General features: G+C 33.7%; 8 protein-coding genes, 1 non-coding gene and 1 pseudogene across 11 annotated transcripts; 5 read left to right on the forward strand and 5 right to left on the reverse strand.

Annotated features, from left to right (window-relative positions):
* The first annotated feature begins 1,233 nt into the window (after window positions 1-1,233).
* Window positions 1,234-6,497, forward strand: LOC132615229 (acyl-CoA--sterol O-acyltransferase 1-like; annotated as a pseudogene).
* Window positions 6,498-8,418: 1,921 nt separating this feature from the next.
* On the forward strand, window positions 8,419-9,647 carry LOC132614810 (acyl-CoA--sterol O-acyltransferase 1-like). The gene has a single exon (XM_060329355.1). It carries the CDS (start codon window positions 8,556-8,558, stop codon window positions 9,612-9,614), a length of 1,059 nt encoding a protein of 352 aa, XP_060185338.1. The 5' UTR covers window positions 8,419-8,555; the 3' UTR covers window positions 9,615-9,647.
* A 4,789-nt stretch (window positions 9,648-14,436) lies between these two features.
* Window positions 14,437-15,586, reverse strand: LOC132615595 (acyl-CoA--sterol O-acyltransferase 1). The gene has a single exon (XM_060330206.1). The coding sequence runs from the start codon at window positions 15,505-15,507 to the stop codon at window positions 14,449-14,451; it is 1,059 nt and encodes a 352-aa protein (XP_060186189.1). The 5' UTR covers window positions 15,508-15,586; the 3' UTR covers window positions 14,437-14,448.
* Window positions 15,587-19,274: 3,688 nt separating this feature from the next.
* LOC132616240 (small nucleolar RNA U3) lies at window positions 19,275-19,487 on the reverse strand. The gene has a single exon (XR_009573057.1). It is a non-coding gene; the product is annotated as a small nucleolar RNA U3 (small nucleolar RNA).
* Window positions 19,488-23,417: 3,930 nt separating this feature from the next.
* On the forward strand, window positions 23,418-26,384 carry LOC132615643 (DNA-directed RNA polymerases I and III subunit RPAC2-like). Its single transcript, XM_060330259.1, has 4 exons — window positions 23,418-23,480; window positions 24,984-25,087; window positions 25,372-25,448; window positions 25,932-26,384. The coding sequence occupies exons 2-4, from the start codon at window positions 24,987-24,989 to the stop codon at window positions 26,069-26,071; spliced, it is 318 nt and encodes a 105-aa protein (XP_060186242.1). The 5' UTR covers window positions 23,418-23,480; window positions 24,984-24,986; the 3' UTR covers window positions 26,072-26,384.
* A 283-nt stretch (window positions 26,385-26,667) lies between these two features.
* On the reverse strand, window positions 26,668-31,818 carry LOC132615056 (mannan endo-1,4-beta-mannosidase 6-like). The gene is made up of 5 exons (XM_060329612.1): window positions 31,375-31,818; window positions 29,780-29,977; window positions 28,767-28,889; window positions 27,696-27,907; window positions 26,668-27,381 (listed from the first exon to the last, which is right to left on the reverse strand). Exons 1-5 carry the CDS (start codon window positions 31,783-31,785, stop codon window positions 26,970-26,972), a joined length of 1,356 nt encoding a protein of 451 aa, XP_060185595.1. The 5' UTR covers window positions 31,786-31,818; the 3' UTR covers window positions 26,668-26,969.
* Window positions 31,819-34,464: 2,646 nt separating this feature from the next.
* Window positions 34,465-37,493, forward strand: LOC132615401 (acyl carrier protein 3, mitochondrial). Of its 3 annotated transcripts, none has more exons than XM_060330005.1 (3): window positions 34,465-34,611; window positions 36,279-36,495; window positions 37,026-37,493. In XM_060330005.1, exons 2-3 carry the CDS (start codon window positions 36,286-36,288, stop codon window positions 37,215-37,217), a joined length of 402 nt encoding a protein of 133 aa, XP_060185988.1. In that variant the 5' UTR covers window positions 34,465-34,611; window positions 36,279-36,285; the 3' UTR covers window positions 37,218-37,493. The 3 variants fall into 3 exon arrangements, with proteins under 3 accessions (XP_060185988.1, XP_060185989.1, XP_060185990.1); XM_060330006.1 differs by having other exon boundaries at window positions 34,541-34,602; XM_060330007.1 differs by lacking the exon at window positions 34,465-34,611 and adding an exon at window positions 34,631-34,715.
* Window positions 37,494-37,498: 5 nt separating this feature from the next.
* LOC132615400 (uncharacterized) lies at window positions 37,499-41,550 on the reverse strand. The gene is made up of 2 exons (XM_060330004.1): window positions 41,199-41,550; window positions 37,499-38,046 (listed from the first exon to the last, which is right to left on the reverse strand). The coding sequence occupies exons 1-2, from the start codon at window positions 41,479-41,481 to the stop codon at window positions 37,706-37,708; spliced, it is 624 nt and encodes a 207-aa protein (XP_060185987.1). The 5' UTR covers window positions 41,482-41,550; the 3' UTR covers window positions 37,499-37,705.
* Window positions 41,551-44,683: 3,133 nt separating this feature from the next.
* Window positions 44,684-51,933, reverse strand: LOC132613706 (fumarylacetoacetase-like). The gene is made up of 14 exons (XM_060327891.1): window positions 51,636-51,933; window positions 49,843-49,921; window positions 49,332-49,390; window positions 49,127-49,251; window positions 48,911-48,985; window positions 48,287-48,362; window positions 48,043-48,142; window positions 47,906-47,965; window positions 47,708-47,778; window positions 47,557-47,619; window positions 46,730-46,794; window positions 46,103-46,199; window positions 45,859-45,984; window positions 44,684-44,996 (listed from the first exon to the last, which is right to left on the reverse strand). The coding sequence occupies exons 1-14, from the start codon at window positions 51,840-51,842 to the stop codon at window positions 44,934-44,936; spliced, it is 1,266 nt and encodes a 421-aa protein (XP_060183874.1). The 5' UTR covers window positions 51,843-51,933; the 3' UTR covers window positions 44,684-44,933.
* A 9,989-nt stretch (window positions 51,934-61,922) lies between these two features.
* On the forward strand, window positions 61,923-68,477 carry LOC132613971 (transcription initiation factor IIF subunit alpha). Its single transcript, XM_060328293.1, has 11 exons — window positions 61,923-62,053; window positions 62,170-62,350; window positions 63,944-64,099; window positions 64,483-64,628; window positions 64,738-65,105; window positions 65,573-65,682; window positions 66,575-66,715; window positions 67,038-67,250; window positions 67,501-67,707; window positions 67,981-68,069; window positions 68,166-68,477. Exons 2-11 carry the CDS (start codon window positions 62,180-62,182, stop codon window positions 68,176-68,178), a joined length of 1,614 nt encoding a protein of 537 aa, XP_060184276.1. The 5' UTR covers window positions 61,923-62,053; window positions 62,170-62,179; the 3' UTR covers window positions 68,179-68,477.
* The last annotated feature ends 2,527 nt before the right edge of the window (window positions 68,478-71,004 follow it).

Here is a 71,004-nt window from a genome sequence, read left to right on the forward strand (position 1 = left end):
ATCTCTCCAAATTTTGGTGGATGCTTGCATTAATAGCAGATAGCAACTATTCCGTGAAGTTAGTCGAGTTGTGCACAAAATAATCCGGATACGGATATTATTAAAAAAAAAAAAAAAAAGACCATCTTTTCCATTTCTTTTGAATAAAAGAAAAGAAGTTTTGTGCTTACACAATCAAATCACTTTAATAAAACTAACATAAATAATTATCAGAAAAGAAGTGTTATTTGGTTTTGTTGGGGATCTTTTGAAGAGTCTAAATCTCAAATTTAAGGGAGTTCGGAGAAGATTTAAGGTGATTTTGTGTAAGTTTTAAAATTTGAGCTTGAGGTAAAAAATAAATATTTCAGATTTGAGATTGAGGTTGAAGATGAACATTTCAAATTTATAACTCTTGTTATAGACTAGACATTTCAATGGTGACCTAAAGGTTAATCAATTTCTGAAGAGCTATACTTTGATAACTTTTAAAAATAATGACGACATTTAAATGGTGACCAACAGAGGGCTAAATTGTTAAAATCAGCCAACCTTTTCTGTAGTAGATGAGTGTGAATTCTGTGTCGCTGGCTGGGCCCAATAAGTGTTCCTTCAGAAATTGGGCTCATTTTCTAACAGACCCTTCAATTTGGTTTGGGGACACTACTAAAAAAACCGATAAAAATCGACTGATTCCGTCAGTTTTTTTGATAATTTTTTTAAATATTTTTTAATTAAGAAACCCAAAGGACTGCATAGGTTTTATTTAAGAAACCCAACGCACTGCATCTGTTTTAAAGGAAATCGACGGACTCTGTCGGTTTTTATTTTTATTATCAAAAAACCGACGAACTCCGTCGGCTTTTAGAGCAAAAAATAGTATAGATTAAAACAATGTAAGTATTTGAATAAAGAACATGAGTGGTCTAGTGGTAGAGTCCTTTAATGCCAAGGAAGATACCCCGGTTTGATTCCGAGCTGCTACATTTCACTATTTTATTTTCTCAAAAAAAAATGCGGAAAAGTGACGCGCCCAAAACCGACAACCATAGTCCGTCGATTTCCACTGAAAAAACCAATCCTCTCTTTCCGTTAAAACAATTTATTCAAATTCTTTATAATACAATCCCTCTATTAAAACCCTTTCTTTCCGTTAAAAGAATTTATTCAAATTCTTTCTGATACAATCCCTCTGTTAAAACCTTTTCTTCATCTTGATCATCCTTTAAACATTCACAACACTCCATTATTGTAATGGAGGAAGGAACTTTGGTAATTCTTTCTACTATTTCTTTCAACATTCACAATCTTCTGTCACAATTTCTTTTTCTTAATTCGTTAGTCTTTCTACTTGTTGTTTGATTTGCAGAAGATCAAGTATTTTAGTGATGGCCGTATCGAAACACAAACTGACAGGCCAGACTTATTTGATGAAGGAATACCCCCGTTTAATTGGACAACATCTCATGCTAAATGCAAATGAAGTAAGTTTATATTTATTTATTTTTAAGTCTTCTGTTGAATTTGCTAGTACTTTAACAAAAAATTTAGGAATTTGATGAAAACAACTGACATTCACTCTGTTATTCAAGAATTGGATCATCTTGAGGAATTCATCTGTTATAAATGGGCTGAATTGGGTCAGTATTGGGCTAAACCCATTCCAAGCCATGACGTTAAAAAGATTTTTTTTCAAATTCTTTCTTTATTCTTGATTGGTATCCCTCTGTTAAAACCAGCTCTTTGTGAATTTTATTCAATCTTGATCATCCTTTCAAGAATGATAATAACTAGTTATTAGTTACACCCCAACTTTGCTTTAAAAATCAAACTCCTCAAGATGGTGAAGAATGACTATTGTTCAAAGTTTAGGGGGGGTTAATTTTTAAAGCAAAGTTCAGGGGTGAAAATGATTTTCACCCATTTAGAATTTATAGCTTTGTATGCAAAAAGTTGATATCATCCACCTCATATAATAATGAACTTTGTCAAAACCATTATCACATTTCTTTATATATAATTTGAGAAATGTTTTTTCAAGTTAATAAAAGATTAGCCATTTGTTGTAATACAATACCTTCATTATTGTTATCAAAAATTTTATATGTAGATATGAAAATTTAAGTAGCTTAATTCAAAGTTCTAAAATATTAGATAAGTTCTACTGTCATTTAACTAAAAACTTAAAACTCTGAATTTTTTTTACTACATTCCTAATGTCATGACCTTATAAGGAAATAATGAACTTATCTAAATATTAATTATAACTTTTTGATAAACATTCAAGCTTCAGAGTGAAAATGAACTACAAAAGAAATTAGAATTCGCTACAAACTTCGCTGTTAAATTGCTCGTAGCTAACACAATTTTTTTGAAAATCCGTCGCTAATCCGTTGCTAATCCCATTTAGCAACGGATTTTGTAGTTTACCACGGAATTTGTCTGTTGCTAATTCATGTTCTATTAGTAGTAGCTTCTAGGCATACCAAATTAAGTCCTTTTTCTGTTGTTTGCTTTGTCTGCAGTTTCTTGATGATGATAACTAGTGCTATTTGGAGATCAACTATACATTTGAAACCAAGAAAGAATGGCAGGAAAAATGAACGATGACGCCATGACATGAATTGTTGCCTCCATACTAATTCTTGTATCCGTTCTTTGTAATTATCTCGGTCTTTTTTTCCTGCTAGTTTTACAGAAGAGAAAAAAGAGGGGGGAAAAGATTGAAAACAACCTGCTGCAATTTATTATATGATTAAAAGTTCTCTTTTTTGCCCTTCTGTCAATCAAGTTTCATGTGCATAAGTGTGCTTTTTGAATGTTGTAAAACTGTGAAGTAATCTTTTCAAGAATCCAGAGATTTTGTTCATCAGATTCCTTATCATTTTTCTTCCATTTTCTCAATTATGATATGTCTTCCTTTTACTTACCTTAAAACCAAAGTTCGTCAAAGTTATGTTCTTTAGCTACTTTTCTCCCTTGACTTTAGTCACTTTGTTATATTCGTTTAGCTTTCTCAACCACTTCTCCCACCTTCTTTTTCCCCATAATTGAACTTGACATTTATGCATTGGCATGTTTGCTCATGATTTGAATGTTCCCTTCCAAGAGCGGGATCGAACCCTACCTGAGACAAACGCCTGTAAGTGAAAAAGGTAAGAGGGCAAACTCATTATCCACTTAAGTTCAAATAGTGGGCCATTGGTCTTAGGAATTTCTCGATTATAAGAAAAATGTTACTAGCTTTCGAAGGCTTTGGTCTAGTGATAATAGTGTTAACATGTGATGTGTAGGTTGTTTTAGCAAAATACTTTTAAGAAAACCAAAAGAAAATAATCGCAAAATAAAATAGTCAAAAAAATTTTTTGAGGTTGATAGTTCAATACTAACAACCAAAATGGAGACCACTTGGTTTGCTTCTTCCCATGGAAGTAGGCATTCTACTAATTTCAATATTCAAAAAACATAAAAGGTTTCTTTAGGATAAAAAATTTAGGTTCTTCGTCAGGATTTAACTTATATATATTGACAGTATAAATAACATTTATGCTATCATTATATTTTGCGGATAACCTTTTTAATTTAAATTGACATTGTATATTAGTTAAACTCTTCCTGCAACTAACGACATAAGGCAAATTGGAATTTCTGTCATGATTTAATGACTATTAGGTTGTTTTTACTTCTTATATACATTCTACTGAAAAGAGAATAAGGTAAAATTAAATGGCCGTTATGTAGAATAATTTAGTTCAAATTTAATAATAAAATCAAGAGAAGTGGGTTGGTGGGTTGATAATTTAAAAATTGCAAGTCTATTTTCATAGCTTGTTCTCTTATCCCACCAGTTTTGAAGAAGTTATCCTATTCAAGTCAACATTCAAACTTGGATTTCCTCTGGAGTTTCCCCTTACCAACTTTTCAATTGAAAAAATGAACAAAGACATTTGTGTAGTAGATGTAAGAATACTACTGAATAATTTTCATCTTGTCTGGGCGGACAGAGTTATATATTCAATATTTATATTGGTGAAAGATAGCAGATATTCCGTTAGAGAAATTTTCACAAAAAGTGTGCAAAGATAAGATATACGCAGACCTTACATCTATCTTTATGGAAAAGCGAGTTTGTTTCCAATTTCGGCTCACGAGAAATGTAACCGAGGCAGCAAATTGTGTGCCAAAAGTTGAAAATTATTATTCCAAAAAGTTCTTACGACATTAAGGAATACAAATTGCAACATAATACTGCCAATGACACGTGTCGATAATCGGTTGGTTTTCCTACATACAGTATATTCTAATTTTGTGGACTGACTAAAAGAAGTTGGAGCAGAGAATTTTATCATGTGTCTCCTTAATACAACTTTTTTGTGCTCTTCATTTTATCTTCTTCACATTTTGTCATCCAAAACCAAAAGGAATAAAAGGAAGAAAAAAAAATAGAAATAAAGAACAGAGTTGTAATACGGAGGGAAATATCAAGAATGTGATCAAATATTGGATAGAAGGAGAAATTGAAACTTTTATTAAGGTATGGTTATTAATTTATGCATCACTATGCTATTGCTATTTAGTATCAAAAATTCTTCCAAAAGGTTCATTTAGTCTCTTATTTTTTCTCCCTGTGATATGTTTTTTCCTCTATGTTCCTCTCAAAATTAATTCTGTTCATCTTTGTGGTAACACTGGTTTTTGTTTTGTGACCAAGGTCCACTTTCTGATTCTTCACTTTCTATTACTAAATTTCTAATTCTTGCTTGCCTACCTATCAAGATTCAGCAAAAATCTCAAGAAAAAATTGAAATTTATGTGCAAAATGGGATTAAAAGAGGTAAATTACATCAAAATGGTTATTTTCAGGAAATCCCATGTCCAAATTCAGCTGAAAAAGTTTCTAGTGTACAAAGTGGAAATTGTTTTTCAAAAAATGACCATTTTCAAGAAATTCCATTTCCAAATTCAGTTGATAAAACTGAAAACACCCTTTTCAAGATGGACATTTTCATGAAAGCCCATCTCAAAAATCAGCTGAAAAAGGTTCTAGTATGCAAATAGGAAAGGACTTTGCACAAACTGACCACTTTCAAGAAAGCCCAGTCCATCTTATGCAAAGTCCTACAAAAGCCAGAAACTGAATTATGGCATAGAGACACTTCCTTTTGCTTTAATTATTAGAGTTTATGACTATAGTGAATATATGCATCCCTATATCATATTGGTGATCTATTGCTTCCACATATACCTTTCCTTAGAAATCATTCTAGCTATTATATCAGGCTTGGCCCGTGGGCTTTTCAGGCTTCAACTCGAACCACATTTCAATGTACCATACTTATCTACCTCATTATAAGATTTCTGGGGCTGGCGCTGGAATCTCATCGTCTCTCAAATCCTTCGGCCCACTGTATACAAGCCAACTCTAAGCCTCTCCACGAACATTTTGGGCCGGAACTGGGCCCCACTTCCTGCCCTGATGGCTACATTCGTAGTATTGGGCCTAATGTACGAGCTGATATTTTACCATTTGGGCTAGGTTAAGCCCACTTGGGAAATAAACTGGTTCTTTTTGCTACATGGGGTGTGTTTAAACATCGAGATTTGTGTTAAGAAGGTGATTAATGGCAGGTTTAAGCTGCCGCGGATAATCGGGACGATCTTGACCGTTGGATTCGTTATGATCACGGGTTTTTGTCTATTTTTTCCGCAGTTGTTAAGGTGTAATTCTGATGTTAGTGCATTTGGAGAGTACGAAGCTATTGGTGCATTCTTTAAGGATATCACCAAGGCTGTGAATTCAACATTTTTGAGATAATCCATAGAAGTAGGGGTGTCAAATGAGCATGCTGGATTAAATTTAGATGGGCCAAAATGGATGGATCATTACCCCGTCCAAACTTGAATGAATTAGGCAAGTCATGTTTTTATGGGTTAATTTTTGCCACCCCTAGCGAAACAAATTCACTTTTATTTGATGTAACATATACTTATACACTAGTATACCATAAGTTGTTTAGGTTCTTACGCATGTACCGTGAAGTACGTTGGAGAACATTCATAAAAAGAGCATGGAAATCTGGTTAAGTGAAATAAAATTAGGATGTCAACTCCATTTTAGTCAACAAACTTTTATTTTGCTAAAAGATAAACATGTATTTTAAATTATAACTATATACTAATTTGTACATATATCAAACCACATATTCATAAGAAATAATTTCTACATTACAATCCATGCATAACGTGTACCTAAACCAAATTGCCCCTTAAGGCATCGTTTGGCTGATTGTATTAATCTCAACCGAACATTTTACATATAAGATAATACATTATTTGGTAAGATGCATAATGAAAATAATCGCTTGTACATAATTAATAAAGTACATATTTGATTAGCGGTATTAAATAGTACTCACATAGTCACATTTACACAAGCTTTTGGTTGTTTTTCCTCCATTGTTGAGAACTAAAGCAGAAATTAAAGCATGTACAGAATCTCTTGCTTTTTTAGAATTTATTAGGAATGGCACATTAATTAATTAGTCCTACCAATATCACATGTCCACTCCTATAAGACTAGGTTAATTACCCTATTGTATGTGTTTTTATGGAGTAGATTTTTGTATGAGTTTTTACGGAGTAGATTTTAAAGGTGAGAAATTTCTACTGTTATATAGTTGTTTGGACATGAATCAAGTGATATTTGTAAGAGGTTAAGAGATCTTATTTCCTCTATTTGAAGAGGGAAAGTGTATTTGAAGTTGAAAAATGATATTTGAACGTTGAAATTATATTTGGACATGCATTTTATTTGACAAAAAATAAATTTCTATGAGTGAGAAAAAAAATTAATCAATTGAAAATTTGATCTTCAAAACTATCAAAAATTATTCTACTGATATATAAACAATACATTAGAATAAACTTAAAAAATATAAAAAAGATCATCTTCAGAAAATGGACCTTGAGTTTTATTTTGCCAAAGCTAACATACAATATTCGTCGACAAGGTTGTGGTAGAATGATAAGTAATTCATTCTTAAATAAAAGTTTTGCGTTTGACCCCGCGAATTAAAATTTAATCGGGTGTTAATACGAGGGGGTGTTGAAGGGTATGAGAAATTAGAAATGATATACTACGATATAAGAATACAAGATAGGGAAAATAACACTCTATGTCTATTTTGAGAAAATATATATATATATACAACAATGTTAATTTACATCTGTATAGTCATATATATATATATAATCAAGTAAGTGTATAATGTTGCATATCGAGCGTATGAACATTGTTGTAAAAAATGACTAAACAGATATAAATTAAAAGTATAACTATGTGAATGTAATATTTTATGTTGGATTGTATATTATTGAAATTATATGAGGATAGATACTCTGATATTGGAAACTATAGTAAATGTTGCCGCTTTGATGATCGTCAGACTTATGGTCAATTTCAAGAAAAGGTGGCGGACCCCAAATTTAGGCGAAGAATATAAAGCAGAAAAAACAAACTTCCAAATTAGACTGACGTTGCTTTTATTTGCACACTAATTTTGGATCCAACAAACACGTCATGCATAACAAAAAGTTGATAGGTTTAGCAATCTCGCAAGATTTTCATGATTAAGGAAGAAGTTGGAACACCAAGTACTTATAATGTTTGTTTAAATATTTTTTAACGGTTACAACAAATATTGTTAAAAAAACATAAAATATAACTTAAAATGAAAATTGGTTTCATAGAAAACTGGACTATTATAGTAAAATATCGTTATAAAGGATGATTGTTATAGAGAGATTTGATTGTTTAACATATTATAGTAAGTTATTACGGTTTACTAATCGATACTTACAATATTCATAAGATGAGTTTAATTTCTATACACTAAAAGTATAAAAAGATAACTATCGTCATTGTCATTCATAAAATTTGGATGTAGTAAGTTGAAATCAGGCAAAATACATGTTACAATGTGTTAGAATACATTAATAATGTAAAAACTCTTCATACCAATGATGTGATTTTTGTTGAAAGATTACCAATATATGGTTGGTTTTTCAAATAGCTTGATTACATTTGGACCAAAAAGTAAAACTTGTTGGGTCATTTTCCCCTATTTTGTGCTGGTCTTTAAATTTTCTCTTCGAGGCAAATATTTTTTTACTGGGCATAAATTTATATTTTCGCATAATAATATTCCATAAATTATGCTTGCGCCCTTAAAGTACTTATATGTCCAGTACGCATAAGTTCGATCGCTAAAGGGCAAAAATTAAAGACCAACTCATTGGAAGGACAAATCGTGCAATTTCTTCAAACTTGTTCATATTGAATTGTCAGTATAATAATATACCTCTTTATATGTGAAATACAGCTCTGTCCTAATAATTAAATGTATCTATGATGAAGACTAATTTAATTATGTGAACCCTCCCCAACCCCACTTCGAGATTCCCCTATGCCCAGCATCATTAAATGTGTTCTTTTTCTTTTTTCCTATCAGAAAAATAATAAAAGTATCTCTTAATTCCAAAATCATCTACCAAGAAGAAGACGAAGAAACAAAGAAATGGAAGGCGAGATCCACAATTTCATAGTGGTATGGGCTATTATCTTAACAAGTTTATGTTATTCTCACACAATTGTCAAATTCTTTCCCAAAGGCAAATCAAGATTTGTGGCTATAATTCCAATAATTTGTCTATTTTTCATTCTTCCTCTTTATCTCACCTCCATTAATCTTGGTGCTACTACTTCTTTCTTCATTGCATGGCTAGCCAATTTCAAGCTTCTTCTTTTTGCTTTGGGTAAAGGTCCCTTGTCATCAACCCCACCTCTACCACTTTCAACATTCATACCCTTGGCTTGTTTGCCTATAAAATTTCAAAAATATTCAACTAGTGATGTTGAAACCACAAAAAAGAACACAAATTTAACTTTCAATCTTGTCACAAAAATTCCACTCCTAGCCATTTTGATAAGGGTCTATAATTATAATAACCATTTGTATCCAAAATTCATTCTCTTTTGTTATTGCCTCCACATTTATTTGTCCCTAGACATCATATTGACCATGGTTAGCACTATGGTTCGAGTTGTGAGCCGAGTCGAGCTTGAGCCTCCTTTTGATGAGCCTTACAAGACTAGCTCGCTTCAAGATTTCTGGGGCAGGAGGTGGAACCTTATGGTAACTAATATACTTCGTCCAACCGTTTATGATCCTGTAAGGTCAATGATGACGAACATGATCACAAGGAAGTGGGCCCCACTTCCTGCCATACTCGCGACGTTTTTCGTCTCGGGGATAATGCATGAACTGATTTTTTACTACATTGCAAGAGTGAAGTCTAGTTGGGAAGTCACATGTTTCTTTATCATTCATGGTGTGGCTTTAAGTCTTGAAATTATGATCAAGAAATTGTTGAATGACAAAATTAGGGTTCCTAGGATTATTTCAGGTCCATTAGCATTAGGATTTATTATTTTGACCAGTTTTTGGTTGTTTTTTCCACCTTTGTTGAGGGGTCAGCCAGATGTTAAAGGATGTACTGAATGTCTTGCTTTTTTAGAATTTGTGAGGTATGGTAAACTGGTTAGTCCTGCTAACATCACGTGTCCATTCTTGTAAGACTAGGTAATTATTCACACTGAAATAAAACGGTCTCAAATTGTATAACTTTTAATTTCAAAATTTATATGTTTCCTCATTTTTTTTGGCTTATAATTATTTGATATTTAGAGTTTATTGGCTCGATTAAGCCAAATCCTTCATGGTGTATAATTAAAGAGAGCCTACTCTCTATCAAGAGTTTTTTCATTCTCAGAACTTGAATCTGAAACTTATAGTTAAAGATAAAGTAATTTCTTTCTCCCACTATAATGGTGCCGGATGCTAATGTCAAATGACAGTAGGATGCAAAAAGATCTAATATGTATAAAGAAGTTTTTCATTATTAGATTATTATAAGGTCCCGTTTGTATAATATTTGAAGATTGTTTAAAATAAAGATTTGTTTTCAAATTGGCTAATTATTTAAAAACTCCGAATTTGAAATATGAAACGTAAAATTTTAAAAATAGGTTCTAAAAGTTTTTCAAGTTTTTTCATGCTTTCACTAACAAAAGCCTCAACTGTGTTTTCATGTACAAAGACTACTTCAATTTTGAATATCCTTTTTAACATAACTTCAAATATTATTTTTTTTTCTTTTCTTTTTTTCAAATTTAACCCGATTCATGTCCAAACGCCTAAATTTACTAATAATTTTGTATACTGATGTTTATCGGTAATGCAGGAAAGAGTGTAAATAGCGAGCTATTACAGATTAAACAACAACAACAACAACAATAGCTATTACAGATTAAACTATATAGATAATAGCTTACAAATATTTCACACAATCAACGTGTATGATCACATAAAAGCAAAACAAGAAAAAGTCTCTCCTAAGTTGGCTTACTTTAGAAGAAAATGTGAATTTGACTTTGAGGGGTGCTTTACAATATATATATATATATATATATATATATATATATATATATATATATATTTATTTATTTATTTTATTATTTTTTTTTATTATTTTTTTTTTATTATTTTTTTTTTTCATGTGCCATTATTTGAACAAATTAGTTAAAAAATACATAATATATGTAAATTCTGTTTTTTATTTTTATAATAGATGTATTATTGTCAATATTGGTCGGCGGTTCAAGAAGTCTTCTGTTTTTGTATAATCCCTTGTGGATCTTGATGATGTGTTATACACTATAAAATGTAACATATGCAGCTAATAACCATTATTTTTTATTTTGTTATAGATAAACATGCTTGAACTTTGAAGGAATATTTACTTCATTATCATAGTTTGAAATGATATACATAAATTCTTAAACTCATAAGCAGTCGTAGTAGACTTTCATAATGTTACTTTTCAAGAAAAGATAGCCGATATCATCGATGGGTGTGGTGAGATGGATAGAATCACTTCACACTTAATCAGGGTCTGAGCTGCGACCCCCGAATAAAGAAATTCATGATATGGAGTGTAAATTCATGATATGGAGTGTTTCTCTCTTAATGAGCCCTATGCACTGCGAATTCAGAATAGTCAGACTAGTGGAGTGATTTCAAGTCGGTTTGGCTCACCTCCAGTACTTCATCCCTCCATTTCCCCAAGTACAGCCTTAAAATTTCGCCACATGTCTCTTAAATAATCTAACGGATCAGATCTATTTGATTAACCAAAGATGTTTTAACCATGATAAAATATTCTCTCTCCTAATCTCTCCAATTGTTGCTTTTATCATTTCTTTCTCAGAAAAGAAGAAGATGAGTACTAATTTATGAGTTCTACCTTGTTGCAATTAAATTTAGTTGTTGTTGTTGGTTGTTTGATAATGGAAGAAAATCAATGGCGAAACAGAGAGGGAAAACGAAAATTTCATAGTTTTTTGTGGGATTTTCACCTCCAAATTACATGCTTTGGTTCATTTTCACACGACCCCAATTTGAAGGATTGACTTCCTTTTTTTTTTTTTTGGGTCAATCGTTGTTGTTGATTTAACAGAAGACTTTTACTCTGTTTCTTGCACAATTAAGAAATAACACATCTTTCCTTTAAATCATTCAAAAAAGAGAAGAACAAGATCCATAGGGTGCAACTGAAATATCAAATTTCAGAGAATGGAGTCAGTGATATGCACCTTTGATTTGCGTTGCTTTGCAGATTTTTTTTTTTAACTCTAGTTAGACAATCAGTTAAGGAAATTAAATATGGACCATTGATTGAAAAAGTGGACAGATGTTGCTCATTTAAAGGTGTACTGGATGAAATGGAGGAGATCCCCACTGGAGGGGAGCCGAGTCCATTTCAAGTTTAGGAGAATGGACTAGTGACCAATATTTTTACATTGTTATTGAACCTAACAACTCGTCGTGAATAACAGATGGTGTTGACATCGAACGTACTCCTCTTGGTGTATTTATTGAAGACTGTCAATATTTGTTAAATGTCAACAAGGCCTCTATTAAACACATCTGAAGAGACGATCGATCTGCTGACTTTCTGGCAAAAGAAGGGGACATTAAAGGTGTCAACCGGTTAAACTGTAACCGGTTTAACCGGTAACCGGAACCGGTTAAACCGGAACCGAACCGGAACCGGTTATACCGGTTAACCGGTTCCGGTTAACCGGATATTAATTTACCGGTCCGGTTCCAAATTTTTTTTAACCGGAACCGGTTAAACCGGTTAAACCGGAACCGGAACCGGTTAAACCGGTTAAACCGGTTAAAATTAAAAAAAAAATAGTATATATATTAAGTATATATTGTATATATAGTAGATATGTATACATAGTATATATATTAAGTTATACTTATATATATATATATATATATATATATATATATATATATATATATTAAGTTATGCATATATTTAGTATATATATTAAGTTATACATATATATAGTATATATATTAAGTATATATTGTATATATAGTATATATATTAAGTATATATTGTATATATAGTAGATATGTATATATAGTATATATATTAAGTTATACATATATATAGTATATATATTAAGTTATATATATATATATAGTATATATATTAAGTATATATTGTATATATAGTATATATATTAAGTATATATTGTATATATAGTAGATATGTATATATAGTATATATATTAAGTTATACCTATATATATATATATATATTAAGCTATACCTATATATAGTATATAGTACATATATATACATATATATAGTATATATATTAAGTTATGCATATATTTAGTATATATAGTATATAGTACATATATATACATATATATAGTATATATATTAAGTTATGCATATATTTAGTATATAGTACATATATATACATATATATAGTATATATATTAAGTTATGCATATATTTAGTATATATAGTATATAGTACATATATATACATATATATAGTATATATATTAAGTTATGCATATATTTAGTATATAGTACATATATATACATATATATAGTATATATATTAAGTTATATCTATATATATATATATATTAAGCTATACCTATATATAGTATATAGTACATATATATAGTATATATATTAAGTTATACATATATTTAGTATATATATTAAGTTATACATATATATAAGTATATAGAGTATATAGTACATATATATTAAGTAGTATATATATTAAGTTATACATATATATAGTATATATATTAAGTTATACATATATTTAGTATATATATTAAGTTATACATATATTTAGTATATATATTAAGTTATACATATATATAGTATATATAATAAGTTATACATATATATATAAGTATATATAGTATATAGTACATATATATAAGTATGTATAGTATATATATTAAGTTATACATATATATAAGTATATATAGTATATAGTACATATTTATATATAAGTATATGTAAGTTATACATATATATAGTATATATATTAAGTTATGCATATATTTAGTATATAGTACATATATATACATATATATACATATATTTAGTATATATATTAAGTTATACATATATATAAGTATATAGAGTATATAGTACATATATATTAAGTAGTATATATATTAAGTTATACATATATATAGTATATATATTAAGTTATACATATATTTAGTATATATATTAAGTTATACATATATATAGTATATATAATAAGTTATACATATATATATAAGTATATATAGTATATAGTACATATATATAAGTATGTATAGTATATATATTAAGTTATACATATATATAAGTATATATAGTATATAGTACATATTTATATATAAGTATATGTAAGTTATACATATATATGTATACGAAAAGCACTATTCTGTATTGGTGACTTGCTGTTAGGCTGTTAGTCAGTAAATATTTAAACTTTAATTATAAAGTTGTATAACATATGAAAATATAGCTACAATATACAAATAAATACTATAATATATATATATATAATACAAAAAACAAAAAAAAAATAGATTTTAATCACTCCAAACCGGACCGGTTCCGGTTTGAGGTTTAAAACCGGTAAACCGGAACCGGTTAAACCGGAACCGGTTAGGCGGTTCCGGTTTTGGAACCGGAACCGGCCGGTTTTCTAACCGGTTCCATAACCGGTTCCGGTTCCAACCGGTTGACAGTACTAGGGGACATGCATGATGATTATTTAATAATACGGGAAAGCTCTTAAGGATATGGAATTTCTTCTCCCGGCAGACTTAAGCTACGGCTTTTGAAAGACAGTAAGTTAATTACCTTTTTAGGCCTTTCCAATGTACCAGAAAAATACTATGAAATTTCACATGGCATTCAAATTAATTCTATCACAACTCTTACAACCTTAATGTTAAGGAGAAGAACAATCATATATGTGAAATTTAGCTAGACAATGTGTTCACTATGAATAAATCTTACAGGAGTGGACATGTGACATTGGTTGGACTAATTAATTTACCATACCTAAAAAATTCTAAGAAAGCAAGAGATTCAGTACATGCTTTAAGCTCTGTATTACCCCTCAAAAATGGAGGAAAAAACAGCCAAAAGCTTGTGAAAATTATAAAAGCTAGTGCTAATGGACCTGAAATAATCCTAGGAACCAAAAATTTGCCATTGAAAACTTTCTTGATGACAATTTCAAGACTCAAAGCCACCCCATGAATGAGAAAGAACATCATGACTTCCCCACTAGGTTTCAATCTTCCAATGTAGTAGAAAATCAGCTCATGCATTAGCCCCGAGACGGAAAACGTGGCGAGCACGGCAGGAAGTGGAGCCCACTTCCTCGAGATCCTGTCTGCCACCATCGAACGGACAGGATCATAAACGGTCGGACGAAGTATATTAGTTACCATGAGGTTCCACCTCCTGCCCCAGAAATCCTGGAGCGAGGTAGCCAGGTAAGGCTCGTCGAAGGGTGGCTCGAGCTCGACTCGACTCACCCTTCGAACCGTGGCGCTAACCATAGTCAATATGATCTCTAGCATGAAGTAGATGTGTAGGCAATAGAAGAAGAGAATGATTTTTGGATGCAAATAGTCTTTATAGCTATACACCCTTATCAACATGGCTAAAAGAGAAATCTTGGTAACAATATTCAAAGTTGAATTTGTGGTCTTTTTGGTGGTATCAACATGACTAGTTGAATATTGTTGAAACTTTATAGGCAAACAAGCCAAGGGAATGAATGTTGAAAGTGAAAGGGGTGGTGTTGATGACAAAGGGCCTTTACCAAATGCAAAAAGAAGAAGCTTGAAATTGGCTAACCATGCAATGAAGAATGAAGTAGTACCACCAAGATTAATGGAAGTCAGATAAAGAGGTAGAATGAAAAATAGACAAACTATTGGAATTATAGCCACAAATCTTGATTTGCCTTTTGGAAGGAATTTGGCTATGGTGTGAGAGTAACATAAACTTGCTAAGACAATAACCCATACAACAATGAAATTGTGGATCTCCCCTTCCATTTCTTCTCTGTATCTTCTTCTTGAAAGATTGATGGAATTAATAGAAACCTATTATTTTTTGTTGAAGAGTATATATATTATGATTGTTGACTTAGGGAACATGCGGTAGTGGGGTTGGGGAAAGATGGCATGTTTCACATAAAATAATTAGGCTGTTGTAATTTAGGATATGTATTAGGAAAGAAATTTTGCACATGATCAAGGAGATCTGGTTTCTTGGAAAGAGTTTTAATTTTTATATTTTGGATATGACCGAGGCAATCCAGTTTTCTATGAAGAGTTGGATTAAGTAAATTTTGAGGGGTGGTTTGGTTTAAGGTATAAGTTGGGTTATCCCAACACTAATTTTTATATCATGTTTGGTATAAGGTATAAATTAGTGTTGGGATAAATTTATACCTTGTACCAAACATGATATAAAAATTAGTGTTGGATAACCCAGCTTATACCTTCTTAACCCACTTATACTGAGATTATTTTATACCATCTTTTAGATGGTATAAAATAATCTCAATAGATGGGATAAATTAGTCCCGGGATTATAATCCCGGGACTAATGAGTCCTTAAACCAAACGACCCCTGATAGTATACTGCCATAAATGTTAGAAAAAATGTGATTGCTATTTCAATAGAAAAGATCCCTCGTTAGTCGGGAATAACACTCTTTTTTGCTTTATAATCATGAGCTGTCTTTTATTTAGATTTGTATTTAAAAAAATAGTAAAAGGAATTGGGTTCACATACGTGAGAAATGAATCTGAAGGTGTAGAAACTATACAATCTTGACTTATTTCATTCATTCATCAAGAGAGAATATATATAAGATACAATCTTGAACCCTAGTGAAACAAGGAAACTAAGATCCTAGTGAAATAAGGAAACTAACCAATATATGGTAATTAGTGAAACAAGGAAACTAACTAATATATGGTAATTATTACCCTACAAATATGCTATCAAATAATATAAAGATATTATACCGCAATACCCCCCCCCCCCCTCAAGTTGGAGCATGGGAATCAAAAATGCCCAACTTGGAAAGCAAGAAGTCAAATTGAGTTTTGCCGAGAGCTTTGGTAAAAATGTTTGCCAATTGTGAAGATGTTGAAACGTGTGACGGAGCAACAAGTACAAGAAATCAGGGGCTCATGATGATCCAATTCTTGCTATAGAGCATGTAAATTTCCGTAATATACGGACACTGACATGATTTTGGTCTGTTCACATTTAGCCAGGGAAGACCGAAGCTGTTGAACTCGTGGTCCATTAGTCTGCGCGAACCTCCTTTTAAGGTGATCCCAAAAGGGTTTTAGCTCCCTAAATTTTAACAAGGAAGATTTGACATCAGCATCAATGGTATTTGTGATCCAAGAGATTAACATTGCGTTAATTGCAGTCCAATCGGACTTTGTACAAGGAGGCTGCGGTTCAGTGATAGTGCCGTCCAAGAACTCAAATTTACGTCGTGCCTCCAACGCCGTTTGTATGTCGGCTGCCCATTCATCAAAATTGTCGCCCTTGAAACGAGTAGGCGTGATATAGTCCCCGGGTCGATCTTGAGGACCGAGAAAATAGGGAGAATTAGATTCAATTTTGGGTGGTGGTGGAGGAGGTACGGCGTCACCGACCATGGAAATTTACGATGAAGAGAAGAAAAAACCGTATGGCTCTGATACCATGTAGAAACTATACAATCTTGACTTATTTCATTCATTCACCAAGAGAGAATATATATATAAGATACAATCTTGAACCCTAGTGAAACAAGGAAACTAAGATCCTAGTGAAACAAGGAAACTAACCAATATATGGTAATTAGTGAAACAAGGAAACTAACTAATATATGGTAATTATCTCCTTACAAATATACTACCAAATAATATCAAATAATATAAAGATATTATACCGCAATAGAAGGCAAAACTAATGAATTTATATACGTAAGACCCAATTCAAATCTTGTTTTGGTGAAAATTATTTTTGTCATTTTGAGCCTATCAAAAATTGTCCAGAGACATGCTTATAAAAGAATATGTCCACATTCATACACTTTAATGGACATTATTTTTTCCTAACCGTTAAATCCATTAATACAAATTAGTGTTACAGTTGTTATATATTCTAGCTATTACAACACAGTCGTTACCTCTACCTATATATCCAGGTTTTGTTTTCTTTCTTCAGAGATATATAAACAAACTTGTTCTTCACTATTTCAATTTGTTGGTTTTTCTACTATAACAAACTCTTTGTTGTTTCTACTTTTGATATATGTCAAAAGAACTTGTTGAATCATGAGAAATATATTTTTAGCGGTAATAATTTTTAATTGATAATGTCATCAATGACGCTCCTCACGCGTTGAAGAATTTCCGTTGGTTTCCACTATAATTCAAGCATAATTCCAGAATATAAGAATATGAAGTGGGGTCATATCGTTACTCATACTATAAACCAACTCAGAGTTGACATCATTACCTACAACTTATTCGAAGGTATTATCTCATTTTTAGTGGCGGACTCAAAATTTTACACAAGCGAGTTCAATTACGATGTAATAAATGAGGATCATTGGTGATAACCAATAGTTTAAGCAACGTTAAGCAGAACAATCCCCCCCCCAACCCTCCCCCCCCCCCCCCCACCCTTTTCTTTTTGTTAATAATGTAATCTCAAAATAGATTTATTTTAAACTCAACCCTCAATTTTTTTTAAAACAACTTGAGAAAAAAATTACAAAGAACCTATTACTTTTTTTTTTTTAAAAAAAACTATCTAATTAAAAGAGTTTTACTTCAACAAGAATTAAAAAATCTATTAACTCTATGCAATTTAACAAAATTCATTCATAATGACCAATTTTATTATTTACGAACAAAAGACGATAAAAAAAGTTATAAACTAAAAAACTAATATAAACTGATTAACTATATTAAAATAAACTATATATAATTTCAACAAATATAGTTGCATCTTTTAGCAAAAAAAACTATAAAAGCGAGTATCAAAATTCATTTTATAACATTTTAATTTCTTTAAGGTAAAATAGATTTTATATAATTATTTTTTATTGAATTTGGGTAAGAAAACAAAATATAAAAGGTGACATAGGAAAAAAGAAAGACAATATAAAGGCTAGCTAGTTGACTACCAATCAACAGTAACTGACTTTTGTTGGCCAATACTTTGTTCTTTGTAGCATGGCAGGAAAATTGGCCAAAAGTACATGCAGAGTGTCTAAAGAGGTTAGATCCCACATTCTGAAGGTGTAATTGAACCCACTTGACTGCTACGCTAAAGCCAAGCTTTGTGTCAAGTGAATTCAAAAGGTTTCATATATTAAAATGTAATGATGATTTTCCTTACAAAATAGTAAATTTACAGACCAAGTGGGTTCAATTGAATCCACTTGGCACCACATGGGTCTGCCCCTGGTCATTCTAGACGAAAAATTACGGGTACCTATAAACAGTTTGAGGGTGCAAAAAAACAATTTTGAACATTCTAACATTTGTCTAAATAATAAAGATTGGTGTTCAGTTTAACTTGCGTATACATTTTGATATTGTAGTATTTAAAAGATGAAAAGACTCTAAATAAGTGCGTTTTCTTTGTCATGTCCCATCTCATTCTCTCATACTTATATGCACTACTATGAAATTACATCACCTTCTTAGCTCATGATGCTTTGGGAAATTAATTTCATGACCTATCATTACAAGTAGCTTTTAAGTTTTTTTCTTTATGTAACTGCTTAAAGATTTAGAGTCTGTCAGACAACCATTAGACCATCCAAACATCGTTGACAGAGTTGAGAACGATCATCTATGACGCCAAGACCCAAAGGCCATGGATGTTGTTAATCGCGCTCTGATCAAATAGCCACGTGCCATCAACCAAACTTAGTGTTCTGTCTCCTTAGAACTCAAGGATACAGTGGTACGAGCCTATAGAACAGATCCTGTTCAAGTAAGGTCCTGCTTTTAAGTTATATACTCAGTATAAAACGAAACACAAAAAATTGGTGAACAAACATAATTTTATAGAATCATTTTTATATATAAATTATAATAGGTCACAAGAAATCATTTATGTACCACACGAAAGGGTAGAATATATGAAAATATATCTGATTTGGAATAAATTCATTCTACTTGGCTGATAGGAAAAATTAAAATATTTTAATTGCGATTTATTCATTGGTTCCCAGGATAAATTTATTCCTTACACCAAACATGGTACAAAAAATTAGGGGTGGGATATCCCAGCTTATACCATGCACCAAAGGACCCCTTAGTTCTTCAGTTCGATTGTTTGGTTTTAGCCCCTTAGCCTTAGCCATCCTTTAACTTCTAGCCCAACACCAAAGGGATCTTTATATAAATAATCGGTCAAATTCACAGTTTACTTTTTCAAGTCGTTATACATAGATTATATAATTATTTATATACAGTTATGACACATACTCCCTCCGTCCGAAAAAGATTGTCTTAATTACTATTTGGACGGTCAAAGATATTTTCTTTGATTTCAAATACTTTATAAATATTTGGCCGAACCCATCGGGAGACACCTGTGGTTGGCAAGATCTTTCACTTAGACACCTCAATTAAACCTTGTATCTATTGAACACTCAGACTACATCGAATTTGTTCCAATTGGACACTTTTTTGACAATAAACTAAAATTCCAAAGTGTGTGCAATACACTCGCTATGACGTGGTGTGATGACTAAGAGCCTGTTTGGATGGGCTTATGCCTATAAGTTGTTTGCAGCTTATAAGCTAAAAAAAAATAAGTTGGGGTAGTATAATATTTTTTTTTTTTTTTTGGCTTATAAGCTGTTTCAGCTTATAAGCTGCTTTAGATAAGCTAAGTCAAATGGGCCCAATTATTTTTTTTGAGCTTATTTTAAGCACAAAATGACTTTAAGCTGGCCAGCCAAACACTCAAAAAAATTGAAAACAACTTATAAGTAACATATAAGCACCTTATAAGCCAATCCAAACGGGCTCTAATTAAAAGAGGACAGTTAGCATTTGGGTCCAGAATAATAATTAAAAAATAATTTTTTTAGATTCTTTTTTATTTTTTAGAAAAAAAGAAAATAAAAAAGGTATTTACTGAACCAAACCCGCACGTGCTGAGCCCGGGCACAACATCAAGGTAATAAAGTAATCACTAAGTTTCAATTTATGTGTCACAGTTTAAATTTCGAGAGTTAAACAGTTTAGTTTTGACAGTGAATTCGGACATAGAATCTTTAAGTCTTTCAAAATTTACATATTTAAAAACTATATAAGAAGTACGATAAATTTCAATACTTGACTATTCAAAATATTTAAAAGATATGAAAAATAATGATTTTTCTTAATTAAAAAATTTCTTTTCCTTTCAAGAAATGCATGTGATGAAATGATATTTCTTTTCTTTTTTCTTTATCTAATATATTTTCTAAATTTGTTTTATAATAATATTATAACTATGATATAGCCTCAAATACATTAGCATTGGATAAATTTAAATAATTAAATCATGTCTCTATGCAACAACGTATATATCTAATAATTTTGTTCCTTCTCATTTTTATTTTCTTTAAGGATCGATTTTGAAATTTATTTTCTATCGATTTATTTTTTTATTTTGAAATTTATATTTTATTGTATAATTGTGTTACATCATTAAACCTTTATATATTCAAAATAATTTTTTTAAATAAAATTTTGATCAAGAGAAATTTAATGGCAATTTTAGAATTACTAAGAAAATATGGTTGACGCTCAGCCAGTACCAAATGTGTTCTCCAAAATTAGTATTATTATCATTTTAGATTATCTTTTTGCATAGCTATTTGTATTAGATGACAACATAACCATGCACAACTTTTCAAGTATTTTTAAAGGGCTCAAATTATATGTACCATATTGGATGTGGCAGCCCAAGTAAAAAAGAAATAATTTAGGGGCAAAAATAAGACATAGAAAAAAATCATGGTACATACCTCACCTCCAAAATGTTAGTCTAAGGGACTATGTATTACCAAAAAGGGTTTGAAAATATCTTGATTTATTGAAAACATACTTTGGTATATGAAGTAATAAATAACAAATATAAGGGCAAATATTTGAAGGAGCAAAGCCTTTTTAGTTGGCAAACTAACTAAATGATTACAATGTAACTAAGTACTACAAAACTCTTTGGATTGTCTCTTATATATAGTAGTAATTCTTCAAAAACAAAATGCCCAAAAGCCCACTCGGGGAGCCCAATTGTCATTAACTTGGGTGCTTAGCACGAATGCTCCATCTTCGGGTGATCTTTAATTTTTTATCTCTCAAATCAAGGCAAATTTATGCCTTAAGGCATAGTTCTGTAGTATGCCTTTTTCGGCAAAGTTTTATCTAACTACATAGAAGTCATTTAGTTAAGGCATAACTAAAAGTATGCCCCATAAGGCCGAATTTTTCCTTAAGGCATAATTAAAAGTTTGCCTTGAAAAGTAAATAATATATATATATATATATATATATATATATATATATATATATATATATATATATATATATATATGCCTCAAGGCAAAGTCTGCCCCCTCCGGCAGACTTTTAGTTATGCTTTACTAAAAGTCTGCCGGAGGGGGCGGAGCGAAATTGAAACTCTGCCTTGCGATTTTTTTAAAAAGTTTTGATTGACCGGGAGTTCAAATCCGGAACCCACAGGTTTTAGGCAAAGGCCAAAACTTAAAGACTAATAATTTGAGGGACAAAATTTAAAGACCCCTCCAAAGAAGAACAATTCTGCGAATTGCCCTTTAACTTCTGGATAAGCCCAAAACAAAATGTGCCCCCACACATGAAGCCCAATTGTCATTAGTTTCCATTTTTTTGCGCGGATTGCCTTTCTTTTGGGGTGGTCTTTAAATTTTGCCCCTCATATTTGTGGTCTTTAAGTTTTGCCCTTTGCTTGGAAAGGTGGGCGCATACATGAAGTTCTGGGTTCGAACCCCCGCTCAGGCATAAAATAAAATAAAAAATTCGTCAGGCAGGACTGGGGGAGTGTATGCCGGATCCAGCATACAATCTTTAAGGAAAAGCTAAAGTTATGCCGGATCCGGCATAACTAAAAGTCTGCCCCATAAGGCAGAATTTTTCCTAAGACATAGTTTAGTTATGCCTTATGGGGCAGAATTTTAGTTAAGGCATAACAAAATTATGCCCCATAAGGCAAGAACTTTTCTTAAGGCATAGACTTTGCCTTATAAGGCAAATTAAGTTATGCCTTAAGGAAAAGTTCCGCCTTATGGGCATACTTTTAGTTATGTCTTTGGGGCACACTTTTTAGTTAAGGCATAACTAAAAGTTTACCTTGAAAAGTAAAATATATATATATATATATATATGCTTCAAGGCAAAGTCTGTCGGAGGGGGCAGACTTTTAGTTAAACACAACTAAAAGTCTGCCCCCTCCGGCAGACTTCTAGTTAAACACAACTAAAAGTCTGCCGGAGGGGGCATAACAAAATTTAAACTTTGTCTTATAAGGCAAACTTTTAGTTATGCATCAAGGAAAACTTACGCCTTATTGAGCATACTTTTAGTTATGTTTTATGGGGCACACTTTTAGTTAAGGCATTACTAAAAGTTTATCCTAAAAAGTTAAAAAAAAAAAAAAAAAAAAAAAAAAAACGTATATATGCTTCAAGGCAAAGTCTGCCCCCTCCGGCAGACTTTTAGTTAAACATGACTAAAAGTCTGCCGAAGGGGGCATAGCGAAATTTAAACTCTGCTTTGCAAATTTTTTTTAAATTTTTGACTGAGCGGGGGTTCGAACCCGAAACCTATGGGTTTTAGCAGAAGGGCAAAATTTAAAAACCACAAATATGAGGGGCAAAATTTAAATACCACCCAAAAAAAAGGGCATCCATTAGTTTCTGCAGTCGTTGCTCGCCGTCGTTCAAGCCTTCAATATCAAGGTTGCATTTTTTCTCTCCTTTTACTTTCGTTTCTTCTCTCGTTTTTTCTTACGAGACTTAACTTCATGTGTACGTTTTTATTTCATTTAAATTTGTTTGATACGTTACTCAGTTTCTTTTGATATTCGTGTGCATGTCGAATTAGTTGAGTTGAATAATTCAACGTCTTGCGTGTTTGTGTCTCGCTCATATTGTTAAAAAGCTGATTATTACCTTCCTTTTTTTTTTTTTTTTCTTTTCATATTCACTTGATTTCTCAATTGCCTTTGTTGAAATAAAAGGGTAATAGTACATGAATAATTTTCCAATGCATCTTTCATAGTGGATGATAAGTTACTTTGGCTGAGGGTCTTCTAGTATGTAGCATGAATAAGCTGAGATTCTTGTAATTGCTTCCTATTGGTAAAAATACAATTACAGTTGAAAAAAATAGAAATAAAAAATGCTACTCTCTCCGTCCCAATTTAAGTATCTTAGTTTGATCATGTACGAAGTTTAAGGAATAAAAATAAATTTTTAAATGTAGTGGTCCTAAATAAAAATGGTGTGTAATATATTATAATGTCGGTTGAATCTAGTTTTTTTAAAACTTGTCACGTAGGATGTTTGACTTGTCAACGTACTAAATTGTATAGAAAGAAGCTTTTTTTGGGATAGACCAAAAAGGCGGGTAAGACACTTAAATTGGGACGGAGGAAGTAGCAATTTCTTTGAGCTGAAGCGTCGAAATATCGCTCTTTTTAAAAGAAATTCAAGTCCACTATGATAAAATCTTCACCGGTCCAACAATAATACTCTTGATTTGTTTCCCTCCAAGATACAACAGCTCAACATCATCGTATGGCTCGAATAAAGTCTGGACTGGTTACGTTGTTCATTCCAGAGCTCCACCAATAAGAACACCTTCTTTTTTAGACGGCTCCTTGCACTTATATTTCGTTTGATTAGCCTTAGTGTTAACATCATGAAATTCAGCTTTTAATTTCACTATTTTATGTAGCTAAGGTGCTCCAGTAGTCTTCTAAGATAAAAAGAATGCTCCTGTAAGATGAAAGAATGCTCCTTGAATATCAAAATTTGGAGTACCTTTTATGAACCAAAGCTAGAAAAAGCACTGTCTGACCTATGCTGCTCAGACTCTTCAAAAATGTCGTCGGGTGCGTCTCGAATCCTCCAAAAGTAGTGCATTTTTTAAGGATCCGACATGGGTGCGTCAACTTTTTTGGAAATTCTGAGCAACATAGCCTTGTACTAGTTGAACTTCATAGTTGTTTATACTTTGGTCGTTTTAAACATTGGACCAATGGACCGCATAATTAAGGTCCACACTGATTTGGCTGCTTTCTTTTAGTAGTACAGGTTAAAGAAGTTTGATTTTGTATCCATTTGAGAGCTCTCATCTCACTTCTTACCGTGGTTCCTCCCTTTTTATTTCCTTTTATTTGGTATCCATAAAGTTCATTATTTTCGAGTTTCGCAAATGATCCTCATTTCTGTAAACAGTCAATGGAACACGGTTCATTTGAGGATCAATCAAAAGCAACGTTCTCATTGACAGATGAGGACCATACGATGGCAAATGCTATCAGATTCACTCTAAATCAAGAGTTAGTAGTTCACCTCTTCCTTTCTTTTTTCATTATTCATTAATCACTGCTAGAACTTTCATTTTCGCTTTATTTCCTCATGCAAACGACATTACATAATTTTCCTTCAAGCGGAATAATTGGTAAAATAGAGTGCTTTGGTATCTCATTTTGTATCATTCCGCTGAACTCATGTTAATCTTGTCGATGCATGTTCAGTCTTCCAACCCCTCCCCCTCTTCTTTTAACAAAGGTTTGTGCAACAAGCTTAGGATAATGATTAACTGATATCTACTTTCTTGCAGTCCAAGAGTAACATTTTGTGGATACAGCATTCCACATCCCTCTGATGCTCGAGTGAACATAAGAGTTCAGACTACTGGTAAAGCTAAAAGCCGTCTCCAACTCATCTTTATCAACGATTTCTCGAACTTATAGTACAAAAGCTTAAATATTTCTCTAGCAATAGCAATAGTACAGGAGTAGTCTTTATAGGGCGTGTCCTTTCATCATGTACCCGCGGACCAGATTTTCTGTTTTTCTTAAACTTATTCTCATCTATCATTCAAATTGGCATCTTGCATCCATGCTAATGCAACATGCTTGATATTTGCTAAAACTTCCATCATGGACTTTTTAAATAGTTGTTTCATAGTTCCCGTCAAACCTAACAGACAATATTTGATGGATGGAGACTGGAAGTATTAAAACTCTTGACAAATTGGAAGGACCAAAACCGTTAAGTACATACTTAGTGCACTATTTTGAACCTACCCTCAAACATAAAGGACCATTTTTGTTATTTTCTCAGTTTTGGTACATAAAAATTTCGTAACTTTGTTGGTCTATTTGGTTTCTATTGCAGGAGATCCAGCGAGGGACGTATTGAACGATTCGTGTCAGGATCTAATGCTTATCTGCGAGAACGTTAGAGACACATTTAACAAGGCTATTTTAAAGTTTAAAACTGAAGAAGGTCTGAGCTCTATGGATATCAAGAAATGATTGACAGGAAGTTTATATAAACCTTCTATCCAAGTCAAATTCTGGTAACCTTATTTGCACAAAAGTTGCTTTTTGCAGAATCATTTTACCCCCATAGACCATATATATGTTACATCAGATTGTTAGCAACAATGCTTTTGCTTTAGTTCTAGCTTGTCGTAGAGCGACTTTCTGTTCTTTCAATTGTGCCTCTCTATCAACTTTGCATCTTTTCAATCTGATCCAAGAACTAAGAGCGGTCAAAGTCCTGTCTACAATGTGCTAAGGAGAAAAGCTCTTTTGTGAAAAATTTAGAGCTACATGTATGATCCAATGTGCTATCATGTTCCAATTCATATGCCACAAAAGAACGTGCAAGGAGAAAAACAATTGTCTTTATTTTCTAGTTAATGACATGAGTTGAGTTTAAATGAAGTAGTGAAGATTCATATAAGCCGATATCAACTTATTTAGAACTGAGGCGTAGTTATTTTCCACTTGAGTAGTTTATTCGAAAGCCTTTGAAGTGAAAACAGGAACCCGGATTAATATCTTTTTAAGTAAAAATAACAGAAATGCTGAACCAGGAAAACAAACTAAAAGAACAAACCAAAAGATTCTGGTCAATATCATTATTTCATTGAAAATGAACAAACCACTCACATTGATGCTGCTATTGTAGTATATATGTACAACTAACACTATGATATACACGGACACAACTTTGATTTCCCATCTATACTTGGGGAAAAAAACTTGTTCTTGCAGTCATCCAGCTGACACTTCTTACACACCCTCGAGGCAAATCAGAACTTCAAATAATTCAAAACTGGTCGTTCCCACTCATTTCCACTATTTCTCCTTATGATGTCCGTCTCCTTGAGGACGATGAAAAATATTGAATAACAATCATTGATATTTAAGATGCATTAGCCAAACAAGGATTCTTTTGATTGAGTTTTTCGTGTGTAAAGCCTCGAGTAGATGTATTGAGTAGCCTGCAAGATTGTTCTACCATCAGCTTATAGGTTGAGGGATGCTCCCAAGCTATAAATGAGAACTTGTCACCGTATCGCTCCATTCCTTCCACCAATAGCTGCCAAACTAAGGCTCCTGCACCAGCTTTCCTCTTCTTTGCTGACTCGTAAATCTTGTCATAAACTATTTTCAGAAAAATATTTCTGTCTAATCCATCCTTCTGCATACCCGAAGGAAATCCAACTTCTGTGAAAAGAACGGGCTTCTTGAGAATCTTCTCAGCTTCGCTAATGTGAGAATCAACCCAATGAGATAGAAAATCTACTTTCTTGTCAGAATTTATACCTTTGATCCTGCAAGAGAACTTCTTTTAACAAAATCGAGAAAGGAAACAGTGATGAACACATAAATTTTGATGTTTACACTACATCATCTTGAAAGAAAATAGGCTTAGTCCTTAGAACCCGTTTGGCATAGCTGACAAACAAGTGCTGAAAAGCAAATTTAAGTGTTGAAACTGATTTTATAAATAAACAGTTACATGTTTGGATATTAGTGTTGAGACCCATAATAATTTACTACCACAACCAGATTCATGCAACTGGTGAAAAGGTAGAATATGTGACAATGTATTTGAATTGAAATAAATTTACTCTGCTTGACTAACCAACTGTGGGGGTAAGCATGAACGGAAGTAAAATCGATGTTTTCAATAGCCGAGTTCTCAATGAAGTCCACTCCAAGTGATGCAGCCCATTTCCCTGGGTTCAATCCAACGCTTCCAGTTTTTTCCACACCGTAAAAGCCTTCGAGTCCAATAGTCACAAGATGCTTCTGATCTAAACTTTTGACAAATCCAGCCATCTCTGCTATCCACGCCTGTTCACAAAATTACCAAGTCATGTCAAGAAAGAAGGTACTACAATCAGACCTCTATCACAGTCATCCTCTATAACAACATTTCATAAAAGGCCAAGTTTTCTTTGAAACCGATTTTTCATGTCATGCTATATGTTCACTGTAACAACATTTCGTTATAACAACCAAAAAATGTACGAATAAACAACGTTGTTATAAAGAGGTTTGACCATAGACGCAACATGAACAGTAAAAACTCTTTTATGTACTATCCCAGAATTAGAGGTGGCAAAATTAGCCCATTAAAACATGACCTGCCCAAGTTTAGGTTGGTCATTGACCCGCCCATTTATTAGCTCAACTCATTTTAGTCCATCAAACATCGGGCTGAGATGTAGCCCAAATTTTCCCATAGAGATCTTGTCAAAATATTTTAAAAAGTCATTTTTATTATTTGATATATTATATATAGCCTAATAAATAAATAGTTTTATTAGGTACTAAAAGTTTATAAAAGAACAAACAAACTTAAACTTAGTAAGAATTGGGCGGGTTGGGTTATGACCTGCGTTTTAGCTCAGACCAAGTAACCATTGGGCGGGACAATAACTCGCCCGTTTACTAATCAGCTCATTTTGATCCGCCCAAATTCAGTCCAACCCGTCCATTTGACACTCCTACCCAGAACTATTGATATGAAAACTAATTCGGACAAACAGAGTCTTAAGTAAGAAATGTTAGTGTAATTTCAGGGTGACATGATTGCAAGTGAGTATCTCTGCTAAGATCCTTTATTTTCCTTGCTTCAAAATAGCCATTTTTCTAGTGGTCATTGAGAGGCCAAATCTCACTAGCAAGCAGTATAATCCGAAAAACTAACCTGGAGAGCAGCGCCTGATGAACTGGATTCACAACGAGGCTCATTTATGAGTTCCCATGCAAATATGGCTGGTTCTTCTGAATATTTAACTCCACTTATGGAGTTCTTTCTTGTCACAACAGCCTGTCAGACGCAAAAGGGAATCGAATTATAATGTGCTTATAATTCATCACATGAAATTATATAAAAACTGGAAAGAAATTGCATAACTACGAATTACTATGTTAAACTAGGAACTAAGGTGGTACACATGATATTGATGCAACTATGCAGAAGCTTCAGAAGACACGACCATTGAAGGCCTCAAACTGATTTTAAACTAGTTAGTGCTGCAAACTGTGACAAAATGACACAAATGGTCCCTTATATTTGACGGTAGATTCAAAATAGTTCCTTAAGTATGCACTGAACAGTTTTGGTCCTTTAAGTTTGCCAAAAGTTAACGTTTCTAGTGTCCGTCAATATTTAACAATTAGTATTTGTTAGATTTGACAGAAATAGTGGAAAAAAAGATTTAACCATAAACACCAAGAAAGTCCAGTCAAATCCAAAAATATGCACAAATACTAAAAATAGCAGAAATTATATCTCAAAAAGTTGCACCAAACATAAATAAAAAATAGCAAAAACTAAAAATTGTACTTCTAAATGTGAGTTCCGGATAGTTCCCTTTTCTTTTCATACTCCCCGTCAAATCTGACGGACAGAGCGACGTAAATATTTGATGGGGATCAAAATTGTCCAGTGGATACTTAATGGACTATTTTGAACCTCCCTTAAACATAAGGACCATTTTTTTCATTTTGTAGCAAACAGTTGATAATACCACCTCGGATGCTTGCACACAGTGTCAACCTTTTAGATGAACAACATTTATTAATAAGTCAATCGATAATATAAGAAAAGAAAGCAGAGAGATACTGCCAGAAATTAAAAAAGAAAAAAGAAAGCCTCTAAAAAGTATATTGGATTCACATTGTCGAATATCATAATTTTGCTTAATTTGAACATACCTTGACAAAAGACTTGTAGTACTCTCTGACAGCTGAGTTGGTAAAGAATGCATCTCTTGATGAAGAAACGTTGGTACCTGCTTCTTGCGCCCACCTCACATATTGAGCAGTGCCACCATAAGCTTTTAAATTATTTACAAGACTCAGGATTAATCGAATTTTATGCTTCCTTGCCTCAACAATAACATAATCCAATCCCTGAAATTGGTAAGATGATAAGAATATATCAAAATGCAAAAAAAGAAGTGGCGATTTATTGTACTAGGATGGGACTTGTAAGTGCCATGTGGCCTAAAATCACATTACTAAGAAGGGCCATGAACAATAATTTGTAATAGTCTAATAAGAGGAACAGACTTAAGTGAACATATGCTTGCAGATACATCGGCAAGATAATCGTTAGAAATTGCAAATGCTGCTCTATAATATTTCTTTTTTTTCTAGTGTTGGTCTACTAGTATGTCGTTTCTGTTGCTACTTCTGCAGCATTCTCATTGCATTGGATCGATTACATAATAAAGACTAATATAATGGATTTTGAACAAATACTACATAAAATTCGTATCTTCGGCCATCTAGGACGCAATCCACAATCCACAAAAAATTAAATTGCTTTTAATGATATGACCTAAAGCGGGTCTATCCTGAGTGAAGCCTTGATAGCTTTTAGGTGTTTAACTGAATATATTCAAAGTTTCAAACCTATTACTCCACCAGCCCCAACCCCTACCAGTGAGAACAAGGTACATATAAGTTGGTCGATTGTTCTTGCTTTACGGTTGTGTTCGGGGCAGTTTGTGCACCTCTATTCTATAGGTACCTACAAAATGGTCGCGATTTATCCGTCCACCAAGGTTTTGCCAGACGGGAAGAAATCACCTAGCATTTTTTGTAAATTCCCTAGTCTCCCATGATTTTCATCCCACTTCATTCACCCCCAGCCACAACCTTAGTTAATAGTTGATTATTCACTTATCATACAAATTAAGTTATACTACCAATTGTGGAGCACAGTATTTAAGTTAGGCATAATATATAAACAGGCCTCAAACTAGGCCTCAGCTGGCAAGTACGCCCTCCAACTTTGGGTGTGCACAAGTAGGCACCCCAACTTGTATAAGGTTGAACACGTAAACACAAATGTGGACGTGGCATATAAATTTTGGAGGTGTCTGAATGATCGTTCCACTTTGTCTGTTGAATACTCCAACTTAAAAAACGATCATTCAGACACCTCCAAAATTTATATGTCACGTCCGCATTTGTGTTTACGTGTTCAACCTTATACAAGTTGGGGTGCCTACTTGTGCACACCCAAAGTTGGAGGGCGTACTTGCCAGCTGAGGCTAAGTTTGAGGGTCTGTTTATACAAAAGACTCAAACTTTACCTATTTTCACTAAACTTCCATTAACAAATAAAACCATCTTTGTTTCAAGATAAACAAATCAACACCTCACAATGGAAACTTGCAAATGATTCTCTCTTTTTTTAAATCAAGAAACAACTTCTCAAGAGTGTTCAATAAGTCACTACAACTACTTCAATAATCCCAATAATTGCTAAAAAAAAAAAAAAAAAAAAACAGCATTTTTACCTTAAAGACTCTTTCATTGAAGACCCCAGGTAAGAGTTGAAGATCATTGGGACCACCACCATCACTAAAAGCCCAAGTTCTACAAACACTTAACCCCATTTCAGCTCCTCTTTTCAACATCTTAGATACCCTAAATCTTGAATATTCCCAAACACTTTCCTCCATTAACCAATAAGAGTTCCACCCATTAATATACATTTCTTGAAAATTTAAAGATTGAGTCTTTGGGTTTTCATTCTTGATGACAAATCTTGTTTGATTAACTCCAACAAATCCCATATAAGGTTGTCTTAAAAAGATTTGTGGGAAGGAGAAATTAAGGTTGTCATTGAAACTCAAGTACAAAAGTAAAAGAATGGTGAATATGCCTAATGTTGGATACAGTTTTTTGTCCCTCCATTGTGTGTCCATTTTGGAAAAATTTTGTTGGTTTGTTTATTGTGAAATGTTAGTTATAGGGGCTTTATTTTAATATCCCACCGTCTAAAATGTGTAATAATTCTTTTTTTTTTAATTCTAAAGAAAGGAGTATTATATTGCACTGTATTGCTTTAATTAATACTCTTTGAGTCAACTTAAGTGTTTTATTGACAATTAAGTGTCTTATATTTCTTTTTAAAATATTTTAAAAAGAGTGTTTTTTTCTATATTTAGTAAGTTCTCCAATTTTAAAATAAGTTTAAGACTATCAGATTTTAAAGACTATATATATCTTTCATTTAAGACCGCAAAATTAAAAGGTCTCTATTTATTTTTTAAATTTCGTGTCCAATCAAATTAAGACACTTAATTGAGACGGATGGAGTATAACTTTAGGATGGAATGTTTCGTTTTTTGTCGGTTAATAGTGTCACTCTCCATCACTATGAACAATATATTTATAGTAAGATGTATAAAAAGGTGGGTAAAGACGTAAAATCGGATTATTCAATAACAAGTAAGAGCAAAATGAGAAAAAAGAAAAGATAGCGACGATCACATTAAATTGATTATATAAAATGGCAGTTTTCATTTTTACATAATAATAAATTAACAATACAATATAATAAAATTTTAAAAACAATCGGACCAAACATTGTATCTAAATTGACAAAAAAGGTGACAAGCAAACAAGTTTTGTACTCCCTCCATCCACTTTTACTTGTTCAGTATTCCAAATATAGGTTTTTCACTTTTACTTGTCACTTTTAGTATATCAAGACAAGACAATTTCTTTTTTCTTGTTTTACTCATAGTATTAAAAATTCACTTCAAATCATTTTTCAAATCCAATAAAAACATGCACCAATTAATATGGATACATTGGTAAATTATACACTTCATTTATTATTTCTTAAGGGATGTGTATAGTTAAAAGTGGACAAGTAAAAGTGAACGAAAGAAGTATTAACAATGTGATGTATTTGGGTTGCTAAATTTCTAACTTCTAAACATAGTGTAACAATAGCTTCAATGAGAAATGTCTTAATTTACTGCTCTGCTACCTAAAATATTTTTATTTTATCCTAGGTCACACTTTTGAATCATTCATATTCTTGCCTCAAATCATATCATATTTATTTATTATTTTAATAAAATTCAATTTAATTTAAGAATAAAATACTTTGGAAAAACATTCAAATTTAGCTATCAATCATCTATTATATTTCAGGTTGAAGCTCCGTTAAGATCAATAGCAAATAAAAGACGACTTATACCTGAAAAGGTTATAAATTTAATTAATAAAAAATAAACCGATGGCAAAATTAAAATAATTGATATAATAAAAGGATATTCTTAATTCTTTGCATTGGGATCTAAGCGTGACATCAACACCGTTTAAGATTTTTGGTACGTGAAAGAGATTTAGATCATTTTTCTCTTCCTCTCTTATTTCTTTGTCCTTTGTTGTTTATTTGTCACTAAATAATCTTATGTAATGAGGTTTGGAAACTTTCCAAATGCTAAAATGGAGAAGATTCCAAATTGGATGAAACGTATGGTTTAGTGTTTTTTTCCAGACTTGGTTTATAGATGTCATTGTCTAAACCTCATTTTCCTTCCACCTACAAACTTTGGATCTGATTTTGCTAGTCGGTTTGATTCGACTACATATAGAAGAATTCAAAACATAAATAGAATGTCGCACTCAGAATTTGACATTGTAACAAGTTTTGGATTTCACTACTTTTTAGAATCTTTCGTTGTGTCAAGGAATAACAAACACTTTAAAATATGATAAAGAATTTTATTTCTACTTTGTATATAATATATAGGGTATAATTTTCTATTGAACATATTGAATTCAACTCATCCAATAGTCCTATAGGCTATAGTCGAGTTATGAGGCTTCGCGTTAAAGTGGTTATATCTATAGATATTAAAAGTTATAATGTGAAAAAGAAAGAAAACACGAAAAGCCACATCTGCAAGTATGTTATTTTCTTTATTGTATTAAATTATCAGTCTTATTTTTTAGTTAGTAAATTTCACTTATAATGATCATAATTTCGTATACGATATGATTTTTTTTTTGGATGATTCTTTTTCATGAGCTCCAAGTGTTTGAATCTTACTCATGCCAAACCAAATTTCAAGCAAAAATGTTGAAAGTTTGCTTGTACAGTCAATATGCTAAACTTCATATATGAATTTTACAACTTCAATCTCGTGTGTCTGAAGTTATTTTTGAAATGGAAAAAACTTACTTTGTTTTAATTGGAAAAAGCAAAAAAAGAGAATAGATTACAACTCAATCGGATTGATTATCTCCAAATCGGGTCATTTGCGCTTTTGGTCCTATTTTGTGCTGGTCTTTAATTTTTGTCCCTAAACAAAAATAACTTTTTCACGGAACATAAATTTATATTGGCGCATCATAATATACCACAAGTTATTCCCCCATCCTTAAAGTACTTAACCCACTAGGCATGAGTTTTATTTTGTTAAAGAACTTAACCTACTAGGCATAAGTTTGATTTGGAAGGACAAAAATTAAAAACCAGTCCATTTGAAGGACAAATATTGAAGACCAGCCTATTTGAAGGTCAAACCGCGCAATTTCTTCAAATCGAATTGGGATGGTACATAGTTGGGCTATCTCAGATGTGGCCCACCCGAGGCCCATGTTTTCCATATCCAGGCCCAAAACTATCCCTGCAAATTTCAGTTCTTTGAGGCAATACAACAAACAGATAGAGTATCTTAAGCAAATACTCTATAAAGAATCAGAACAATTTCAGGAAAAAAGTAAAATTAGTAAGTTTTGTGCTATTTTTCAGCTATTTTGTTTCTTGTTAGTCTCTATATATATCTACTATCTATAAATTGTTTAGCATTCTGCCTAATAAGTTAAAAACAAGGTGAATCAGTACTTCAAGTTGTAATCCTTAATGAGTGTTATTAAAATAAACATTTTGAGTTTGGTGCTTTGGTCTATAATGGGTGTTATGAAAGTTACTCCCTCGGTATCAAATTATCTGTTGCTTTTTTGTTTCACACGCCCCTTATGAAATGTATTAACTAAGAGGTGTATTTGACTACTTTACCCTTATTTATGCCTGAGTTATAATCTCTCTCCATTAAATGTTTACTCTATTTATGTGTCCTTCAATTAATGACAAAATTCTACTAAGGGAAAAATAATTAATTGTGCCTTGAATTTCTAAAACGACAACTATTTTTAGTAACCACGACAGATAATTTGAGACTGAGAGGGAGTATCATTTTGGATTTGGTTCTATGATTTTTTGATACTCCATCTGTTCCCATTTTATGGGACAGTGATTGACTGCGTACGGAGTTTAAGAAAGAAGTACTTTTAAAGCTTATGCTCTAAAACAATTTATAGACATTTGTATTGCTATCAGTTGTCTCATTTAAGGCAAAATGGAAAATATAAAGTTAAGCTGTTTCTAATTATAGAAAGTTGTCATTTTACGTTGGTTCTTTTATATATGGATTTTGAAAGCATCACGAGGTGATTCTTGATACCCTTTTAGAATTTGAGCTTGGTTGTTGATAATTAATCTGATAGATTTCTTCATAACTTATGTAGTGGTTATGGATTGAGTAGCACTTTCATTTGTTTTCCTTAGCGTTATGCTGCTATTCTTTTAGGCAATAAGCTTCAGTAGTTTAGTTTCTTTTAGCTAAGAGTAGTTCTGAATTTTTTATCTGATTCATAGGCAAGTTTGAAAATAGTTTAATGGGTTGTGGATTGTGAAATTTTTGTTGCAACATTAATGGGACGGGTTAGGATCATTCATTGCAATATGTAAGGCAAGAATGTTTTCAGGACAAGGTAAGTATATTTTCAGGACTGACAGCAGGAAAATTCTCATAGGCATTCAAGTCGAAACAAGCAGTAAGACTTTGCTCATATGATCAATCTTATAGTTGTGGAGAATAGGCCTAAGCAAGTAACTTCCGCTCATACGATCGATATACTTGCGGAGAATAGGCCCGTTGAGTGTTACAATACAGTAGACATGTGAGCATTGGCTGTGAAAAATAAGCACGCTTGGTACTATAAGATGGAGTACGACATGTGAGTTATAGGCCGTATGTCAAGGGCATTAAGCTTCTCCTGTTTGGAAATTTGATTTGATGGTGTACCGGTTAAGCAAATTTGCTGACATTTTTGCATGTCATAAAATTACAGGTGTTGACCAATTAAAGGATAAAATGTGTAATGGACTATTTAGATTTAGCAGATTCTTCATTCACTTGACTAACTTATCTTGGTGAGTCTCCTAATATATAGATACGAAACAGGAAGTGTGAGAAAAAATGCCTTATCTTGCTGTTAGTACATTCACGCCTCATCTTTATGTCCTTCTACATCTGATTGCCTTGTCTCTTTTGCATCTTCTATCTCTTTGAACTGCGTTTGCACGTGCTAATATGTCGATGACTTATTTTAGGTTCAAAATGCAAAGCTTGAGATCATCTATTCTGAAGTATGTGAGAGTTAACGTCCCATTGCAAGTACTATTGTCTCGAGCTGAAAGCCGAAGTGCGTTAAATATACTCAATTTGCAAATACGCGCGTGCAGCTGTTCTGGTGCCACCAATCAGGATCAGATAAAGGAACAAGTGCTTAACCTGGTGAAGAAATTTGACAAGATTGATGCAACCAAGGTACAATTCATCTATTTTTTGTTATCAGAGTTTTTCTCAACCTTTCTATCAGTATTTTTCTCTGTTGGGCAATATCAATTTTAGGGGCAGAACTAGAATCCTGGATATGGGATTTGGCCGAACCCAGTAGCTTTTACTCAAACAATGTAATTGTACTAAGAAGTTCATCAAATATGTATAAATATTAGATTTAGAACCCAATTGCTATCACTTGAAGTCGTCATTTTAAAATCCAGAACCCATAAAGTTAAAATCCTGGCTCCGCCTCTGAGATTCAAATCAACACATTTTGTGGCAAACTATGAGTTAAGGCGAGGCCAAGATTTTTAGTCTATGGGTTCTGACCACAATCCTATTTGCTTATACTTGGTTCCAGATAGGTTTTTGTACATATTAAATGATTTTTTAAATACAAATACAGGGTTTGAGCCGAACTATTGGGTTCTACTGAACCCGTAGATACCACTGTGGCTCCGCCTCTGAGTCAAATAGTGACTATTACAGCTGAATCCTAAATCTTCTTTTTATAGGTCACTGAGAGTGCTGATTTCCAGAAGGACTTGAGCCTAGACAGTTTAGATAGAGTGGAACTTGTCATGGCTTTTGAAGAAGAATTCTCGATTGAGATACCTGATGAAGAAGCAGACAAGCTTAAATGTTGCGCCGATGTTGCTCAGTATATCATTTCTGGAGCTCAGAATAAAGCTCGGGAGAGTTCATAGAGTAACTCATTAGTTATCTCAAGGATCAGATATCATGTCGTCGGAATAGACAAGGTTTCTCTTGAACATTTCTCCTGGATATTTTTTTGTCTGATAAGTTATTAAAATCCCAGGATTACAACGTCCTCAACTTCAACTTCTTCTAGCTCGTCGTTTAGTTTTTGTGGATGAGTGAATGATTTCTACATTTACGCACCCCGGATTTTAGTTATTGATTCTGCAGTGAATACAATTTATGTTGTTGCTTTTATATATATCATTGAACTTTTGTGCATCTGGTATGACTATTAAAGGTTACTCATATTCTCAGTGGGAATATATGTGCCTGTTACACATCATTCATAGAAGAAACTTATATTTACATATCTCTCTCTCTCTCTCTCTCACACACACACACACATAAACTCGTCGTGGGAGGAAGCAGCAACCCAATGTCTGTGACTGGAAGCGCCAACAGAATGAGTTGTTGGACGTGCTGAACTTTTGGCCTAAATGACGCTTACAGTTTCTTGTTGCTTCTCGACAACTTTATTTCTGCACCTTCGTGAAACTTTAGGGGTGAGATGAATCGTATGTGTTGTGTAAGTACGGATGCCTTCACCGATGGAAGTTAGCTCGAGTCCTTTATGTTTTCCTCTAAAAGCATGTTCACAAATGGTGTTTCTTGGCAGATGAAGGACTTTAACAAGACATGCTCTTTCCAAGTTTGGAATAGCATGAAGATGAGAAGGAAGATCAATAAGGAAATCTCCATCTTCATTTGTATTGTTTCTTGCCCATGATCTTCTTTCTTTTCCACTTGATCCACAGAATACACCCACTGATGCACCTGAAATATGTTGTCAAATATATGATAAATATAATATGAAGTATTTGATTGTTTTGATACTACCAGAGCATGGTGCAAATATTATGCCCAGGATCATTACTTTAATTAATCAACTATACCTCAATATAAAATTACTCGGCTTTCTAAGGATTAATCGCAGCTAGGTTATTTTTAAAGGGCAACGCTCTCCACGAAGCATCGCGCGTTCATCTATGATTCGAGAGGAAGAGTTGCACTGTAATGAAGACAACTAATCTAGATGCAAGCATCATTAAGAGCCTATTTGGAAAGCCACCTGGTAATTGGAATTAGTGTAATTACTATCCCAGTAGTTACTACCCTAGTAATTACACAATCTAGTAATTACAATGACCTGTTTGTTTGTCATAATGTAATTACAGTGTAATTACAAGCGTGTTGTTTGGTTGCATATGTGTAATTATACAGTTAGTTTAATTTAAAAATAAATTTAATCATAAAAATTTAAAATTAATATTTAAAAAATATGTACATATATAAATGATATTACATTAGTTATTTAATAATACATTGTTTCTTGAAAATATGTTAATTAATAATCATATATTTGTAACTAATATTGTAAAAAAAAATTGATATACAATTTCAAATTAATAATATTTTACTTTTAATTGATTATAAAACTTAAAAGCATACCTTTTTTGTGAGAACATCATGGGATTGGATGTTTGACAAAAAAAAGAATATTTATAAATATAATGCCATAGCATTATCCAAATGTTTAACAATAATTCTATCAACTGTAAGTGAAAAATAAACAGCATGCAATGTGAAATAACAAGTCAATAATATTAAAACAAATATTTTTAAAATCGAAAATATAACCTAAATTCAAAATCCAAAAGTTTTTTTTTTTTTTAACATAATACTCTTATGTCAAATTTTAACGTTACATAAGTAAGTTTCAACGTAACATAAGTAAATACTCCTATAATTCAAATGAAAGGGAAAATATAAGTCTATAACCTTATTCCCAACGAAATTCTACTTTAATAACGTCACTCATTATATGTCAAGTTTGTTAATGACTCATTCTTTCTAATATTAAGAGATGTAGTTTCAAAAATTAGAATATTAACACGGTTATGCTAAATGAATAAAATAGAAAAAAAAAATATGAGCAATTATATGAAACCACAAGAAGTAAAGGTTGGGAATGAGAATAAAGGAAATGAAATATAAATACTATAAAAGAAAAATATATTTTAAAAAATAAAATTAATTAAAAAGTAAAAATAAGAAAAAATTAAATAATAAAAATAAAAAATAAATTAAAAAGAAAAGAAATTAAAAAAGTTTTAAAAAAATAAAAAAAGGAAAGAAATTAAAATAAAATTAAAAAGAAAAAAACTAAAAAGTAACTCTGTAATTACAAAGTGTAATTACACCCAATTCTCAGCCCCCCCCCCCCCCCCCCCTAGAATGGGAGAGTGTAATTACACCCTCTCAGTTACACTCAATTCCCACCTAACTGTGTAATTACCTGGTCAAACAAACAGGCCAAACTGTGTAATTACACCCAATTACACTCAATTCCAATTACCTGGGTGGCTTTCCAAACAGGCCCTAATTGATTTTGTGGCTCAACAGTAGACAACTTTTACCGTTGCATAAAAAAGATTAAAAGTCACGACAGTTAGCAATTCAAAATATTTTGCTACCAAAGTTTGTGGTGGGTGGTATGTACCCCTCGATCCATAACAAGATATCACGAATTTGAGCCCTCATAATAAAGTTTCCTTGGTAAAGTATTTTACCTCCCCAAGTGGGATTGGTATGAATCTGAATTAATTGGCCCTAAAGTGAATACCGGACATTGAATGAGAAATCAAAAAGAAAAGTTCTAAATACTTCTAAAGACTGTGGTCAAAGAAAACATCTTTTTTGACTTTCCTAATAATAATAGTACACAAACTCGAATAGAGGGTAATTATAAAGCACAAATTCCACTATCCGTATGAAAATTACGTACAATATTATTAAGCCTAATCCACTGCATGGTTCTTGTCGTCTTTAATTTTCACCTTGTTTATAATCTGTTTATTTCAATATTCACATTATATTTCAATATTTATGCATGTCTATTTCAAACTTAGGTAGATCTACCCTCTACAAGGACAGAAACTGGAGTAGTGTTTAATGGAAGCAACAAAAGTTATTATGCAGACAGCTCCTGCAAGTTTCAAGAAAATTAAACTGAACCGAAATTTTAATTTTTTTTTTAACAATTTATCCACACACCCTCCCCCCCCCCCCCCCGCCCCCCCACCCCAAACAAAAAACCCCAAACCGCTTTTAATCTTAGATGCATAGATTCAATAAATGCAATATCTGACTGTAACTGTAAGGAGTTTATTAAAAGGTCATGCAAGGTAACGTTCTAGATTAAATGAATCCTAATGTTCCATTCAAAGATCAAGTTTAACATTAAACTGAGTTTATTGATGAAACAAATATCTATTTAGGATTTAAGTTTAGTATCACAAATTAAATTGTGAGAACCAAATATATTAACTAGTAGTATATATATACGTAAAAACAGATTTGACAAAAAATCAGTTTGACTTCAAATCTTAACATGAATATGTTTAAAAAATGAAAAGAATTTCTGATTAACATGTGTTTGCTCTGAGCTTAGAGTTTTAATGCTTTGGTTCCTTTCTTATCAAACATTTTCCCGACACTTTTTACAAGCATTAGTTGGGAGCAAAAAGAAAAAAAAATAATTAGTACTATAATTTAAACTGAGTATTTCCAAGATAAATAGGAAAAAACACTAAAATTTAGATAAATATCGAATTTATCTATAATGAAGTATAACTAGTTCAATACTCGGAACTCTATAGTTAAGCTCATCATATTTAAATCTTGATTCACCTCTATATAAGAAAAACATAAAATTACCACCGAGAGTTATGGTGAAAAGGATAAGATTCATCCTTAATCAGAGGCAAGTTCGAGTCTGGGGTATGAACAAATCCTGATAGGGAGTGCCTTTCTTCCTTTAATAGGCCTTACTAATCAGCGCGTCCTAATACGGATACATACACCGGATGGAAAACCAAAAAAGAAGAATAACATAATATATTGAATGAAGAGAGACAAACACAAACCTGGGACAGGTCTTGGACCAAGTTCCAAATTATCATCGTTGATACTGTTACAACCATGATCATCTTCATCGTGACAAACAACTTTGCCATGGATGTAAACAGTAGAGAGTTTTTCTTCTCCATAACCAGCCATTTTTATCACATCATCTCTCATAGAAATTGATTCAACTATAGAGACACTCTCTCTAGCCAAAGTTTCAAGAACAAAAAAAGAAATGAAGAAAATCATAAAAATCATGTTGCTCATTTTTTTCTTCACAATTTTATTCATGAAAAGATTCATGATCTTTGTGTTGTTGTTGTTGTTGTTGTTAAATGAAAAATAAATAAAGAAAACTTGGTATCAAAGAAAGATTATATGTATAAGATGGAATGAAGAGAAAATGAAACGCTACCATCTTTGGATTTATACATAAGCATTGCATGGTTTACATGCCCTTTTCAAGCACTTCCTTTAATGCTATTACATTTATAACCTTGAGGCTTCCTTAGTTAAACAAGAAACCGAAATTTTAATATAGGCTTTACAATTAATTAAGATGGTTAAATGCATTGCTTACTAAAATAAAACTCATTACTCATGACCATTAATTTTTTTTTTATTGTTCGTGTTAATAAACCTCAAGTTAAAGTGTGGTACGAGACTTTAATTCTCATATTATGATTTAAGTTACATAAAACAAGTATAAATCAATATAATTTAGTTTTTCATAGCATATTATTACTTTTTTTTTAGATTAACCGTATCAGGCTTGTTATAAAGAATTACTTCTTGTTGTAAGTTAACTTAATTAACTTGAAGGTGCAAAACCTCTATTCACGTACTATCAGTGCATAAAACTTATTAATAAAATTTATTTTCTATTTTTTTCGGCTTAATTCCATGATCCAAACTATTTTTGTTTTGCCGATTGTCTATGGGCACAAATAGAGTGATATAAAAATAATTCCGAAAAGGAAAATTATAATATTGGACTACTATTAGAGAGAAAAGAAGCAAAAGATCATTTTAGTCCATTTTAAGAGTAGTAGTTGACATCATAAGGCAGGGGTAAAATAGTGAAATCACTTTTTGACAAGAGGAAGATGTTTGAAGTTTGAAGAAATATTATATTGGAAGGTTAACTGTCAAGTTGGTAGCCTAATTCTATCACTTATATATATTTCTTTATTATTCACAAAAATTAAAAAAATTAAGGTGTAGAAAGCTTTAAAGCCCCACCAGGTGTTAATGTCGTCAACTACAGATACGTCAACTATATATCTCTTGAGCTCTTTGCAGGCAAGCAAACCAAAATCTTATATTACTTACTAAATAATTTGGAGTCAAGCCTACCTCAACCATATTCTCTATCTACATATTTTGAACACAAAACGTACACACTTTTTTTCCATTAAAAGCTTTAGGTTTCTTTGCATCATAAAACATCTATAAGATACAAGACCACTTGTTGTTGAACAAATACCATAAAAGTAAAAGACCATCCATAGGTTTGATTTACATCATGAAAATAAGCTTTTATATCATTCCCCTTATATTCATAATTTTATATTTCTGACCTTGAAAAATGACGTAAGATGGTAGTCCAATATTATAATTTTGTGTTTACTTGTTCAACTTTATATAAGTTGAGGTACCTACTTGTGCACACCCAAAGTTAGAGGGCATACTTGCCAGATGAGGCTAAATTTAAGGGCCTATTTATTTATTATGCCTTGATAATATGAAAAGAGCATAACTAAGTTTTTCCGATCATGTCACTTATAAAATACTAACTATATAAGTAACCTGGAAAAAAAAATGATAACTAACATGCTATTATAAAATATTGGTGTAATACATAAATAGACCCTCGAACTTGGCCTCATCTTTTAAGTATGCCCTCCAATTTTGCGTGTGCACAAGTAGGCATCTCAACTTGTAAAAAGTTGAACACATAAACACAAATGCTGACGTGGCGCTGACGTGGCATTGACGTGGCACATACTTTTGGAGGTGTCTAGATGATCATTTTCTAAGTTAAAGTGTTCAATTGACAAAGTGGAGACAAGTTGAGATGCCTACTTGTGCACAGCCAAAGTTGGAGGGTATACTTAAAAAATGAGACCAAGTTTGAGGGCCTATTTATGTATTATGCCTAAAATATTCGTACACTATTACTACTGTATATAATCTATTTGTAAAATAAATCTTAAAATTCGATATTATACATGAAGTACAGTGCAAGCATGAAGTGCACGAGTTAATAACTAAACAAAAATTCTAATTGTGCTTAATTAGGAATTGAACTCAATGACCACTCTTTCGGAAGATGATTAGTTGAACGTCATAATTCTGTAACTACACAATATTCGCAGAATTGCCTTCTTTTTGGGTGGTCTTTAAATTTTGCCCCTTATATTTGTGGTCTTCAAATTTTTTTCCCTCATATTTGTGGTCTTTAAGTTTTGTCCTTCACTTGGATACCTAAGGTTCTGGGTTCGAACCCCTGGTCAGGCATAAAATAAAAAAATAATTTGGCAAGGCAGGGTGGGGGGAGTGTATGCCGGATCCGACATACAGTCCTTAAGGAAAAACTAAAGTTATGCCTTATGGAACAAAACTTTTCCTTAGGGAACTATGCCTTATGGGGTAAATTTTTAATTAAGGCATAACCAAAAGTATGCCCATAAGGCAGAACTTTTTCTTAAACTTTGCCTTATAAGGCAAACTTTTAGTTATGCCTTAAGGAAAAGTTCCGCCTTATAGATTATACTTTTAGTTATATCTTATGGGCACATTTTCAGTTAAGGCATAACTAAAAGTATGCCCCATAAGGCGAAATTTTTCCTTAAAGCATAACTAAAAGTTTGCCTTGAAAAGTAAGAAAAATAAAATATATACCTCAAAGCAAAGTCTGCCCCTCTGGCATAATTTTAGTTTTTCCTTAAGGACTGTATGCCGAATCCGGCATACACTTCCCCCAGCCCTGCCTTGCGATTTTTTTTTTTATGCCTGAGCGGAATTTCGAACCCAGAACCTCAGGTATCCAAGCGAAGAGCAAAACTTAAAGACCACAAATATGAGGGGCAAAATTTAAAGACCACCCCAAAAGAAGAGCAATCTGCCCAAAAAAAATGACATATTCCTCGGTAGTTAATTCTTAAGGAGCGAAAAAGTAAAACAAAAGTAGTAACGCTAAATGTAGAAGCATATCGGCCGACAAGAGTTGTAGTGGTAAGTACCCCTTCATTTTTAATTAAAGGTATCAAATTGGAGCTGTGTATAGAATCATCTTTGTTGTTTTCCCTCCCTCCATTACTGGACTTCCCAACGCGAATCCACCGGCAAAAACAATATCTTCCGCCTTGTGTATAAACCAAATTTTTCTTGATGTATTTTCACGTTAAACAATTAGTTGAACATAAATTTTCCGAGTACCCAACCAAAAACTATAACGCAGCTTAGGTGCCAATGCAAAACTTTAGCATATTATATTTCCCCCTTTAAATAACAATGGCTATTTTCATTTGATAATCGGTTGACATTTGAACATAAATTGGTACTTGTTCGCAGTTCACTAATGTAGAATACATAAAGCTCTTACACTTGGCCCAGCCAAGACTGTACCTCAATTTCTTCTGATTCTACTACTAATTTAGATCAGAAACCAAAGCAGCCTGGAATTACTGTATACAACAGGAAAAGTTCGAAATTGCTCATGGACTGGACGATGTAGATGTAGTCATTCACACTCATTGTGGAGACGGGACAATCTTCCCCGAGCATTTTCCAAAACCAACTTTGTATCCATTGCCCTGAATATATCGATAAATCAACTAGTATCAGAAAAACTATCTCTGGATATCAGATGTAAGGATCACAACAAACACAGCAATTTGACAAGGAGGGAGGACATTGTCAATTTTGATTTCTTTCATGTGAAATGTGACAAGACATATCGAGAATCAGTTAAGCGACAATAGCATATTTTAACTAAGAAATTTGTTTGAGGTACATTGGCTATGTTCATTGTTCAGCTTTAGGAAGCTTCTTTCAGATGGCATTTGTACATCAAAAAGACCAGAACAGATTATAGGTAACACAGAATAGAGCTTAGACAGCCAAATCTCCCAAAAGCAACGAATGATGACAGTGCTGGAAGATTTCACATTTTTCAAGTATGAAGTAGGAAGTGAATCACAAATAAACAAGTTTTGAAAGGTTTTACCAGAAATGCGAAAGCAGCAGGGTGGTCAACTAACAGTTGCTGAAATCAACCAACTATAGATAAAATGAATATTGAGTATAAGCACAATACAATGCAAGTAATCATCCTGTTATGGGAAACCAACATTCCACTAAGCAGATTTTCAAAAATCATTGTCAAATCAGAATTAGTAAGGGAGAATAGATCCTACAAACAGATTTGAAAAGAAAAACAATTTAAATAGACAAATAATGAACCGCCACTTTATGTGGCAGTTTTCTGCTTTAATCTCTTCTAGGTGGAACACTAGCTTCAATGTATCTTTTAGACCCTGGAGAAAGAATCTCTAAAATATTATCTTCCCAGAGCACTTGCAATTGAATGTGTATAATGTCAATAAGGCCAACAAGGTACAAGCACGGAACTGGTTAAAAAAAAACAAAAGGAAAAAGGAGCATCCAGATGCAAACCTGGCAATAACCAAAGAAAGTTACTTCATCTCCATCTTCTAAGAATGTACGGCTAGTTCCACCTAAGGACAGAGGCTTCTGTCCATTCCAAGTTAATTCAAGCAAGCATCCATAAGATTCTGGTTCCTGAAGACAGATGGACGAATTATAACATCAGTAAATAATAACAAATTATTTCAGTAAAACAACAGCAGGATGATAATTTCATCATGCAGCTGAAATGCAGCAAAATCGTAAATCTTACTGGTCCACTGATAGTTCCAGTTCCAAACAGATCCCCAGGCCTTAAGTTGCAGCCATTGATAGTATGGTGAGCCAGCTGTTGAGTGATTGTCCAATATCTGTATCTCAGGAAAAGCATTCAGCATTACTATGGTAGAAATTAAAATAAAAACTCGAGTAAAATCTCCTTTGGGCTTCTTTCTGATGAATAACTTTTTTTTTTTTTTTTTTGACAAGTAAAAAGTTGCACCATTTCTCGGTGTGTGCATGCCTCCTTTAAGCTTGATTACCACTGAACTGTTAGCATTTGAAGAATTAGAATCCTCAAAAGATAATCGCCAAAGGTTCTTGGACGAATTCTGAATTCTCTATCTCGTTTCTCTTTTTCTTAGAGGAGGTGCAGCAAGGTCAAGAGAAAGGGAGGAGTATTAGGGGCAGATGGTTCAATTATCTGTTATACGAACTATCAACTTCACCATCAAACAGAAGCCAACATCTTGAAGAAAGCTTTAACAGCACTAGATATCGGTTACTACCAAAAACATCACTAGATATCATGAATCGGGTGAAAAACTAAAGAGAATCCAAATATTATAGCTTAATAACTGAAGAACCGTGAAATCGTAAGCGGCAGATGCAAAATACTTACAAGTGATTAAAGTTGCTTCTTGTCACAACACATGAATCAGCTTGTCCAGAAGGATTAATAAGAACCTTGCAGAAAAAGTCCAACCATTACCCAGATGATCTATGAAATTTGATTAAGCACAACAACAAACAATGATAATATCATTGGTAGGGAGATTTTATTATTTCTTGTTCTTTTATCCTCTGCTTGGTAGATCAACATAAGGTAGGAGAAATTCCTTCTTTCCACCTTTTCCAATTCAAAGATGATTGAAAATAGGAAAAAGTCTAAATTTACCCTGTCATTTGTCATCTGTCTTAAATATACCTTTCGTTAACCTATCAGCTCATAGATGGCCTCACCGTAAAAAATCAGCTCATTTATGCACATGATGCTAGCAACCCCCTGAGGTAGACCCGTGGGGCTGACATGGATATGATAGTGGCTTCCACGTGGGATTTATTTCACACGGTGGAGATATTTTCACACCCATTTACCCCCTTCTCCCTCTACCCTTCCGCCACTGCCACTCCCCCCTCCATTGGTGGTGGTCCAAGTATACCCGTGAACAGTTTGAAATTTTGAAAAGATCCAAATATGCCTCCCCTGTGTCAATCAAATCAAACCAATTTGTCCATGGTAGAAAACCGACTGTGAGCGGGACATATTTGAGATGATTTTAACGGTGTGGGATGTCTATGAAACGATAGGTTAACAGAGGGGGTATGTTTAAGGAAAATCACAAACATTGGGGGCATTTTTGGAGCTTTTCCCTTGAAAATAAAACATTATCAGCTAAGTGATAGATATATTAAACCATATCATGGGAAGCATGGAGCAGAAGATACCTCCAAGGAAATGTCATAGTTTCTTGATGTCTTCTCTACAAGATATGTCGATGGAGAAGGGTTCTGCAATTGAAAGAACATAAAAGTTCTGCTCAATATTAATTTCACTGGTGATGAACATATGGTTTTAAGAGTTAGAAGTCAACAATACCTGCTTTGGGGCCTCACAAGCGAAGGGTTCTAAGGCATCTAAAGTCACAATCCAAGGAGATATGGTTGTGGCTGCAAGATCAAAGTTGGAAAAAGAGATTATGCCAAGGCAAAATTACTAGAATACTTGCAAAAAGGCTGAGAAATTTTAAGATGGCAGAAGTTAAACGCAAGCAATAAAATCAATTAGAGTTGTTACCAAAGCTCTTTCCAAGAAAAGGACCAAGAGGCACGTACTCCCATGCCTGGATATCTCTTGCTGTTTAAAATAGTCTCTTATCAGCAGAGAATCATTCCACAAAAACTTTAAATAGTCAAGCATAGTTTTGCGCATACCACTCCAATCATTCATCAAGACAAGTCCAAAAATATGATTTGCAGCTTCATTGACATCGACCGTCGTTCCTAGTTCATTACCAGGGCCAACTACAGCAGCCTTAAAGCAAAAATAGCACAGTGTTGAAAATGGAACTAATAAGCAACTCAGCAAGGAAGATGAAGATGAAAGTTGGACCAACAATAAACAGAGCACTTCAAATTTTCTATAAGACTACTCATTCTCCATGCCATAAACCCTTACCATTTCCAACTCAAAATCCATTTTTCTCGAAGGTCCAAAATATGGCGCAGAATTACCAGTTGGATGACCTTGTCCTCTGGAAGACAAATTTAAAGAAGAATTAGAAACAAAAGAAATGCCAAAAATTACATGTAATGAATGGAATAGTAGGACGAATGAGATCACACATAATCTCTTTACATAATTGATATGAATATAATATGCACCATTAATGCAAGACTTGGAATTTAAAAGTGTCAAGTTTTGTAATTGATTTAGCAAAAAAGAAGCACCTCATGCCATGTGTTGGCGCAACAGTGGAAATGCTTCACTATCAGGTGTAAAATTAGAAAATTGAAAATAACATGAAACGCCACAGAGCAGCTCGTGTTAAAACTCAATCTAGCTATTCACATAGGTGCTACCGCATTGGGATCGTTCTGCCAAAGGAGTGATTAATGCCAAAAAATCCGTCAACACCGCAAATTCTTCTGTAAATTTGTCTTCCAGAGGACAAGGTCATCCAACTGGTATCCCATCAAATATGTCTACGACACTCCCCAATTATCTCCGTAACTCCTCACACAAATAAACTGATATAGATTTCTAGAAAGGACTGGACTATGAGTATCTACTTTTACGCACCTGGGTCTAATGATATCTGTTCCAGAAACGACAATTGACGATGCTCGCCCATGGTAAGCAATGGGAAGATGGAACCTGAAAAGGTGATCAGAGTCCATGAGCAAGCATATACGTATAAGAACTTGAGGATATGGAAATACCCCACCCCCCCTCCTCTCTCCTCGCGCCCTATCATCAAAGCTAATTTATACTGTCTTTTTACATGTGGCTGCATACCAATTAAGGTTGATAGGATTTTCAGGGCCACGAAAAATAGTCCCACAATTCTTGGCATGGTGCATTGATGAAAAGAAGTCTGTGTAGTCTCCAATCGAGACAGGTAGAAGCATTTGCACCTTGTCCTGAATAATTGATCAACACAACACGAATTAAGACAATGAGTCCACTAACAGACATGAATATTCCAAATAACATGTCTTACCATAGGCAGAAGAGCTATCTGTCTTAAATCAGCATTGTCACGCAGAGTTGGTTCCGTGGCTGCACAAGGACAAAATAGAACAACCCAACCTCAATTTTGATCAAACCCCCTCCACTATCAAACTCAATGGGCTTCCAGTAAATTTTTAAGTATTTTGTCTTTTGAGGAGGGTTATGGTATTAAGTCCCCCTCCTTATGTACCTCATTTTTATTAATCTATGAAATCCACGCCCAGATCTGATTCAAGAACCTGGGTGGTAAATGCAATACCAGAGACTGCAGGATAGATTGGACGGAGATTTTTAAATTTAATAAATTTATCATCTTTTAGATTTTAATAACATGTTTTCAAGTGTCGCACGGAATGAATCCAAAATGGAACTGAAAAGAATGTGGTTTGAGTTTTGTTTCAAATCTAAGTTTTCTTAGGTGTATCAAACGAGCGTGAGGGTTTATGCTTATGATTTTGAAATACATATGATCTACCTCCATCCAAACACGCAGGGCATACCTGATAACAGCTTTTGCAATGTAGCCCGAGCTTCCTTCCATGCAGGTCTCCCCAATCCCACAAACTTGTTCAAGTTAGGCTGCAAATGAATTGCATAAATTACTTATGATTATCACAGTCTCTCAACCTTGCCATTAGCAGAGAATATCCATTGCAGAGTACGTCAATTACACAAGGCTCGAAGGCTCACCATAATTATGTTGTTAGGCAATTTTATTATAACTGGAAACAGTAACTAAATTTTAATTTCATGAAATCCAATTCATGGACTGCTAGCAATATAGGACATAGATTTCTTTTCTTCTTCATTCTCTCTCTCTCTCTCTCATTTTTTTTTTTTTTGGGTCACTACGCCATAACTCCTAAAAAAGCAGTGAAACTTTACACATTGCATAGTGTATATGTTAAAGTGTGACCATCCATCAAAAGCTTAAACGGTTTGAGAGAGCACGCTTTTATTTACTTAATTAATTATGTCTTCAACACGCCCCTCACGTGCTGGTCTAACTCTAATACCATGTTATATTGTGCAACTATCTCATTTAAAAGCTTAAGTTATTAGTGAAAGCACACTTTCATTTACTTACTTATCTCTTCAAAAGAAAATCAAAATGAAATTAATCGCATTCTAGCAAACTAACTGATAATGCAAAACACTTCAAAAGACCAAAAAGCAGCACATAAATCAACAAAAATTAGCTAGAACGGAACCTAATAGTCGGAAAAGTATACACTTCCGTCCAAACAAGACAAAAAATAGCACAAAAATCAACGAAGATTACCTTAAAACTGAACTTAACAATAGGGAAATTTCTAAAAGTAGAGTTAATTTCTAAGGCGATCACTCTACTAACGTTAATTATCTCAGAAAGTTACTCAACTTTGTTTTGTAACACAGAAGCCACTCAATTAGTGGTAATTATCTCAGAAAGTCACTCACCTTTGTTTTGTAACACAAAAGCCACTCAACTAGTGGTAATTATCTCAGAAAGCCACTCAACTTTGTTTTATAACACAAAAACCACTCAATTGGTGTAATTATCTCAGAAAGTCACTCAACTTTATTTTGTAACACAAAAGCCACTCAACTAGTGGTAATTATCTCAGAAAGCCACTCAACTTTGTTTTATAACACAAAAACCACTCAACTAGTGTTAATTATCTCAGAAAGTCACTCAACTATGTTTTGTAACACAAAAGCCACTCAACTGGAAATTATCTCAGAAAGTCAATCAACTTTGTTTTGTAACACAATTGAGTGGTAATTATCTCAGAAAGTCACTCAAACTTTATTTTGTAACATAAAAGTCACTCAACTTTATTTTGTAACAGAAAAGTCACTCACCTACAAAGTCACTCAACTAAATCAAAAGATATTTCGTGTGGAAATTTTTTAAGCCAATTTTTTTAAAAAAAAAAAAGCTATTTATTTTAATTAACCATTAAATAGACGCGCTTTTAATTTACCAGATCAAATCACTTTTTATTTTTTAAAATTTTGGCTTAAAAAAGTTTCACGTCAACAATATGTACCGCAAATATGACGAATTGGTTGAGTGACTGTGTAGAAAAATAACAATAATTGAGTGTGACTTTCCTATTATAAAACAGAGTTAGAGTGACTTTCTATGATAATTAACTTTACCTTAGTGATTTTTATATTATAAAATAAAGTTGAGTAACTTCACGTGATAAAAAATGTTAGTCGAGTGACTCTAAACGTACAATAAAACAGAGCATAAAAATATAATAAAATCTTCAAAACTAAATGAAAAAAAGTAAATCAAACCAACCTGATTAAAACAATCGGATTGTTTAAGTAACGGACCGTCAAATAAACCGGCTGAAGCAATAGTGGATAAGTCCAAAACATAGTTTCCAATAGCAACACCCGGTCGAGGTACTGAACCCGGTTCATCAGGTTTAAATACACCGTACGGTAAATTCTCTAGTGGGAAATGAGATTCCGGTTCAACTTCAACAAATGACTTAAGCACCATAATGGAAAAACGACGACGTTTGGATTTATAGTTCAGAGTTGTAAGTGAAGTGATGATGATGAAAGCTATAAAGAAAGAGAATTTATAGTTGACGTGGATAAAATGGAGTAGTACAATTTTTATTGTACTATGTATTGAATTGGACGGTCAGGATTGTGAGTTGAGAATTTTGGTAGATAGGATGAGCGGTGATTGTCACCTATCATTCAAAGGAGCAGTCCTCCTTTTTCGTCGCTCTTCGCAAAATTCTCCACGTGGGTATATTTATGCGACTCACAATCCTTTTGCATATCTAATTTACAGTCGCATTCTTTTTTTTCTTTTTCTTCTTTTGCTATTTACAAGTCCTGTTTGTCCAAGGTTTTTTTTTTTTTTTTTCATCTGGTGTCCGGTATTCACATTAGACAGATTAACTTGAATTTGTGTTGCGTAATAACTATTTAAGGGAAACGCTCTTTAACAAGGTTTTTTTTTTATATCCAGAATTCGAACCCAAAATATTTTTTAAAGATTGGAGGGATCAGGGGCGGATTTATGTTGGTCCGAGGAGTGTCACGCGACACTACTTTGTCGAAATTTTTTACGAAATATACATATATATATAAAATAAGTGGAACGAAAGTAAACGATAAATATAATAAAGTGACACTGCTAACACAAACCTGTGCGTTGTTCTTATTTTTTTTGCTTATGCTATAATTTAAATCCTAAATTAATAAAACAACTAAAATATAACTGGAACAAAACGGCAGTGGGTCCTAAAACCAGTAAATATAATTCTAAAAAACAGTAAAATAACTTAGCCGTTTCCTACTCTAATTCTATACCAAATTGGTCAAGTAACTTAAAAGCTAAAACCCTAAAAAGAACTCATAAGTCATAACCTTAAAAATTCTTTTATCAATGAGAATATAATTGATGGCTGCCCACCTTTCAAATTAGAATATAAGTTATTCTCGTTCTTTATCCCGATTGCCACATCATGTTAGCACTTTCTTCACCATAATATTTTATTAAGTGCTAGCAATTTTTTTATGACAATAATTTATTTTATTTCTAATTTATACAATGAAATTATTTAGTGTTCATCATATTGATATTTAAATTTACATATGTTTTATTGTTTCTTTACGGTTTTTAATCCTCGTAAGAGCTATCGACATGAACTTTTTATTTTACGTCTTGCTAATATCGAGATGGTTAAAATTTCAATTTGATAACAGAGTTCGATTTTATTTTTTGAAGGCATCCGTAACACAATATTTAATGCAATTATATATTGTAGAAAAAGAAGTATTTAGTACTATTTCTAATGAGGCTATTATGAATACCTTTCAAAAGATGAAATCTCGCCGAGGAGAATTGTAATAATGTACTTGGATTGAGTTTTATTAATATGATTTGAGTTGTCTTTTTATAATATGATATCATTATAGTGATTTATTCAGTTGTTCACTCTTTTACACGATGACACTGCTTATGAAAAATCCTGCGTACGCCACTAGGAGGGATCATATACATCCACCACAATTCTTGTTGGTGTATCTATTCAAGTTTGATATATAACATCTAGTCATGAATTTGTTTTCCTCTTTTTCGAAAAAAATAGTAAATCAAAACGATGTCTGATTAAATATTAAAATAATTTTTTGGTCAATTTTGTTTATCATGATATAGCCACTAATTTATTTCTCTGTAAACTCCAATTTCATTATTTTTTAATATTACCAGAATCTAAGATTTATATATTGGTAGTCAGAGGTGAATTTATTTAGAAATTTACTCATATAGGGAAATTATATAGCTTTAGCCCAAATCATGTATGTGTATTAATAATTCGCTGGAAGGTATATTATACTACTTTGCAGGACGATGCTCTTTCTATTTTTGTTGGTGCTGGTGTTTCAATGTTATTCATGCTAATGAAATTGGCTTGATGCTAATTTGTTTGCTATAACTCTTACTGTGTCTTGCTCTAAAGTAGATCTTTTAGTTAAAATTGATGAACTTCGTTTTATGGTTATAAATAATATGATCAAATTTGGTATTTTGAAGTGGTTATTGGAGTTGATGATTATAATGATTGTTGTTAAAGCATTTGATATATACTGTAAATGTTTAACTCTTTGTACACATCAAATGTCATTGACCATCGTCTTTCTCTTATTTTTTATGCTTGTTGTGATTTAGCATATATTATACGAAATTAAAATTAGGATCTCTGTAACACCCCGTACCTTTAACGAAAGTTTTGACGACGATCCTAGATTTAGAAAATCAGATAAAGAATGTGGGAATTGAAATTTTCCTGTTCAGTTGTGATATGGTGGTTTACGCCCATGAATAGTGGTCGTATTTCAATTTACGCCCATGAACAGTGATCGTAAACTGAAACCAAGAATTTCTGAACATTCTGGAATTTGAGGTCATATGGTTAAATACGGACCGTATTTCACTTTACGGCCCGTATTTCAAAACATATTTGGAATTTGGAAAAACTTCCTTGATGAAAGTTGTAGAGCTTTGAAATACCTTTCCAACGGTATCTTACGGGGGTCAAACGGACATCTGTGCAAAGAGTTATGGTCATTTTACTGAAGAGACGCAGTGCAGTCCGTATTGCAAAATACGACCAGTAAACTGAAAATACGGCCAGCACTACAATTTCACAGGGCAGTATATATTCATCCATATCAGTTCAAGTCATTATTTTTCATTCCCTCAAACCCTAGAACGACCTCCTACTCTCCTCCAACATCAAGAACACCAAGGTAAGTCCATTCTAATTATTCCAACTTAATTCTAACATATATCCTTGTAATCTAAACAAGAAATCATCATTCCTAATCTAGGGTTTTCAAGAAAACCCATCTCAAGATTCAAGAATCAAGATTTTGGAAATCTTCTCCAAAATTCAAGTCTTTAATTCAATTTTTGGGGCAATTAAGGTATGTAGAACTTTCATCCACATGAGGGAATCTCTATGTTCTTCCCCATGCTTCGTTTCCTTGATATCCATGAAGTTCAAATCTTAGGGCATTAAACCCAACATATTAGTAGCCCGTATTTAAGTATTTATGTACATGAATTTTGTATCTATATGTTATATCCCGTATTTTTGAACCTCAGAGTATCTGTTGGGGTGGGCTCCACACGCCGAGATTTTTTTTGGAACATCTGAAAAGTCATATGAATCACATATGTAAAGTTAAACACAACTCATGAAGTACTCTTGGGCCAAATCAAAGTGGAAGCCCTCCAAACGAATATTTTTAAGAAAACGTTTTCGGGTGACCTGACTTTGAGGGGCAAAAACGGTATTATAAGTTTGGAATTTGGAAAAGTATCAAGAAATAGAAGTTGTAGATAATTGAATTAGCTTTCCATCCATAGGTCGTGGGTTCCCATGTGACATCGGTACAAGGAGATATGGACGTTTTAAGGTCGAAAGGTCAGTGAACTAGGCCAACTCGGGGCCAACCGAATTAGGCCCATGGAAAAATAAAGGGAGAAGAAGAGGCTCAATAAGAGCCATTCGGCCATGGTCCATAAAAAGGATCCAAGCCCATGGAATTAAGTCATGTGGTCAATGAATAAAAGACCACTTAATCATCCAAATTCCATAGAACTTTCAAGAGAAAGAATAGGAGGAAAAACAAGAGAAAAACAAGAACAAAAAAAAACAAAGAAAAAAAAAAGGCATTTCGGCTTGGCCATGGGAAAATTCACCCCTCAAAATCTTGTCCCAAAAATTATTTTCTTGTTATATTCCTACTAAATCAAGGTCTCTCTACAACTTGGTGTAGTTGTTTTGGAAGATTAAACATTAGTTTCTTCAATCTCACACTTTGGACAAGTGAAGAATCAAGGAGAAAAAGGTAAGAATTAATCCCTTGTTATTATGTTATGAAGGTTTGTTTGTGTGGTAGTATATGGAAATGAGTAGAATTTATGAAAAGATAGAAGTTTGCAAAGTGGGTGTGCATATGTATGTGTGGCCGCGTGTGTGAGTTAAATGTATAATTGTGATGAGTTGAATTTTAAGTTGTATACTAGTTGTGGTTATTGTGGAATTTGTATTGGAAATGGAAGTTGAATGAAAATTGGATGAAATTGGAAAGAAGTCATGTTGGCCGTGTGGTATATGTTGTTGAGATAATGTTGGATTTATTTTGTTTAACATGTTAGTTGTGTTATTGTAATCTTCACAATGCAAAGGAAGATTATATGAGTGAAGTTGACATGAAAATGGAATGTAGAGAATTATGACACATTAATGTGATTTTATGATATTAAGATAATGAAGTTGTTAAAGTGTAGATTGTTGTTGGAGATGAATTAGTAAGTAGAAAATGTGTTGGAATGGTTTTGTTGCATATATAAGAATTTTGGATTGAATATGGAAGTTGATGGAATTGTTGAATATTGAATATATAGCTTGGAATACTTTTGGTTTATGTTTGAATGGTCTTATATTAGTATGTGAATATGAAAATATTGATATTGGGTTGTAAGTGCAAAGTTGGATTTGGAATTGTCGCATTATTTGGAAAATAAGACTATTTACGCTAGAATGTGTTCCTAGTCTATTATTGATGTTGTATATATTGTTGTTGGTATGGTTGTTGTTGTTTTAGCCGAGTTTTAACCTCGGGGATGATATATATATAGGGGAGATGCTGCCCAAATTTTTATAAGACAAGAATTGGTTAAGGTTGAAATTTTAAGTCTTATGAATAGTAAATTGGTAAATGTGACCATTTGTAGGTTTTGGACGAAACGAGATTTGAGTTTTGGCTACCGTAAAGGGCAAGAAAGGTATGTAAAGCTATCCCGATTCTTCTCTTGGCATGTCCTAGATGTACTAGGATTGGAATTACGCTTCGGGGAATATTCTGTCCACCGGAATCCGCGATTGAAATTGTCGCATTTTTGTTCAATAGGATTGAACTCCTTAAGTATCCTTTGTTGGAAAATTATGCAAATTTCCCCAAATTGCCTAGAAAGTTATGGAATGCCCTAGGATCTTTGTAGGTGACCTCATAAGCCTAAAAATACGTAATTTGAGCCCACCGCTTCATTTGTTCCGAGGTGGGCCCACTATTTCCGATTTTACCCTTTTTGTATTTTGGACTGGTCTTCGAGCGACTTTTAAGGAAAACGTTTTAACTACTCCTCTATCTATTGTTTAAAGATTGTTTTAAATATCCCGTTAAATTTTATAAATTGTTTTGGACCTTGGAAACGATCTCAGAAAGAAACATGCCTCCGTAACTCCTTATGACATCCGAAATTCACTTACTATGACTCCGTCCGATTTCATTGATTTGATTTGTTATTCGATATGCCTCGTTGAGTCTCTGGAAATATATGTGTTATTTTTATTGCATTTAGTTTCTCACTACTCCACTCGTGGATGCCCCAATGTTTCCCACACTGAGCCCGGGCCAGGATATGTTCTCAAGCGTCTTCCACTGCATTGTTCGCCGTGCCTCGATGTGAGGGGGCAGGTATACATGTACATGGGTTGTGGAGTATGATGTGTCATGTACACTATTCTGATATGATATGATATGATCTGATATGGCAATTTGATATGATAATGTTATGCTACGGGGTTATTCCCCTTTTCTGATCCTTATGTGTTGTGGCACCAGCGTCGGGGGGTGACCACGTTCTGTCTGCCGAGTCCCTTGACAGGGGCCGGATATGACATGGCATATGTTTCTGTACTCACTCTTCATGTTTTGAAAATATGCATTTGATACTCTGGACATCTCACTCACATTTCCGTACGTCCTGTTTCGGTTATGATTTTGTTCCGTGATGGGACCAGGTATGGCATACGTTTTCTGTAAGTACTATTTATGCCTTATGATCAGCATTTTGCTAATCTGGATATTCCGTTCACTTTCTGTATCTTCTGTTCCGATTATGACTTTGTTTATTACGTTTCATGCTTTACATACTCAGTACATATTTCGTACTGACCCCCTTTCTTTGGGGGCTGCGTTTTCATGCCGCGCAGGTACATACTACAGATTTGCTTTTGCTGACCCGCCTGCATAGGACATCATTCTGCTATTCTGGAGCGCTCTTTTGTCCAGAGCCTATACCTTGGTACAGTCCGCTGCTACTGTATGTATGTATGTTATTCAGGGGTATGACGGGGCCCTGTCCCGTCTTATGATTCTGTTATGTTCTGTAGAGGTCTGTAGACATACTTGTGTGGGTTCCGTATATGTTTTGGGTTGCTATGAACTAGGATAGCCTTGTCAGCTTCCATGTACTATATCTGTTCATCTGCGATAACTAGCAATGTCGACTGACTTTCTATTCATATAATCTGCTAATATGCTGGTTTGGGGTATTGGGTACGTTTGGGTGACCAGCACGGACACTAGTCGCGGCCTACGGGGCTGGGTCGTGACACTATATTTGTTGTTGTATTCCTAATCTTCCATTACGGTTATTAGGAACCCTAGCTTAATCCATGAATCATGAATTCTTCCTCATGTGTTCTCATCATGTTCATATGAAACTTTATGATTTTATTTTGCAAGTTACAAGCATGTTTTCAAGTCAATTACAAATATATGATTATAAACTATTGTATTACTCATAAATCAAGAACATGTTTACAAGCTATTTCATGAAACCATGTTTACAAGTTATTTTGTGAAATCATAATTACAAGACAAGACAAGTACAAGTTAATTCACGAAAGTCATGGGCTTCTTAGTCAACTATATTATGTTCATGTTTTTGGGAGTTGCACGAATTACCGAGAAGGCTCAGATAGCCTGAAACTATGTAGCCACCATAGGACAAGGATCGCTCCGCCCAGTTAAGACGATACCTTAATTTTACACTGAATGGATCCATCAGGCACGTTACCACCTTATACCCTGGCAAGGTATAGGGGCTCTGCTGGTCCGGCGAGGTACCAGACTCCACGTATCCACGTGGTGATATCATGTGTCGGTTTATGAAATGCTCTCCCTACTTATCATGTTTTTACTTATGTTATATATATACATATGTACTCATGCTCATGTTCATGTCCAGGTTTTCAGTTTCGGTTCTTATCATGTTATTCCATGTCCCATGTTGTTTCTTTCGGTTGCTTTACATACCAGTACATTCAATGTGCTGACGTCCCCTTTTATTGCCCGGGGGCCTGCATTTCACGATGCAGGTACGGATTTACAGGACGACGCTTCTGCTCATTAGGATTTGCACATACCAGCTTATTGGTGAGCCCCATCTCATTCGGGGTTTAGACATTATATTTCTTTATTTAGTTTTACATCTAAAGGTATGCTGCGGGCCTTGTCCCAGTAAGTATGTTTTCCAGTCAGACTCATGATAGAGGTTTCATAGACTAGACAAGTCAGTTATGTCATGTCAGACATTTGGAGTCGTATAGCCATTTTGGCTCACTCATGTTTAAACAAGTATTTTATTAAGTATTATGACTTATCATGTTTTATAAAGGCTTATCATACATTCACTTTTATATTCCGCTTACGTTTTGTATCATGATGATTCAGCAAGCCATGTGGTTCGCTCGGTCACATGCAGTCAGGCACCGAGTGTCGTGTTACGTCCAGGCCATGGTTCGGGGCGTGACAATCTCCACCAAGAGAATATAATGTGCAAATTGATATTGGGAAGTGATATCTCGTGTGTTACATGTAGTTCCTGCAACGATTGTCCTCAAACATTGAAGGAGGCAACAAAAACCCTCATCATTCTTCCCACGATTTATGTTCTTTCTCCTCCTAAAGGGTATCTTTTTTTGTATTTTTTGTTTTTGTTTTTGGGAGTGATAGTCTAATATATTTCTCATTTTACAGATTTCATTCTTGTTGTGTTTGAAGCTTTAATGTTATAGTGAGAAAAAGTGGGAAAAAATGTTGGGTCGACCATCAATTTTGTTGTCCAGGACTGGAAGTTTCAGGCTAGAAAATTTGGGTCAAAATGCAATGGCAATGATAGGGAACCTTTGTTTCACTATATTTGTACTTGGGGTTTTGATTTTCACTATAATTGCTACAACTTATCAACCTGAAGACCCTTTATTCCACCCTTCAACAAAAATGACTAATTTCCTTACTTCCAAATCTAATGCTACCTTTAAAGCTGATAATACTGTAGTGAGGATTGGTGAGGACTTTCTTGTTGCTAATCACACTGCGTTTTTGACCTTTATAAACCTCACTGATGTTGATGTTCCAACCGCTAATGTTGTGCTTGTGTCTGACGATAATTTGGACTGTTGTGGTAAGATTGATGATCCCATTGATTGCACGGATCCGTAGAACTGCACACTTGAGAACTGCACGCTTGATGTGGTCAATATAGGTGATTATCATTCTGGTGGAAATGCTCGCAAGAGGAAGAGAAAGAACAGAAATCGGGGGAAGAATGATGAGGGTTTTTGTTGCCTCCTTCACGCACGAAATTGGTGCGTGAAAGACCCAAGTTCCATTTTTGCAGTTTGGTCTTTTCACGCACTAATTTAGTGCGTGAAACCTACTAATTTTTTTTTTGTGCTACAATAGTCGCGGATTTCCTTCGTTGTCACTTATTCAGTTTTTTATATAAATTAAGCAGCATCGAGTTCTTGATATAAGTCCATCGTCCAAGAGCTTGGAAGATTAAGCAGAGTTGGGTTCTTGATAAGTATACAGTCTAAGAGCTTTGTATCATGTTCGATGTTTCAAGACATGTTATGATTTTCAAGTAGTCTACATTAAAGATGATGACACCGTTACTTAAATAGAAATCGTTCATCATCTCCACCAATTCTAGCTTTGAATTCCAGATCGTTTGCGCTTCACATATAGGTTATTAAATATAATTTACCAAAAAATATAGGATATTTTCACGTACTCAACATGAATTGCACTTTTGTTATTTTCTGATATTTTCCGACTTGCTTCTGCTTCCAATCAGTTTTAGCACTGGTAATGGTGTGTACCTAGAAAGACAATGGTTGAGGTGTACATCTATTTATTTCTTTTATCCACTCTTGTAGAGATTATTACGATGCATATCTGCAGAGTTTTACCATCAATGGACAAATTTTGCTTGTTTGTCCAGCAGCTTTTGCGACCTCTGGTGATTGAGGAACTATTGTTGATTCTGGTACAACTTTAGTTTATCTTGCCATAGAACCCGTTGTCAGTGTGTTCTTCTCACAATTTGTTTAACAAAAGAATCTGTTCATACGGGATGTACATGCGGCGCACGAGATGCACGTGTGACGCACACAGAAGTTAATTTTATTGAATATACGCGAGACCTCTTATTAAAATTTGGCTTTAGGCCATCAATTTCATTAAGTCGCCCCAGACTATAGCTTAATGTAATGCCATTTCATAGACTCCATTTCAAGAAAGGCACACCATCTGCCATATCAACGTATCGTATCTGGCAGGCACTGTTAGTAAACTATTCAAAGTAGTAAATCAGAAAAGCATAAGAAACATAAAAATCTCCCAAACCCACAATTTTCTCGTGTGTCCTTAGTAATTTTAACCCCCTCACTATTGCCAAGGTATTTGGATTAGTTCATCTCATAATAGACTCAAAAAACGCTTCTGTGATAGCGACAACACAAATTACGGAACTTCGACGAACTCAAATGGCGGAGCAAACCACACATTGGGACACTTACTTTTTCTTTTTAAAGAATGATGTAGAAATTTGCAAAAATGAAGTGAGAGTATCTTATATTTTCGGTGTTTCATAGTATCAAATATGGGGCAAGACCTTTAAATTTATAGACAATTAAAAGGTGAAATAGAGAGACGCAATTCAAAACGTGTCTTTTTGGTGCATTCAAAAAGTGCCTTTCTCATTTCCTCCGCACGTAAGAAATCCGAACAAGTACACTTATGAATAAAAGTTATTAAATTAGAATTCGGATTAATATGTCTATATAAATAAAAAACATTTTTAGAAAGGGAATAGCAAGGTCCCAAAATCCAGCGGGTCAAAATAGCAGTTTCCCAAACTTGAGGTCCTCATCATAACAAAACCAGAAAATCCCTCCATCTATAAATACCCGCTTTTCCCTTTCATTTCTAACCATTTCATTCCTCTTCGATAATACAACGAACAAATCCTTAACGAAAAATCAATCAATAAACGAACAAAACAAAATTGAAACAAAAACTTCAAATACTCAGTCAAAATTAACGGTAAATTTCAATTACTTAATCAATTTCCCCAAATCAAATCGCTTATACGGAACCCTAAGTCTGATTATTTCGCTTATATGGAACCCTAATTGTGATGATTTTTTTTTTGATTGCAGGGATTGTAAAATGTCGATTGATTTGATACTGAAACCTTCATGTAGCAGGTGCGGTTCGTCATCAGATTTGTATGGAAGTTCATGCAAGCATTTGACTCTTTGTTTGTCTTGTGGTAAAAACATGGCTGAAACACGCGATAAATGCTACGAATGTGGCACTCCTATTACGCGATTGATTCGAGTATGTTTTTTCTATATTGAACTTTATTATGACTGCTAAATTTTTATGTGTATAGTAACTACTCTTTGCGTCCCAATTTAATGGTTGATGTTTAATCCAAGTAGGTTGACACTTTTTTTATTCTGTAGCACTCATTTGATAAAAATAAAGCTTCATCTGTTGTTGAATAAAGACAGATTCACGTTTTGTTTTCCTATAAACAATAAAGTATGATAACATGGGAACCCGCAGCCGCTACCCTTCGGGTGCGTGCGCACAGGGTAAACTCAGCTCCTGTGCGATAGCTTGCAAACCACACAGGAGAGGTAACCCGCACTAGGCAAGCCCGGTGCGACGAGCTCGACCCGTGCGACGAGCTCGACCCGGAAGGCAAAATCCCCTGCTGTGGTAGGCAGGGGGTTTTGAACTTAAGACCTCCATTATGAAAGGCCCATGCTCAACCAACTGAGCCACCCTTGCGGGTATCCCATTATATCATTTAACCCAAGCACATTATCCTTTCCTCCTTTCCTTCCCCCCAAGATCAAGAGCTTCTGCCACCCTATACTTTCTTATATTCATCCTTTGCTTCTCGAACCTGTTGGTTGTTTCTTTTATCCTTGTTTTCCTTATTATGTTCTCATTTGCTAAACGTAACTATTTGCCACACTAGTATCAACAGTTTTGTCTTGAGCTTATATTGATTTAATGCGTGAACTAGTCCGTTCTTACTTTTGTTAAGATTATACCTTTCTACTTCTCCAAAATATTCAATGTTCACACCCTGCTGAATGGTTTTGTTTAAGTAAAAACTGGCCCAATTGCACTCATTTTTGTGCCTTATGCTCAAAAGTTCTGAACAGAAATAGCAGATTTAAGCTCTGTTATTAAATGGCTCTAGTTTCTCAATTTATGTGTTGGAGAAAGATGAAGGAAGGTGTCTATTTTTGATTCTTTCATTTTGGATAAGGTAGTTGATGAATGCAATTATATCATGAGCATGACTGATATTAACTTTGTGAAGGCTGATACATTTAGCAGATGAAAGAGGTAAAGTGTGTTAAAAAACCTTAAGAGCCTGTTTGGATGGGCTTATGCCTATAAGCTGTTTGCAGCGTATAAGCTAAAAAAAATAAGTTGGGGTAGTCTAACTTATTTTTTTTGGCTTATAAGCTGTTTTAGATAAGCCAAGTCAAATGGGCCCAATTATTTTTTTGAGCTTATTTTAAGCACAAAATGACTTTAAGCTGGCCAGCCAAACACTCAAAAAAGCTGAAAACAGCTTATAAGCAACTTATAAGCCAATCCAAACGGGCTCTATGTTTAGGATGTGCTTGCCGCTGCCTGCTGAATTGAAGTTTTATCTTTCTGATGCCGAATTGATTGATTTGCTCTACCTTTGTCCTAAATATTTAAGTGAACATCTTAATCGTGTTAATGATATCAATTAGACGCTTGGTCAGACCACACTTTTGATAGCTAGTGCTGACTGAAATTTTCTCATTCAATGTGTGTCAATTCATGAAAGATTTTGTATGTGATGCATTTTTTACTTTATCCTTTGTGCAAAATTGGGTATAAGACTCTGGTTATTGAAGTCATGTTTATGTGCAGGAGTATAACGTTCGGGCTTGCTCCAGCAATGACAAGAATTATTTCATTGCTAGATTTGCTTCAGGCTTACCTAAATTTTCAAAAAAGAAGAATGACAGTAAATGGACTTTACAAAAAGAAGGTCTGCAAGGGCGTCAAGTTACGGACACTTTGCGGGTATGAAATATTTAGTAGTATCATCCTCATTGCATCACTTGCCATGTCTCCTTATGCTTATTTTCAATGATATATATGCAAGTGCGAAAATCTGCTTGATTGTGAAGGGATATCATACACCCTATTCCATGAAGCCTCTTATGCAGAAGCCTGAGAACTGTGATTAGATTAGATAGGAGGTTTCAAATTCTATTTATCAAAAGGGCGTCTTTTCTGTGAACAATCTAACCCCCCCCCCCCCCCCCCCCCCCCAAAAAAAAAAAAACACTAATCTCGACATCTTGGATCATAGGTATGCCTGTTGTTCTATTCTTGTCAAATGTGATCTTCAGCGGTGGATCTTATGGGTTCATTTATGACCTTTATTTTTTTGTGAATTGCAGGAAAAGTACAAGAATAAACCATGGCTATTAGAGGATGAAACTGGCCAATTTCAGTTCCATGGTCAGCTTGAGGGAGCACAGTCAGCACAATATTATCTACTGATGATGCAGGGTGAAGAGTTATTTGCTATTCCCGCTGGTTCTTGGTAAGCATCTTAGTTTTTGCTGTTTCTGTAGCTTTGACGTTATAAGGTATTCTTGTAGATTTTGGATTTGCATCTATTCATTTTTTTTTATTTTTATATTAATCATTAGGTATAACTTCAACAAAGTTGCCCAATATAAGCAACTTACTCTGGAGGAAGCAGAAGAGAAAATGAAAAATAGAAGAAAAACTGCAGATGGGTACCAGAGATGGATGATGAAAGCAGCAAATAATGGACCTGCTGCTTTTGGTGAAGTAGAAAGATTTGATGACAAAGAAAGTGGATCTGGTGGGACAAGGGGGCGTAAGAAAGCTTCTGGTGATGAGGACGAAGGCAACGCGTCAGACCATGGGGATGAAGATGAGGAAGAGGAGGCTGCTAGGAAAAACAGGTTGGGACTCAACAAAAGAGGCGATGATGATGAAGAGGGTCCTAGAGGGGGCGATCTTGACCTGGATGATGATGATATTGAAAAAGGTAAGACTTTGTTCTTCCTAGAATGCGTTGCAGATTCGACCAATTATCTAGTAATCTATGATCTGCGTTTTCATTCTAAATGGTTATGTTGGAAACCCCAATATTCTTCTCCGGCTGAGCTTTCACCTAGCATTATAGGCGCTCCTGGGATTTTCCTCTTTGAAATCATTGTTTGAAACTGTTTATTTCGTTTTCTTGTAAATTAAGTGTCCACGGATTACTGCAGTTCACAATTATCTCTTCTTCTTTTCTGGTTGCAAGAACTAGAAATGACTTCTAATAGAAAAATGTCTATAATTGCTGTTTTGTTCTAGAGTGGGACGTCGTTCATCTTTGGTTCTGTTTTTTATTTTCTGAAACTTGAGGGCGCAGATTAGCTCGTGCATTAGGTTGTTTCTTCACCATTTGACCACCTTCTGTTGTCAGGTTTCTTTTGTTTCTGCTAAAGAGCTCTCATTTCTTTCCAGGGGATGACTGGGAGCATGAGGAGATTTTTACGGATGATGATGAAGCTGTTGGGATTGATCGTGAGGAGGATTTGGTGCCTGAAATTCCTGCTCCTCCTGAGATTAAGCAGGTTGGTTATTTGTGGAACTTTGAAATTCTGATACTAAATAACTTTACATAATGCTGCACCAGCAGGACTATGTAGCAAGTATTTGGTGTGTAAAATTTATTGGATAACTAGCATATACGAAAAGCCAGTGGCATATATTTATTGTATCTTTTGCTTTACTCCGGCAAACAAATGGAAGTTTGAAGTCTTTGTTACTGCCTACTGAGAATGGACTCTCTCAAGATTACAATTTTTCACCATACTAAAGAACTTTTAACATCCTACGAAATGTATTACTTGAAGAGTTAGGAAAAATAGAAAATATTATGGCAATTTTTCCTGGTGCTGCAAATGTGCAACGTAACGGTTTTCATGATGTGCCATGCAAGTTAACTACCCCCATCAAGGGAATCAGATATCGACATAGCAGTAAAGTTGAGAATTGGCTCCCTCACCATCCAGATCATCATACATAAAAGATAGTCTATAATCTCTTTTCTGGCCTTGGGCGTGGTTTTGTTGCCAATAGGAAGTAGGGAGCCTTGCCCAGCTCAGATTAAAGTGTAAATAGACGTATTTCTGTTGTTATGCATGAAGACAGTAGAATTTCCTTTTCTATGAATACTAAGATTGCCCTTGAAGAAGAACCAGTGCACATTTGCACTTGTTCGTGGTCCGTAAAATTTTTGTTCGTGGTCCCTAAAGTTTTGGGGTATAACATTTTGTTTCCAGAAGGAGCTTCACCTTTCTATGTAATTGAGATCATATATGTGAATAATACTTGTAACTTGGACAGGGATTCAGTAGGTCTATGCATTGAGAAAGTGTTTTCGGGTTTTATTTTCTACTTTGTGCATTAACGTTCTTTCTCTACCTATGGCTGTGGACCTCTCGTATTCTCCGTGTGGTTTAGGACGATGATGACGAGGATGAAGGTGAAGAAGAGGGAGGAGGGGGTTTGAGCAAATCTGGAAAAGAGTTGAAAAAGTTGCTTGGAAAAGCCGATGGATTGAATGAATCAGATGCTGAAGATGACGATGATGATGATGATGATGTAAGTTTTGATTCATTATTGGTTGCTAAGTGAAGGTTTCTTTTACTTTTCGTGTTTGATGGCTACAGCTACTATTTCTTCTTTTTGTATTTGCTATCTCAGCCAAGAGAATAAATACATTTAGGGCATATAAGTGGGCTCTTTAACTTCTCATAAAGTGACAGCTGGGCCCTTACACTATTTTTCTCATCCTGGTTGGGATTGTTCTAAGTTGGTTGCTTTCTCCATTTGTTTATTTTGACAGGAAGTAGTTCTGTTTTCTCACTGTATGTTTTTTTCCCTCTCTCTAAGATGTGTTTTTTTCCCCTTCCGCCTTTATCAGGCAGAAGAGGATATTTCACCCGTATTAGCCCCTAAGCCGAAGGAAGCTCCTAAAGAAGAACCGATTGAGACCAGCAGTCCTTCGAAACCAGCTGCTGCTGGATCCAACCGTGGAACTCCAGCTTCAAAGTCGGCTAAGACTAAAAGAAAAGCTAATGGAGATGAGTCAAAACCAACTAATGGTGCTCCCCTGAAAAAAGTGAAAACAGAGACGGTATGAGATTACTATGATATTTATTTGCTTTTATCATGATATGGTACTTAGCATTAAAATAATATGCTATCAAGGCATCTCAAGTAGTCAAGTTTAGCACTCACGTAGGAAACCGCTTGTTACCTACCCCTGTACTGTTTAACAAAACCATATTTTGATACAACTAACCAGCTCCTTGATTTTCTAAGGAGGAATTATTTGCTTTCTCTTATTATATTATTGCTGATCTCCTTCTCTTCACATTTTGTAGGATGCGAAACCTGGGAAAGATGAAACTCCATCTACTGCAAAGAACAGTGCTCTCCCAAAGGGTGCATCGACCTCTTCCAAAACTGCTCCAAGTACTGCCACAGGTCCTGTTACTGAAGATGAGATTAGAGCTGTTCTATTGCAGAGAAAACCAGTGACCACACAGGATCTTGTCAGCCAATTTAAATCTCGTTTGAAATGTAAAGAGGTACGACAAGGCTGGGTGTTAGAGATAGGTTTGCCCATTGTGGCTCACTGACATATAGTTTAGGCTAGTAAATGCAGGGAAAGCCTGAAATACAAGATTTCCTAACTTGAGATCGTCATATTTGAGTTGATCTTGTGAATAAGCATCCGAAAAAATGTAGAGCAGAATTAGATATCCTCAGCGTAACTGCATGTCGGCCAAGTTTTAGAACTCCTTTTACTTCTTGTGGGTTCCTCCTTCCCGTACGTGACTGCATTAATTACATTGATGCAGGATAAGTCTGCTTTTGCCGACGTATTGAGGAAGATCTCCAAGATACAGAAGACTGCTTCAGGAAGTAGCTATGTCGTGTTACGAGAGAGGTGAATGTTTATTTTGATGTCTATGTTGTGTGCACGTTGGCAACTCCATGACTTTGTACTAGTTTCTAAGTTGTATTGCGCAACTCTTTTGTACAGGACAAATCAATAGGGCAAACCAAGATATCATTGGCTACAAATTGGTTGAGATCGGGAGAATATAAGGGGTTGGAAAAGAAACTGAACTTTGTGTTTTGTTGGACGTTTAAAACCTTATACAATGAGCAAGCTTTGCTTTGTTTGTAATAGTCTCGAATGATCGTCGCAGTAGACAAATGAGCCGAAAATGGCAAAAAATCTGTGCGAAGGGTTGGATAAACTCGTAGATAGATGTGTTCCTAGGCGAAAATGTGACTTGAATCAAGTTAGTATGATAGAAGGTATGTTATATACAAGTAAAGAATTTTTATACTAGTGTAGTTTAACTGCATCTCATATATCATATTTTGTGGGCAACGATCACTATAGATAATGTCAATTAGTTGAGTTTTAAGCAATTCAGTAGGCAAAATATTGCATGCAGAGTAGTATTTAAAAGGCGTTTCCTGGAGAAAACCCAACTAATTTGACATATTATTTAAATTTCGGAAAAAGCTCAAATATGTCATTGAACTATTGGATATGGTTCATTTATATCATAGCCGTTACTAAAATGGCTCATTCATGTCAATTGTTCATTAACGTCGGTTTTACAATAATATCTTACGATACTTGTCTTCCAATTAGAGATTCACGTCGTTTAATTAAATCACCATAAATTTATAGGTCGGGTTTTAGTTTAATTTAGGATTTAATTTGTGCTGGTTTAATTAAACGATGTGGATCTCTAATTGGAGGTTACATGTTATATCTAATATTATAAAATCGGCATTAATGAAAAATGGCATGGATGAACCATTTTGGTAACAACGATGACATAAATGAGCCAAACTATTGACAAGTGGCATAAATGAGCCATTTTCTATAGTTCAATGACACATTTGAGCATTTTCCGTTTAAAATTTAGTGTAGCAATCGGTAGAATCACTTTTTGTTGTTTAGTTGGTTCTTTTTTCATTTACAAAGTAAAGTTTACACTTCAGTGTAATAGTCCGGGCTTGAAATATTAACTTGAACATATAATATTTCACTTAAGACATAGTCAGTGAATGATCAATAAAGTACTACCCCCAACTTTTGTCATAGTTTAACTTTATACAAACGACATTAAAAATAGGAAAGTTTTGAAATTTGTAATCTTAAAACTAATATACATGGGATAGAGCCTAGAGGTATTGATCTTAAGCAAATCATGCCATCTAGTTATAAAAGCTTCTTGTTTATTAAAGAAGTATAAGGATATGTCATTCTTTTTTTAGAACGAACTAATAAGAAAATAGTGTCAAACAAAGTGAAACGGCGAAAGTAGTTATATTTTGGTTACTAAACCCAAAACTAACCAACAATACACTGAACACTTGGGGTAAGCATATAATTAATTTAACCCCAATCTATAAATCTTCTTACCACATGTGGTTTTCTCATCTATCGAAAAGATTACATATCCCAGCCACAAAAAGATACCATTGCACTTAAGGCCGGAGCACAACTCAAAAGAGTAAAATTAAATCACAAAACTAACGATCAATCAACCAAGGAATTACTCCACAAGCAATAATAGATAAGAGAGGGGATTAATCAAATACTATATTAAATAAGAGCAACAGATGAACTTATTATAGTAAGAGGTTGTTACATGATCTTCGGAAAAAAAAAAAAAGTGTCTCAGTCATACCAAGGAATACATAGCACAACCACCCACACAGCGAATGCCGGCAGGATAATTAAAACGTCTTTTCCAGGAACCACTTTTTAGCGAGAGAATTGCAACGGATGCTTCCCCAGCAAAATAATAGTTGAGCAGGTTAACAGCAAGGATATTATAGTCCATCACTAGTTGCGTCATACCCAATCCGTCGTTATATAAAATGGATAGGGAAGTACTATTGAACTGGTATCCGTGCTTCTACCTCGGGCCCTAAATTGAGGTGCGTACAAGCTGATCCGTTAAAAACACACACATAAAGCAGCAGAAATAAAGCAGGGAAAATTACAGTCAAAACCATTCGTCCATTTAGTTTACAAAATATGTATAGACTGTATAGCTAGTGTGTAGTTTATACTAAATATACATATACTATACAAGCATATACACGTAATATACATACTTAATACACTACCTATAAAGCCGAAGTGTATAAGCAGTGTACTTCGGTCATGTTTGGTAAACTAGATGCCGACATATTCGTAAACTTTCCCAAGAAAGAAAGATGATACCTTTACAAATTTGATCAGGAGGTACTGAATTCTGATTAAACTTTGGTGTTGCTTTTTCTCCATTGCTAATACTAGTAATTTGACTGATAAGATTAGCGTTTTTTTTTTGTTATTTGCAATGTATTTCGCTATGAAAAGATTGGATTCTCTCTTTGCTAATAATTTTGCCACATAAACATTGGACTTGTTCTTCTTCTTTTGCGTCATCTTTCTTTGGAGCAAGGGTTTCTGGCAGTTTTTTTTACTACTCCAATGCGTCTCAATTTACAGGAGGGTTGACCTATTTGGAAGAGTCAAACAACTCTTTTTAACTATGATTTTCTCAAACTATTTTCATATATTTTGAATTATTAATTATACGGATTTATATTGCTAATTTTATGTAGTTTTCAAATATGTAAATTTTATTATAAAATACTCGAAGAATCTATATTTTAAATTGAGTCAAAGTAAAATTGTTTGACTTTCCAAATAATTCAACCCTCGTATAAATTGGGACGGACGGAGTAGTTCCTTATATTAATTTTTTTTAATTTTACTTATCTGATTTAATAAATTAAAAGAGATTTATTATTTTCTTCTAATATTAATTTTATCATTAAATAAAACTACATAAAGTTCT

The sequence above is a fragment of the Lycium barbarum genome, chromosome 10 (genome assembly GCF_019175385.1).
Source record: "Lycium barbarum isolate Lr01 chromosome 10, ASM1917538v2, whole genome shotgun sequence".
NCBI lineage: Eukaryota > Viridiplantae > Streptophyta > Magnoliopsida > Solanales > Solanaceae > Lycium > Lycium barbarum.

Bases quoted from the DNA above. Each gene is read 5' to 3' on its own strand.
- LOC132614810 (XM_060329355.1), top strand. From the start codon at position 8,556: ATGGAAGGCGAGATCCACAATTTCATAGTGGTATGGGCTATTATCTTA.
- LOC132615595 (XM_060330206.1), bottom strand. From the start codon at position 15,507: ATGGAAGGGGAGATCCACAATTTCATTGTTGTATGGGTTATTGTCTTA.
- LOC132615643 (XM_060330259.1), top strand. From the start codon at position 24,987: ATGGAACACGGTTCATTTGAGGATCAATCAAAAGCAACGTTCTCATTG. The intron at 25,088-25,371 runs GTTAGTAGTTCA...ACTTTCTTGCAG, and splicing joins AGATTCACTCTAAATCAAGA to TCCAAGAGTAACATTTTGTG. The intron at 25,449-25,931 runs GTAAAGCTAAAA...TTTCTATTGCAG, and splicing joins CATAAGAGTTCAGACTACTG to GAGATCCAGCGAGGGACGTA.
- LOC132615056 (XM_060329612.1), bottom strand. From the start codon at position 31,785: ATGGACACACAATGGAGGGACAAAAAACTGTATCCAACATTAGGCATA. The intron at 27,908-28,766 runs GTTAGTTTTTCG...TTTTGTGAACAG, and splicing joins CATCAGGCGCTGCTCTCCAG to GCGTGGATAGCAGAGATGGC. The intron at 27,382-27,695 runs GTTAGTCAAGCA...GTTCTCTTGCAG, and splicing joins CATGCTTACCCCCACAGTTG to GATCAAAGGTATAAATTCTG.
- LOC132615401 (XM_060330005.1), top strand. From the start codon at position 36,286: ATGCAAAGCTTGAGATCATCTATTCTGAAGTATGTGAGAGTTAACGTC. The intron at 36,496-37,025 runs GTACAATTCATC...TTCTTTTTATAG, and splicing joins ACAAGATTGATGCAACCAAG to GTCACTGAGAGTGCTGATTT.
- LOC132615400 (XM_060330004.1), bottom strand. From the start codon at position 41,481: ATGAATCTTTTCATGAATAAAATTGTGAAGAAAAAAATGAGCAACATG. The intron at 38,047-41,198 runs GTTTGTGTTTGT...AACATATTTCAG, and splicing joins TGGTCCAAGACCTGTCCCAG to GTGCATCAGTGGGTGTATTC.
- LOC132613706 (XM_060327891.1), bottom strand. From the start codon at position 51,842: ATGGTGCTTAAGTCATTTGTTGAAGTTGAACCGGAATCTCATTTCCCA. The intron at 48,143-48,286 runs GTAAGGGTTTAT...TTTTGCTTTAAG, and splicing joins TGGATTTTGAGTTGGAAATG to GCTGCTGTAGTTGGCCCTGG. The intron at 46,200-46,729 runs GTAAGTATTTTG...CCTGAGATACAG, and splicing joins AGAAGCAACTTTAATCACTT to ATATTGGACAATCACTCAAC.
- LOC132613971 (XM_060328293.1), top strand. From the start codon at position 62,180: ATGTCGATTGATTTGATACTGAAACCTTCATGTAGCAGGTGCGGTTCG. The intron at 65,106-65,572 runs GTAAGACTTTGT...ATTTCTTTCCAG, and splicing joins TGATGATGATATTGAAAAAG to GGGATGACTGGGAGCATGAG. The intron at 67,251-67,500 runs GTATGAGATTAC...CACATTTTGTAG, and splicing joins AAAAAGTGAAAACAGAGACG to GATGCGAAACCTGGGAAAGA.